This window comes from Podarcis gaigeae (genome assembly GCF_964106915.1).
Source record: "Podarcis gaigeae genome assembly, chromosome: 11".
Lineage (NCBI taxonomy): Eukaryota > Metazoa > Chordata > Lepidosauria > Squamata > Lacertidae > Podarcis > Podarcis gaigeae.
In genome coordinates this window covers 25685328-25757416 of record NC_139687.1, presented here as the reverse complement: position 1 = coordinate 25757416, position 72089 = coordinate 25685328, and the positions used below count along the sequence as shown (strand labels likewise).

Sequence of the window (72089 nt, the reverse complement as noted above, 5' to 3'; positions counted from 1 at the left end):
ACAGCAACATCCCCTTGTGGGAAGGAACGTCACAGGGGCAGAGGCAAAAGGGGGTGCGGCAATGAATACGAGCCCCAACATTTGAGCCGTAGGCTATGTTGCACCCCCACCAAAGTCAACTGTTTCTACATACACGTTATCGTTATCACCCATCCGGACAAGGAAGAAACATTATTACAGCCAGGCAAAAGCACTCAGAGTCTGTGGAGCAGGGCAGGTGAGCGGTGTGACAAGAGAAGAGTCCTGAGAGCTGGATAATGAGACTTGAGGGGAGGGCAGCAAGGCCATTTTTGCAGAAAAAGAGGTGCCTGAACTCACTCTGAATGCCTCACTTGTTCTCTTGCAATGGTGCCCACCTGAGAGGTGTCTGAACTGAGTTCCAGTGAGTTCTGGCTGCAAAACAGCCCTGCGTACGTCTATCTAAAAAAACCTTCCTTGCCTCCACCACAAGACCACTGTCCACAGTCTAAAATGGCCTAAATGCATCAGTGGTTGTTTTCACATACTGAGATACATGCACCAGCATTTGGTCTGGGTTGTCTGTCCTCGGACTGCCCTTTCTGTCCTCCCTTTTCCGCATGCTCTAATAAGTCAGGAAGTCTTCAATTAACCATAGTTTCCAATTGCATCTGCCCTGGGAAAGTATGGTTAGCAGGCTTGGATCAGCTGGGATCTTAAAGCACACCTTCATGTCTCAGTTTATTAAGTGCAAATAATCACCTGAACGCATGGCCAGAGAGTGCAGAGTGCATAACTGCAACGCAAGCCATTTATTTTAAAGAGAAGCTCCAGCTTGGGCTTCTAACTTGCAGAGATCACCACTCAGTTAAACTGGCTGAGACTCTGAAGGCGATAGCTTATCGCAGCAGCCAGCTGATTTTAATGCAGAGATATTTAGGGAAAGGCAGCTTTATGATGCGAAACTAGGACATATTAATCAGAATTGTTTCCGACACATTAAGACTAATTCCAATGCATCTTTTTATAAATATTTAACACAGGAGTAAATAAATATGCCACTCAGCGTGTGTGTGTGTGTGTGTGTGTTATAAATGAGATGACAAAGGAGGGAGATAGCTAGGTAGGCAGGACCTTATCTATATATGCTCCCCTCTCACTAGGCTGTAAAATATGAGCCTCGATTCATGGTACTGATGCTGCTTGATGAGGCATTTTAATGACTCTCTAATTCAAGCAGAACACAGATACACACAGACCTTCAAATATAGGTCACTCCGCTGCGCAGGCCTTTCCTCGCAGCCTGGCGTAATATGCTCAGAGATGCAGAATCTCCTCTTTGCGAGAGACGAGATGAGCAAAGTGCATTGGCAGCTGCTTCCGCACACGTCGTACCGAGAGGAGCGAGAGCTTCTATTTATTCCTATCGGGAATAAATAAAGAAGAAATCCCCTGTGGGTTGTGCCCATTGTTGCTTCGGAATTGGTGGCGTGCATAAAAGTAAGGCAGCACTCGATGATTATTTGGTTTTGTGAGAGCTGAGAAAAACATCGTTACGGTTTAACTAATTAAAATGTGGCAGGGGTTTTGGTTTTTGTGTTAGTTGGGCAGAGCCTGTTGAAACCTAGTTCCTTGGCTATGATTGGATGCCAAGCAGGACTAGTATTTCAATAAGCAATTGCTTCTCCCTCGAATTCAGTTGCTCAACCCCCCCCCCCCCCAATCCTGGAAATTGTAGTTTCACACTCTTCAACATTTTTTCGATGTAAAGAGGGATGTCCTACTTAACAACAACAACACCCGCCCATCTGACTGAGTTGCCCCTGCCACTCTGGGTGGCTTCCAACATATGAAAAAAACATAATAAAGCATTAAACATTTAAATAACTTCCCTATACAGGGCTGCCTGGCGATGTCTTCTGGAGGTTGTATAGTTACTTATCTCTTTGACTTGTGGGTGGGTGGGGGGGAATACATAACTGCATACCCTCCAACATTTCTCTGATGAAAATAGGGGTGTCCTAAGGAAAAGTGGGATATTCTGGGATCAAATCAGAAACCAGGATGGCTTCTATAAACCCGGGACTGTCCCTGGAAAACAGGGGCACAGACCCTCGAAGTGCCCCTCACAGAACTACAATTCCCAGCACCTTTAACAAACCTGGGTAGCCTCAGTAGCTGGCTGCAATGGATATGACGGCTGTGACCGTTCTTGGATTCTTGGACTGGGAGAGCTTGTCCACAATAGTTCAGGATTTGGCTACTTCAGGATTGGGCTGCTGCAGTGTTCTCTCTGTGGGACTTTGCCTGTGCTTGGCCCAGAAACTGCAGTTAGTGCAGAATGCTGTGACACAATTGCTGGCGGGAATGAGGCCGGGTCAGCATCTAACACCTTTGCTTAGAGACCTGCAAATAGAATCTTATCTGCTACTGGGTCAAGTTCAGGTTGTTACTCTTAGTATATAAAGCCCATAACATCTTGGGACTCATTTGCCCACTCCACTGCTTTGATCTGAGGAACTGCCACCGTTTTACAGGTCAGGTGCCACATAATATTTGCTGTGCAAAAGATAGAAATCTATCCTTTGGTGTGTCAGCGCCTGCACATGCCTTCACTATACTCTTTCTGGTGCCTGTTAAAAACATGTTTGTTTAGGCAAGCCTATGCAGACATTTTGAAACTTTAACCTGGTTTTGCCTCGTTGCTGATTTTTTTAAAAAAATGTTTTAAATACTGGTTTTAACTGTTTTCCACCGATACTTTTATCTCCCATTCTTTTGGCAACGCACTCTGTGGTTTTATTGCCATCAGGCAGTGTATCAATACTGCAAAATAAATAGATAAACGTTGCGTGGAGGGATGCATTTTATTCAGACCTAATTATTTGTGATAGCAGTGGTGCTAAAACTGGTGCACTCTTCTTGACAATTCACAGGAAGCTTTTGAGGTTTTTTTTGGGGGGGGGGCTGTTCAGTCGTTGCCTTTGTAACTCTTCTGCCTCCTTTACATGCAAAGAATTATGGGATAGCTTCCTAACAGCCTGGCTTGTTTTTATCAGCTGATCGTTTTGAAGTTCACTAGTGCGCAAGTTATACATGACGCACAGCAATCTGTTTTGAAACAACTTGTCCATCTGCTGCAAAAGTAGTCTCTGAAACAGCTCCTCAGTTTCCAAAGCTTCAGATTTGTAATGATTAAAGAATTTCCAGGAAGCTTTTTAAAAAATACGTCAAATGTTTATGCAATGTGTTAAAATGGTTATATCCTGGGATAGCTCAGTCAACAGAGCATAAATCTCTTGATCTCAGGGCCATGGGGTGCAGGGGGTTGGACTAAATGACCCTGGTGATTCCTTCCAGCTCTATAATTATATGATTCTACTGCCTATATAAGAGCACTGTAGTGCTTGTGCATATTATGGAAGCTTGCTGACTTGTTTTACACTGGCATGTACTGCTGCCTGCGTAAAAAGATAATGCAGCTTTAAGATCACTGGCTGCTTTAGGCAAACAAACCCTGTGACCTACTTCATCCTGCTATACAAACTATGAGAGCATGAAGGAAATTCTACTCTAGGGCTGCCCCCCTCTCAGTAAGCAAAACCATCTGCTGCATTCAGTGGAAGACATGACCGTAGTCATTCATTTTCTTTTCAAATGCGTCTCATAGACTGACACCGGAACCGGAAGAATAAAGACAATCAAATATAGGACATTATAGGAACTTAACCGTGCCAGGCAGAGTTAAAGCAGTTAAAATGACCTTAAAAGGTAAAGGTACCCCTGCCCGTACGGGCCAGTCTTGCCAGACTCTAGGGTCATCTCACTCTATAGGCCAGGAGCCAGCGCTGTCCGCAGACACTTCCGGGTCACGTGGCCAGCGTGACAAGCTGCATTTGGTGAGCCAGCGCAGCACACGGAACGCCGTTTACCTTCCCGCTGGTAAGCGGTCCCTATTTATCTACTTGCACCTGGAGGTGCTTTCGAACTGCTAGGTTGGCAGGCGCTGGGACCGAATAATGGGAGCGCACCCCGCCGCGGGGATTCGAACCGCCGACCATGCAATCGGCAAGTCCTAGGCACTGAGGTTTTACCCACAGCGCCACCCGCATCCCCTAAAATGATCTTACTCCCTACTTTTATTTTGAGATTTTGCCAATTACCGTTCTGCACAGAACAATTGCTCTTTGGAAAGCAATATTTGCAGTATGTATCCACTCAAGTTCCAAACTGAGGTCATGCAACCCAAAACAAGGGGGCTGAGAGGAACAAAGCCTCTTTAAGGTACAATGGGGTCTTTCAACAGAGAAATGCAATAGCGCATGTTCATGAACTGGAGAATAGATTTTGGATGTGGATGGAGGTTACAACAGAGGAGAAAACTAAATTAGAATCACTGGTTCTAGGTTGATTGCCCATAGGGAACTTAGATTGGCTCTGTAACCCTTTCACAAAGGCCATTATTTTAGTGTGGAAAAGTTGGAGGCACAAACTGATGAAGGAGGTACATCCCCTTTCTCCCATTAGAGATTATACCTTTCTGTAGCTAGATAAAACTATATCAGGGCTGGACTCCCTAGGTTTGTATAAGAATGGACTATCTAATGTAGCTCTTTGCAGAAGGTGTAATATGTGTTATGAAATTGTGGCTTTTTTTTACCAATATACTGATATGTCGTACTAAATTTCATTCAACACCAGTGGCCATGGTGTGACATAACAGTGAGAAGCATGGAAAACTTCATCCTTTCAGCTCACACATGCTTCTGTTTCCCCTATGAAAACAACAAGAAAGGTAAAAAAAGGTAAAGGTAAAGGACCCCTGAATGGTTAAGTCCACTCAAAGGTGACTATGGGGTTGCAGCGCTCATCTCGCTGCGAGGGAACCGGCGTTTGTACCCAGACAGCTTTCTGGGTCATGTGGCCAGCATGACTAAACTGCTTCTGGAGCAACAGAACACTGTGATGGAAACCAGAGTGCACGGAAACACTGTTTACCTTCCCGCCGCAGCGGTACCTATTTATCTACTTGCACTGGTATGCTTTTGAACTGCTAGGTTGGCAGGCGCTGAGCTGAGCAACGGGAGCTCACCCCATTGCGGGGATTCGAGTAGCCAATCTTCAGATCAGCAAGCCCAAGAGGCTCAGTGGTTTAGACCACAGCACCACCCGCATCAAAGCAAGAAAAAACAGTGTATAGTACCCCAAAAGTCCACCATTTTACTTGCTTGATTTTCCAGCTTCAGGGGGCTAAAATAGCTCTGTCTTTTTTGAATCAGAAATGAGTGCTAAACGTGCACTATATTCTATTCGTTCTGTGGACGCGGCTTTTATATCATGTCAGTGGCGTAGCGTGGGTTGTCAGCACCCGGGGCAAGGCAAGTAATTTGCACCCCCTAACCTGTGGATTTGTGCCCCCTAACCTGTGGATTTGCGCCCCCTAACCCTAACCCCCAGATGTTGTGCCCGGTGCGGTCGGACCCCCCTGCACCCCCCACGCTACACCACTGTATCATGTGGAAGCTCAAATGTAATGTCGAAATTAACAGAGAGGGAAACATTGCAGAAATGGAATAAATGACCATCTGAATGCAGGCCAAGTCAGACTATGTAGCTCAAGATTGTTTTCATGGGCTGGCAGCAGCAGCAGCAGCTGAGGACTTTCAGACCAGAGACCTCACCCCTGTCCTGCCCAGCCCTATGTTAAAGTACATTTTGCACGCAATGTTAGTGCTTCACCTCTGAGCTACATCTCTTCCTTACAACACAGGTTGATAGTCAACTAAGGAATAATAAAGGTAAAGGGACCCCTGACCATTAGGTCCAGTCGTGGCCGACTCTGGGGTTGCGGCACTCATCTCGCTTTACTGGCCGAGGGAGCCGGCATATAGCTTCTGGGTCATGTGGCCAGCATGACTAAGCCGCTTCTGGCAAACCAGAGTAGCGCACGGAAACGCCGTTTACCTTCCCGCCGGAGTGGTACCTATTTATCTACTTGTACTTTGATGTGCTTTCGAACTGCTAGGTTGGCAGGAGCAGGGACCGAACAACGGGAGCTCACCCCGTCACGGGGATTCGAACCACTGACTTTCTGATCGGCAAGTTCTAGGCTCTGTGGTTTAACCCACAGCACCCCCCGCACCCCCCAACTAAGGAATAGTTTCACTGAAATCAAAGAGCATGTCTGCTCGGAGTATGACTAATATTGGTTATCACCCATAGTATTAAGTTTCTGCCATTTTGGGGTTCATATTTCCTTACGCATTGCCTCTATAAGCACAAAAGCTTCCAAAATGAAAATTGTACCTAAGAAAAGCTAAATTATACATATGCAGCTTAAGAAAAGGTTATGATGTGACACGGCTAATACAGACACTATGCAATTTATGTCTGCTTGATTATACTTTGCAATCACATTTCAGTCCAAAGCACATTGAAATCAAGAGGTATCTTTCTGCTGACTTCTGCTGTTTCAGGTTGGAAGCATCACATGCCGAACAGGCAATCTGGAGACAATGTATGCTGAATTATCCTCACTTGATTCTCCTTCAGCTAACTCGGTTGGGTCGTGTTCCCAAAAAGTGGCTTGATATTTATGATGAGGAAGCAGAAAGTTAAGGTTTTACCTATTGGAATGGCCCAGGATCTCAGTAGCCGTCTATGTATACAGTACCCTTCCTCCAATGGTAAAAACGAAATAGTAACCTGTAGAATTTAATATGTTGACCACTTCTACACAGTCTACAAAGATCTCGTTTCTAAGCACATTATTAGATTCTCCATGATTGATGATACTACCACAGGCCAGGAGTTTAAACTCATAATCCTTTCCCAGTGTGAGACATCTCAAGACTAGTTTTCCGAAAATAAAACAAAATAAACCTCAGGCAGTTGCTAAAGGATAACTTCTTCTGACTAATTTCTGTTTATTATTCTAAGGTACCCTTCATGATAAAGTGGCAATTGCATGAGGAAGACCCATGCAATCATCCACATGCGTTGCGTTGTGAATTCACAATAGGTTCACAGCCTTCTGCCTATTATCCATGTATAGATGTTGATACCTTAGATGGAGTAACGTGAACCGAAGTCACGGTCAATCCTGCAGCATAGGAACACAGCTAACTAACAAAAATGTTAATCTTTCAAGGGAGTGTTTGAGAAACAAGAAAAGATTCTTCTATATTTAGATTTGGACACAGATTGGGGAAGGATGAAGCTTTCTTTGCTAGGCAGAATTTCAGCCATTAAAATGAATGTATTAACTAATATGTTGTTTTTATACCAATCAATCCCAATTGATTGTCTGGGAGCAGCATAGTTTTAATATTTTTGTATTTGTGTAGCATTTTGACTATTCTTGGACTAGGTTGGCCCTCCAGATGATGCTGAACCATCATACTTAGGGTTGATGGGCATTGTAGTCAAACATCTGGAGACTCAGTCCCTGATTTAGACATTCTTAGGCTGTGTAGACCCTGCTCCTTCACAGTACGTTCTTTTCCCCCAAGAATCCTGGAAACTGTAGTTTTTAAGGGTGCTGGGAATGATGCCCCTGTGAAGGATAAGCTAGAATTCCCAGGTGGTTTTTTTTAGGAGAAGCCATGTTCTCTTTTTCCAGGATGCATCCTCTTTTTCATGGGTAGAGTTGTCACAGCGGCCCATAGCTAAAAGTAAAGGTAAAGGTAAAGGGACCCCTGACCATTTGGTCCAGTCATGGCTGACTCTGGGGTTGCGGCACTCATCTTGCTTTATTGGCTGAGGGAGCCGGCGTACAGCTTCCAGGTCATGTGGCCAGCATGACTAAGCCGCTTCTGGCGAACCAGAGCAGCGCACGGAAACGCCGTTTACCTTCCTGCCGGAGTGGTACCTATTTATCTACTTGCACTTTGATGTGCTTTCAAACTGCTAGGTGGGCAGGAGCTGGGACAGAGCAACGGGAGCTCACCCTGTCACGGGGATTCGAACCGCTGACCTTCTGATCAGCAAGCCCTAGGCTCTGTGGTTTAACCCACACTGCCACCCGCGTCCCATATAGCTAAAAGTAGAAGTCGCCAAATGTATACCAGAGGGTGATCCACTCTCGCACATGCCTAATGCATGTGGGTGCACATTGCGTGGGTACACTAGATGCTAAACAGGTGCTTGGTATATATGTGTGAATGGAGGCTTGCTCTGCACAATTCTCCTTTCCAAAAAGTAGGAGGGGAGGGGGAAATTGGGTGAATCTGGCAAATGCATCTATGGGCCTTCTTATTCTGTACGGCAAATAATTATTTTGGGCATAGGTTATTGTCGTTCTTTTGGAACAAGTTTTATTATTTGCTGTAAAGGGAATTGGGGTTGCTTGTGCGTAAGTGGCCGCTGCTTTTGGCAACGTTCCCTGGCTAAACTTTTCCCTGGCTGAACAGCACTTTCTCCGTGGCTGTGTCAGTCACTGGCAGAATCCATCAGTGGTCGTTTCCTGAACTTCTTCCAACATAAAAGCTGTTTGACACCAAGTCTCCGCCTAGCCTCCCTGCGCGGAAGTTTTCTGCGCAGAGTGGGTGTGGTCAGCGGAGGTCCTGGGCTCTCCCCGCTGGTCTCTGTGGAAGAGTCTTGGAGCCATCTCTCCGACGTCCCTTCTGGTTCTCTTTTCTTCCTGGTGTCACGCTGATCTCCTTCCTCCGATGAAGTGTCCCTTCTGTCCCAGCTGGGCCCTTCTCCTCGTTAGGGAGCCTCACCTCCACTCTTGGCTCCGATGGCAGTTCCCTGACATTTGCCATATAGAATAAGATGCTGTAGCCTGTGAAAGAAACCATTTAAACCAAATAGCAACAGAGAGAAAGAGAGACATTACAGAGCTAGATCAATACTGCACATTATTTATGCTGCTTTCATACCTGACAGGGATATATGTAAGAATATCTGTGACCATGGTATCATATCAAGATTGGTTAAAGAAATCCTTTCATTTGGCTGTGCTCCCAACACTACTAGGTCTTATGACTGTGGTTTGGTGGATGCTGTCTGATACAGAGCCTTTGTTTTAGAGCAGGACCTCAAGGGAATGATATAATGCAACAAATAATCTGTGGATCTCAGAGCTTTCACAGCTAAGCACTTCCAGTGAGTCACTGCTGGCACGGCAAGCAAATGGTTGTGTAGGGAGGGGCATGATTTAATGGTGTGGATGACGGGGGAGATTTCTGTTCTGGAGAAGACATTCTCTCTCTCTCTCTCTGATGCCTTTGCCAGTGTCTTTTACAAGTGGCTGATTTCAGCAAATCTTTCATTCTGCAGTGCGTGGTTGGCCGTGATCTTGATGTGTTCATATTACGCAGCATTGACATGAGCCCAAGGTCACATCAAAGCAGAAGCACAGAGACAAACATTTAATCTGTCAGACATTATCTAAGCATGCTAGGGATTTGATGAGTTATGCTCTTGTAAGTAGCATAAACAGGTCCCTGTTATGTAGAGAATCTCTTCATCAAGTTATTGTACAGGAACTCATAATGGGGGGGGGGAAGAGACATGTTTTAAATGTGTAATATTTGTCAAAAAGACCTCAGGTCATTGCACACAGCCCAGCCCACTGTGTCCTTGATTTTGTCCGAGCCCCTGCAGTGGCAGCTGTGGCAGGGCGCACCAGAGCACACACGCCTTGAACTGGCAAGGAAGAAGATGAACAGGGAAATCTGGAGTTGAGTCGCACAGCTTGGAGGCAGGAGGATACAACACCCCAACACCATCTTCTCAGATGGCAACCTCTTTGGACCAGACGGTACACACCTATCAGCAGCACAGAACAAACTCTGGCTCTGGGATGTGGCAAGGGGCCTTAGGGGTTGGTTGCAGATGTGAGCAGTTTGGTGGTGTGGTGTCAAGAGTGTCGGCTCGGGTGGTGGGTAAGGCATTGGGTCTGGATCTTTAACATCTGGGTACCCGATTAAAAAGTAGAGACATCACCTTGCCAACAAAGGTCCGTATAGTTAAAGCTATAGTTTTCCCAGTAGTGATGTATGGAAGTGAGAGCTGGACCATAAAGAAGGCTGATCGCCGAAGAATTGATGCTTTTGAATTATGGTGCTGGAGGAGAACTTGAGGTGTCCCATGGACTGCAAGAAGATCAAACCTATCCATTCTTAAGGAAATCAGCCCTGAGTGCTCACACAAGAGCCAGTGTGGTGTAGTGGTTAAGAGCGGTAGTCTCGTAATCCTGGGTAACCGGGTTCGCGTCTCCGCTCCTCCACATGCAGCTGCTGGGTGACCTTGGGCCAGTCACACTTCTGTGAAGTCTCTCAGCCCCACTCACCTCACAGAGTGTTTGTTGTGGGGGAGGAAGGGAAAGGAGAATGTTAGCCGCTTTGAGACTCCTTAAAGGGAGTGAAAGGCGGGATATCAAATCCAAACTCTTCTTCTTCTTCTTCACTGGAAGGACAGATCCTGAAGCTGAGGCTCCAGTACTTTGGCCACCTCATGAGAAGAGAAGACTCCCTGGAAAAGACCCTGATGTTGGGAAAGATTGAGGGCACAAGGAGAAGGGGACGACAGAGGACGAGATGGTTGGATAGTGTTCTTGAAGCTACCAGCATGAGTTTGACCAAACTGTGGAAGGCAGTGAAAGACAGAAGTGCCTGGCGTGCTCTGTTCCATGGGGTCACGAAGAGTCGGACACGACTAAATGACTAAACAACAACAACAACAACAACACCCCATTAAAGGGGTCTGGAAAGGGACATTGTTGTCTGGGAGCCCACATGGACCACAGCACCCCTTGAAGAGGTGGCCCTAGAGGGAGTGTCACACTCAATGTGTGTCGGGGCGCAACCTCCTTAACAGGGTCAAACCATCTCATTATCAACCAGCAGGCAGGCTGGTTTATCTTGGATACATACCTGATGCCTTCTCCTAATCTGTTTTTTGTGTGTTATGAGTAAAGTTGTGACCTATTTCATCCCAATAATATTGTCCTTTGTCTTCTTTAATATGGTTGACCCCCGTCGCTGAGCAGCTTCCTCTTCACAATTGGACACACAATTAGAGTAGACCCACCTCTGGGTCCATCCAGTTGTCAAGATACTACACAGAAAGCCCATGGAAAGATGAAGGTGGTTGTTATGGTCCCAACAGCCCCTTTTACCACAGTGTTTTGTTGACTGTGTATCATGATCACTCTTCACAATGTTTTCCTTATGATTCCCTGCAGACAGACCTTTTACATCTCTTCTCTGTGTTGTTTTTTTTAATGACTTTTTGTTCTATTAATACCTAAATGAGTAAGAGCTTCCTGATGCCATCAAACTGCCTCTTTAATTTGGCAGGCAAAGGGATTAGAAATCTGGCAGGAAAAGAGCTGAAGCTGTACATCGTGCAGCAATAGGATAACCTACCAGTAGGTGCTGCAGTACTTAAGCAGCTTGTGGAAGCAGGCTGGGAGTCGGCAGCCCTGGAAGTTGTACTGAAAGCAGGATCAACTTTGTCCAATATTAGAAATTAAATTCTGACCAGACCCTACTGGATTCATGTATATTGGCCAATGCTGCAAATCGTGGGTCTCTTCACTGTGGGGTTGCCATATGTCCAGGCGAAAATCCCTTCGATGTCCAGGAAAATCCGTATGCATTTCGGAAGTCTAGATTTTGGTGAATGTGCTTTAAAATAGCTCAAAAACTTACTTTTGTTGAGATTTTGCAAAAGAAGCTCAACAACTTTGGACAAAACTAAAAACAGCTCAACAGGTTTGCCCCACCCCAAATGCTCAACAACTTTGCCAAAAATGCCTTTTGTGTCCAGATTTTCACTTTTTGAAATATGGCAACCCTTCTTCACTGTCCACCTCAGCTCTGTCTTCTTCCCTTCCTCTCCACACATCTCTGCTTGGTTTCTCCCTTCCTAACAAAGCTCTGCCCCCAAAGGACAACAGGCAAGTAAAGGAATGTAGCTTTAACCATTGTTCTTTCTATGCGAAGTAAAGATAACCACAATATTGAAATTAATTGCTTATTATGGTCACAGACCAAGAACTGCATTATAGCTGCATCTCCTTTCTCGTTCCCTCTTTGAAATGTTGCTTTAGACTGTGTGTTCTTTCACCAGGGACCAGTTTGGTTTTTAACAATTGCATCCATATTAGACCTGAAATTGTTTCTATATATGTTTCTGTTAAAAAAAATTTTGTTAGATCACTTTGGGATGTTTCAGGGGAAGTGGCTCTTAAGCAAAATAAACAAATAACATTTTGTACAGCATTTAGCACATTGTAAATGAGCAAAGAGATATAGTGGCTGCCTTGTGAAAAAAGGCTATCTTAGAATCACTGGACTCTGTTGCACAACTATTGTGACATAATTTCCATTATACTGTATTTTGGTGCTGAAAAAGAGTGAGGTCCATTGCCTTTCAAACTACTAGACCCATTCAGGGCCAATATTCTAATACTTAATAAAGCCGTTGCTACATTTAAAATGCTATAGTTACCATCTACTGTGTATTGAGAGAGAGAGAGAGAGAGAGCTAGCTTATGGGTGAGTTTAGGTGTAAAATTGAGTAAGAGATATTGGCAGGTTAATTATGCATTTAAGTACAACTGCATTGTACCTCATTCCTCTTTGAAATACTTTGAAATGTGAAGGTGAGCCAGAAGATAGCAATCTACAGCCTGATCTGCGATGTCATGACAGCAGCACAAATCAGCACATGTCTGCTTAGATACCACAAGAGCTCATCTGAATTCAGCTCCTGTCTGTTCATGGACCAAACAAATCCAGACAACGTCAGCATTCCAGAGTTTCCTTGTAGCCCTTCTAGTGAAAGAGAGCACTCTTTCCTCATTGGTGCACTATTGAAAAGATGTCAAGGGCAAACAGCTGTACACTGTGAATTGTTTAGCTATTGCTCCCGAGCCTTTGTTCTTTGACCCATAGCGCAATCAGGAGAAAGCAGCAAAAGGCTCGGGAGACAGCGTTTGCCCCCCCCCCCCCATCGCTCTCTTGAAATGTTTCTGAGCTGAGCCCATTTCTGGTCCGTTGCTTTTGCAAAAACATCAGGCTAGCATGGAATCAAATGAGGGGAAATTAACCTGTGCTGAAAATTTTCTGTTAGACGCAACCTTCAAATGCTGTTGGTAAATATTTGTATTTAGTGTGCATGCATACTCAATAACCAATACAGAGGCCTGGAAAAAGAAACCTGTCCCCTGCAAGAATGTTTCTGGGATGAGACGTCCAGAGAAAAGAATGCCTAAACTCAAAGACATGAAGAAGCAAAGTACCACTAGGCACAGGAAAAACCTGAAAAAAAGTACAGATTAAAGATAGAAAGGGCAGACCAATCATTCTAGAACAGGCACAGGCAAACTTGGCCCTCCAGATGTTTTGGGACTACAATTCCCATCATCCCTGACCACTTGTTTTGTTAGCTAGGGATCATGGGAGTTGTAGGCCAAAAACATCTGGAGGGCTGAGTTTGCCTATGCCTGTTCTAGAGACTGTATGCACATTGATTGTGTAATTCTGTTAGCTATGCTTGCCTTAGGGTTGAAGCTACTTGGAATTTTGACCCTGTAAGCTGCTGTGCCAAAGGAGCAGCTCAAAGGTTCCAGCACTGATGCGAGAAGACAACTTGTCTCTCTCCGTGGCATTGGAGCCTTACTCCATCCTTGATGCACAACTTTGCGGGTCATGGTTGTACAGAAGTGTCATAGCTTAGCGGTAGAGCAACTCTTTTTTTAAGACTGAGGCATTGTTTGTGGATGGTTTCCTAGACCGGATGGATGGCAGCTTGCCTACTCTTGATGGGGTTACACTACCTCTGAAGGAGCAGGTACATGGGGCTGCTCCTGAATCCTTTGCTGTCGCTTGAGGTTCAGGTGGCCTCGGTGGCACAGAAGGTCTTCCATCAGCTTCAGCTGGTGGCCCAGCTGCACCCTTATCTGGACAGGGATAGCCTAACCTCTGTTGTCTATGCACTGGTATCATCTAGGTTAGATTACCGCAATGCACTATATGTAGGACTGCCTCTGAAGACAGCATGGAAACTTTAGCTGGTGCAGAATTTGGCAGCCAGGTTGCTCACTGGGGCAAGATGGTTTGAGCATATTACACCAATCTGGCCCAACTGCACTGACTGCCATTTAGTTTCTGGGCCCTATTCAAAGTGTTGGTTTTGACCTATGGCTCAAGACTGCAATACCTTAAGGACCGCCTCTCTCCATATGAACCTACTTGGACCCTGAGATCATCATCTAAGGGCCTTCTTCATGTGCCTCCTCCATGTGAAGTCTGGAGGGTGGCAGCACAAGAATGGGCCTTTTCTGCAGTGGCTCCCTATTTGTAGAATACAGTCCCCAGGGAGGTTTGGCTGCCACCTTCATTATACACCTTTAGGTGCCTGACAAAAAATGTTCCTCTTCAACCAGGGCTTGGCCTGATTGACATCCAATGCCCTTTTAAATGTGTTGTGGGAGCAGGGGGTTATTGGTTTGTTGCTGTTATTATTTTCACTAAGTATTTAGTGCTTTTTATTTTGTAGTATTGTACTTTGGCCACCTCATGAGAAGAGAAGACTCCCTGGAAAAGACCCTGATGTTGGGAAAGATTGAGGGCACAAGGAGAAGGGGCCGACAGAGGACGAGATGGTTGGACAGTGTTCTCGAAGCTACCAGCATGAGTTTGACCAAACTACGGGAGGCAGTGGAAGACAGGAGTGCCTGGCGTGCTCTGGTCCATGGGGTCACGAAGAGTCGGACACGACTAAACGACTAAACAACAACAACAACAATATTGTAGTTTTATGTTGTGAATAGCCCTGAGATCTGCAGACAGAGGGCGGAATACAAATTTTAATAATAATAATAATTCTACATACAGAAGCTCCCAGGTTCCAGCTCTAGGTAGGGCTGAAGGAAACTCCTGTCTGATAGCTTGGAGAGAGCCATCAGTGGCCTGTGTAGAGCATGATGAGATTGAGGGGCCAATGGTTACTTAAGTCTTAGACTGCTTCCTCTGTTTCTAACTAAATCTGTACTCTTAAAGATGTATACAGGGTGCCAGGGGTAAGTGGATCAGCTGAGCCAAAAGTCCATGCCAATTGGCCACATTCATCTTAGCTCAGGCCAAAGAGCGGTGCACCTTTGCATCCATCTTGTTTAGGTTGTTCTGTGTTGTTTTCATCTGTACTGCCACAGTTGTGTTCAGTGCCTTTTGTGAATAGTCACACTTGGATCAAAGCCTAAGACAATAATTAATATACCATTAGAAACAATGAAAATCCCAGTTAGCAAGTCCATTTTTGAACGCAGCCAGAGTGTTTGCTACCTGAAGTTACTCAGAATAAATATTCTAGGCTTTGGTAACAATTAAGAATGACTTGTCTCCCATCCAGAGAAAATGACACATAATTCAAACATTTCTTCACATTTACCACTTGGAAAATGCATTTCACCTACAATATAAATAAACGCAAAGTTTAATCCCAGGAGCATTAAACAATGAAATCATATGTGTGTTGTTTGTGATCTCTGACCTGACATAACAGACCTTGGGACATGTTTCTGTCATATCTTAGTAGCAGATGACAAATGGTTCAGTTTAAATTATCTCCTCCTGCTGCAGCAAATTTACTGGCAACAGTGCAGAGCATTTCCTAACAAAGGAATGTTGACCTCCAAACTAGTGTCTCTCCTCTTTCACTTTTCTTTCTTTCCTTTTTTTTTTAAAAAAAGCTACAGTCAATCCCACGTAGAAGGTACGAGAAGGATATGATTTGCTTTGCATCTGGAATTATGAGTTGTGAAAAACTGGAAAGATGATCACATGCTATCTCACAACTAAGTAGGTAGATCTTAACTGGCTATATGGATGGGGCAGAAATTCAATTTCCTTTCCATTTTAATGGGAATTGACCTACTTCACACTTCTCTAGCCAAAAGGTGAGCTACAACACAATGATCCTTCAAATTCCACATTTCTCCAGATTTTGCAAAGCAAGTCTCCAATCACAGTGTTCAGAATGCATGTATTAGGGGGAAGCATGCATAAAAATGCATACGTTCATGAAAAACATGAATGCATTAAAGTATGGAAAATTGTAAAAACTGCATACAAAATTGTAAAATATGCATACAAAAATGCGCCTCTTAGGAGAAAGTTACACTAAAATGTTGGAGGATTTCCATGAGGATTTTTTAAAAATGCAGATTGCTGTGGAACTGATGGGGAAAATGAGAAATGGAAATGAACAGATTCATGCTTTCCTTATTGGCTATCATACATTTGCTTAGCATATTCTACTGTGGTTCAGTCAGTCACATAATGAATGGATTTGTGTGTTTGCACCCATTTACCATTCTTAACCCATACAGATTGTGTACACAAACGCTAGTGTCAATGTGGCATTAAGGATCCTCTATGTTTACTCAGACGTAATTCCCAGTGAGTTCAATGGAATGTCGGTTTAGTTAAATTACATACACACACACCCTTACTCTTAGGTAAGATTGTACAGGTTTGCCGCCTGACACCATTAAGAAATCTTCAAAATGCAGTGATCCCTCTGTCCTTAGTGGAATCATTTTTAAAGCATGAAAGCTGGAAGTTTTGAAATTTAATATGTTTTGGACAATGGCTGCTCAGTACTAATAAAATACGCCCCCTGCCCCCAAAAAGCTACAGTAAAATCAGCAAAGCAGTTTGCTGTAGGTTTGCTCAGCTGATGCAACAGAGTGAAACTTAATCAATTAGCAGGAAAAACTTACAGGAAGCAACCGCTAGCAAATAATGTCTGTGCCATCATTTAACAAGCTACACCTGACAGCACTGTAATCAGGGAAATATAACATTTAATTCCTGAAGTGTCCATGAATATTGTACAGTCTCTTTTATGCAATGCCCACAATTTAATATCACCATCCTTTGGTGTATATGAAATATAATTCCCCCCCACTCCCCTCTTTATAAAAACCTATAATCCCCCCTTCATTTAAAATTAGCACTCTATCTTGCTAGTGGGGCACGATGCCAGCACAGCAGATGGGCATATATATGGGTATGCCATTGAAGTCTGGTTACAAGGCAACTGGATTTTCATCTAAGAATCTGGCAATGCTGGTTGCTTAGGATTCAAGAGAAAGCTTAACTCGCCACTACTGTCCTTTGAAGATGTGCAAAATCAGTTGATGAAATAAAACTAGACATAATTTTTGGGAGGAGGGCACCAAAATGGCCACATTCTGGTAAATAAAACTTTTTGAAACACAGAGCGGAAGAAATAAACTTTGGTGTCCTTTAGCCAATTGATAGGCAGTCAGCCTCAAAACTCTGACATTTGTATGTTGTTCAGTAATGAACCTGTAGTCACGCAGGCCATTGTGAAACGACCTTCTGTGGTTTGCTTTCTGCAGAATGGAGATGCACATTTTCTCCTATATGGGGCAGGAAAGGGGCTTCACGATAAACCACAAGCATAAATTTCTGGTCTGGTTTGATAAACATTATGCCTTCAATCTTATTTACCATAGATTTCCAGGTCAGTCCTGCATGTGTCTACTTAAAAGTCACTTCTATAGATGTCAATGGGGCACATTTCCATGTGATTGTAGGACTGCAACCTTATAGCCTGGTTTCAATAAAGACAAACCATTGTATGATTACACCCATGATTAATAACACCATACATACATCATGATTCTTTCCAAAGGAATAAGTTTGATTTAAACAAACAAAATGGCTTTTTTTAAAAAACAACCCCGCCCCCCAAACCCATAAAAAAATAACATTGGTAATGCTTTTATGATTTTGGCAAGAACATAGAGGGACATCTGGGGAGAAAAATACCAATTCACTGCTGTGAAAAACATCATCAATGTGTTATAGTGAAAATAGATACCTATAATTAAGTCAACTGAAATGTCTGCACATCAAATTATATGCTGCTATTTATAACTGCAGTTGTCCATTAGTATTAGCTTGCAAATGTGCTTGAAACTCCAGAGGAAAATGGGAAAAATATTATTCAGGGATATTTGAGTTTAATGTGTGTAAAAGCACAGGATAACAACTCCCAAGAGCAAACATGCAACCCCCCCACAACCCTTAGAGAATGATGTTTTCCACACTGAATATAAGATCATAACAACACATTGCATGAGTCTAATTGTAGCTCCTCCTGCGTAGTAGGTACAGTAAAAAAAAAAAGACACAAAACAAATGGGGGAATATCCACACGAAGGGCTTTTTGTTTATTTACTAATTGCTTACAAAATTGGGCAGCTTGTAAGTTATGAGAGATGTGATGATCAAATGTTACTAAATTATCATTTGCTGGTAGCAGGTACACACTTGTTCTGAAGCCCAGCACAGAAGACTGTATTAGATTCCCCTTCACATCTTGGTTTCCTCCAATGGTCGGTTCATGAAGTCTTGAATGGCCTGGTTTAATGGCAACCACTTACTGACCGAGGCTTTCAGTGCCGTGATCCATCTGGAAGAAAGGAATAGGCAGAGCTGGTCACTAAAGGAATGGTGTTTGGATAACTGCAAGCTAAAGACTGCTTGAGCTTGCATCAATATGGCAGATGAACAATCATATCACAGCAAGTGCACTGCCAAAAGTAGCAGGGACTAAGAATTATTTAGGAGGAATGGACGGTAGCTCTAGTTTTCAACACAACAGGTTTTTTTTGGGGGGGGGGAACCTCCTACATTGCCTCCTACAAATCCTTATTCTTTGATCTAGTTTTAAGCCAGGCATGGAAAGCATTGTGGGATTCAGAATAAAATGGCTGAGATTGTGATTTGAATGTTTTGACATGTGATAGATAACTGGATTGTCTGAATTGTACCAAGACCTGGAAATTAATATACAAAATGTGGCTTAAGTCAAGACAGGATAAGTCCTGTTCTTTCTGTGATTAAGGATGTGGGAAATTCTGAGGAAAACACAATGACAATGCACTTTACGTAATTAACTGTGTAAATTATGTAAGTTGCATAATTTTGCCATATAAATTATATTCTCATTACATTATTCCCCTCTTTATTTCATCGAAAATGTTTCTGGTGGAAGACAAACTCTAGTCACTGGCAGAGGAAGAGGAGTGTGAGGGGAGTGCACCGCCCCTGGCAGCGCGATCCTGGTAGGGTGCCATCGTGGCTGCCCCCCACCCACGCTGGGCGCCATGCCCCTGTGGGTGGTGCGCCAGCCCTCCCCCACCTGCTCTCTACCCCACCCCCCCATGCCGAAGCATGAAGCTCTGCCACTGACTCTAGTAGAATAGAAACCATGCTGTATGTGATGAATACAGGAGGGAATGGAAAATGATACATTCTTACTTCCCTATATGTGATGCATCGAAAGTTTGAAGGACCATTCCCCTTAGCATAGATCACTTCCACAGTGACGCTGTTTCCTCAGTTACTGTGATGAAATTGTCATGTATGGATATCTTTGACTATCTATGGATGTCTCATTAGGATTTTAAGATTTTAAGAAGGAATAACTCATTTTCTTCTACTCTCTTATGTGGCCTTAAAGTCACCATTCTCCAACACACACACACAGCTTTAAAGGAAGACTCTCTTGTGAAATGGTGGAATTAGAATTTATCAGCAGATTTGACTGTATTGGTTTAGGACTCAAGTTTCTCTTCTACTAGAGGTGATAAATTAACATAGCAAAGGTAGAAACATGCCATTAAATTCCGTTACTGTTGTTCTGTTTATATCTTGTATATATTTGAGCTTTGTACAGAGATAACACAATAACAAGATAACAAATGTGCCCCCTCTGTGTGCACATTTTATAAATGCCACAATAAATATGTCCTTAATGTGTCAGTTGTACTTGTTTTCATTTTTTCTTATTCCAGAGGTGTTTGAGTTTCCTTCCCACCAAGCTTTCCCATTGAACCTCTACTTCAATGCATCTTTAAAAGAAACACAGTAATAATGTCCCTATTTGAACCATAATTGTTCATAGAAAACTTCAGTTCTACTTAAAGGTAGTCAACCACCCAGACAATTACTCAGAAGCCTCAAAACTCTCTACTTCACTCATTGTCTACAACTACGGAAAGGAGGTGAAAAGGCAGGTAGAAATGGGCTAGAGAAACAATTTCAGAGGAAAGAGAAGCACATCATCTACCGTTTGTTTTCGGTCACGCTTTCTGCACATAAGTAGAAAGTTTTAAACTCCTCTGAAGGTGGCTTCACTTCAATCACGGACCTCCTGGAACCAAGGGCCTGTTCACTCACAGTGTATCCCTGCAGGTAAATCCCACCTAGAAAAAGAAAGAGGGACAATAGGCAAAAGGTAGAGGACACACTATACACACAGATGGCCCCAGAGTCTCCAGCAAAAAGAAGAAGAAACCAAGGAATCAGGGCTGGGAAAGTCGTCTCTTTTGAGACCCAAAGGAAATCACTGCCAGTATGAGGCCAAATGGTTCATAGGTTCCTGCGACCTAACAGATCAGGTGCTTTTCCTGAGCAAGGCTCTCCAGATAACATCAGGTGTACTACACCTCCTTGACCGACTCCCAAGAACACTAGCTCTGCTCGTCAGCTGTTTATTGACATTTTATCAAATATTTCTGTGTTGCAGAGCATGCACAGTGTCACAACGAAATAAAGTGGCTGTATCTTGAAAAGTCACTGTAAGAATCAGAACCCCTGGAATGGCAGGCCAAAGCTCCAACAATGTAATGAAGGAATACTGAAAGTAGACCTAGAAAAGCATAGGTCACCCCATCGACTTCATGGCTGAGTGGAGATTTGAACCCTGGTCTCCCAGGTCATAGTCCAACCCACTAACGGTTACACCACACTAAAGCTTCCTGTTTTGCATTATTGGCATTTTTGTATTATGTATAGGAGGAAAACCTACTTGGTTTCAAAAAAGGAGGAGGAAAGGTGACCACCTACCAAGGGCATGTGTAGAGCGTATGCTGGCATAAAAATACAAGCAGCCATCTTTCAGAATGCAGTAGTGTTGAACCCACATGTCCTTGTTCTTGTCCAATTGGTGAAGAAGTCCCAGGCACTCCGGGTTTTTGATGGCAAGTGGTGGAAGGCTTGTGTTGTGCATGGTGACATCTACCCAGACGTGGTTCTGCACATTGGAGTTAGTAAAGAGACCACTTTTACTGTTGTTGAATGAGCTCAATGCACACAAACATGTCCAAGCATATTTAAAGCCGCAAGAATTTAGAAAGTTAAGATGTCATCTTATAATTTGTCCAGTCTGTACAGTGGTACCTCAGGTTACAGACGCTTCAGGTTACAGACTCCACTAACCCAGAAATAGTACCTCGGGTTAAGAACTTTGCTTCAGGATGAGAACAGAAATCGTGCGGCAGCAGCGGGAGGCCCGATTAGCTAAAGTGGTACATCAGTTTAAGAACAGTTTCAGGTTAAGAACGGTCCTCCAGAACGAATTAAGTTCTTAACTTGAGGTACCACTATATTGTGAAATGGGCAGATCTGTCAACAATCCATAAGGCACATACTCTGGCCTGTTAAATTCTGATTTCCTGCTGTCAGCATTCTATAAATCCATACTGTGCCCATTTTAATGCTCATTTCTCATTTTGGTTATTAGCTTCACGGTGATTTTGGATCTCATATTAATCAGCCCATTTCTCAAGTCTCATGCCTTCAAATGTAGCATGTGATATGTCAAATGACGATTTGCTAAGCAACGTATCTGGCCAAATACATCTGGTGGGGATGAGAATAAAGAATGCATGCTTGAAGCAGTGAAATGAACCCATTCTTTAATTACACTGACATTCATCTTAATATATGGGCCTGAAAGGCATGCAGTTGGAATCTAACATTAGAAGCCATTTTCAGATGTTAGCATTTGCAAAGCTTGAAGCTTGCTTTGAAGTTAGCTTCTAGATGGAATGGTCATGTTAGTCGGCTGTAGCAAAATATATTAAGTATCTTGTGACACAAACAAATACATGATGACATATTGCATATGCTGCATCTGATGGAACAGACTCCAATTCAGAGATGGGGAGCCTGCAAGCAGTCCAGATACTGTGGGACTCCAGTTCCCATGAGCCGCAGCCAACATGTCTAATGGTCAGGAAAGATGGCAGCTGTAGCCCTGCCACAACTGGAAGGCCACATAGGCCCCACCCCTGCCCTAGTCTGTGGAAGCTTAGCCTTTAATGAGTTTTTTTAGTCTTGAGGTTGCCACAAAACTCTTGAGCTGTCCCTAATGAAGTCTTATCAGAATGCCTTGCCATGACACAACTCAGCATATAACTGCAAACATCTCTAGTTAGGGTTGAGCAGCATTACATTAAGTTGTGGTTCTTGTCTGCGATGGTATTACTCAGACAACGGCTTTGCTAGAGGTACTTGTTCCCGAGGCTAATAAAAACTACTCAGTCCAGATAATAAATCAAATAGCTCACTAGTTGCTTAAACATTGTCTGAAGCAGAGTGTGCAAACAAACAATTCTAAAGATTCTTAGAAAAACAGAGGACAATCCAACTGGTGCCCATCAACCAGCAGAATGACCTTGCATGAGTGGAAGTCTGCTCACACAGCAGAGGATACTGAACAACGGCTCCTACTGACATTTATATGAAATTGGAAGTTTGTACAACTTAGAGAACAGCTTGAATGAAGGCCATTGCTTGATCTATTGTGATTTTTTATCTCCTGACATCTTTCAAAATTCCCCTGCTGCTACCTAGAGTAGAAGGTGTGCATATATCCATGCCTAGTTATGCAGAACAAGCCTGAAAACGATAACAAAACTCTTGAGAATTAAATCAGGTTGCCACGGTCTCATGTACAAACAAACGCGTGGCTATGTGAAAAGGATCAAGCTGCAAACCAGGTCATTTCTCCTCATTTTCACATCAGATGGAAGCTCAAGAGTTGAGCCTCGGTGGTCTAAAGCAAATGTGCTTGTTTATCAGCAAAATTGGTAAGCAGCCTATGTCTTTGCTCATTTGAAGACCTTGGAGAGAAGCCATACAATGTTGATGATCTATTTCCCTTTAAATTGCATTATTTCCTCTGGAGCCTTGATGAGCCTGCAGAGGAGATGAGCTAACTTCAGGAAATACTGTTAAGTGCATGCCCTGCCATCCCTTGCCAGTGAACCTTCTGGGATGTACAGTGGCAAAGTGCAAAGAGAGGACTGAAAGGATGCTCAGCACATATGCGGAATAGATGCTTTACTCTCAGTCTCATTAGGATGACATAGCACCAATGCTTCAGTGTGTGTGGCACCATTGAGTTTGCAATAAAGAGAACCACTGTCCATTGCAAAAGGGAGTTCTTGTTATTTTGCCTAAAAAACAACAACAACCCTCTGGGTAGCTTGTCAGGCTAAAGATTGTAATTTAGCATTCGCTTATTCCGTTACATTTTTTTTAAAGGGAGAAACCATAAACTGTAAGCAAAAATTACTAATGAGATCTGTTATGTGATTGTATTTGCATCTGTTCATGTGAAAGGAAATGAAAAAGAAAACAAAATGATGTCTTAACCAGAGCGTAGCAGTGAAGTAGTAATCTATAAAAATAATGGGTTTCCCGAGCAGTAGAAAATTGCTAAAAGACTGAAATGGTCTAAAACCACATTATCTGAAGAAACCTTTCACCCCTGGTCTTAGCAATGTTTGACTTATTTTTACATCCTGCATAGTTCGGACTGCTTTAATATTCTTGTATATATAGTATTTTTGGCAGCATTTAGACCAGGGTAGCCCTTCAGATGATGTTGAACCATCATGGTTAGGGGTGATGAGGATTGCATCTGGAGGGCTGGAGGTTCCTTGTCCCTGATTTAGACCTTCTTAAGCATATTCTTTCTATTGAGGAATTCTGGGCCTTTGTTAAGGGTTGCTTGGAGTTGCAAATCTGGATACCCCACCTGAGTTAATGTTTCTGTTTTCAAGAATGGCTTAGCAAAGCTGTTGCTATGGCTAACAAAGAACAAATACAGAGAGATCCCAGAGCGCAGGGCAGCTTCACACAGCAGCTCACCTGTTGGTTTGCAAATAGCATGCAGAACACTTGAAGTTGGTTCTGCCTGCCCCATGAATGACTGCCAAGAGCTGAGGGCCATGAAGATAAAGTACTCACTCAGCATGTGCCCTAGGATCGGCATATGTGAGAGACCAGAAGGGGGACTTAATCCCTTTTCAAGTACTCTCTCGTAGACTTTGGTGAGCCTATACACAAATTAAGATCACCCTCAGCATGTAAAGTCTGTAAATTAGAAATGGAGTTGCACAAACAGAAACAAAGGCTCTGGCAAGGATTACCTGATGAACGGGATGCACAGCTTTCTCCATGGCCTCCAGCCACCTATGGAGGGGGGAAAAAACCATAGATGAGAATAGGTTTGCTTGACAGGAATAGTGCAACATCCTGCACGGGGGCCTTGTGGCCCTTTAGGGAAAATGGTAGATAGCTACTCACTTACACAGGCCTGTATGATGAAATAATTGGCAGGGCCAATTTCAAACACAGGCAGGAGTCTATACCTCACAAAAACAGGTGCTAACATCCTCACAGCATTTCTCATACTGGTATGAAGAAACATTTTGCAAATGTTCTTCGTCTCCACCATTGCCATACTTCTTTTCTTCTGCTATCAGAGGACAAATATGCACATAGCCACCTATATGCAAAACAGTATTGGTGTCTCCTAGTAGGAGAAGGAATTGTGTATGTATAGAATATGCAGAGAATGCGCAAATGGAAATCTTGAAAGCAGGTTGAATACAGTTGCTGGAGAAATCACAGTGAGTGAAGGCTGTTGACCTCATACCCTGCTTGCGGATTTCCCCCAGGAAGCTGTTTGGAAACAAGCAGGGATCCAGTGTGGCGAAGTGGTTAGAGTGTTGGACTAGGACCTGGGAGACCAGGGTTCTAATCTTCACTTGGCCATGAAGGCCGCTGGGTGACCTTGGGCCAGTCACTCACTCGCAGTCTAACCTCTATCTCAGAGAATTGTTGTGAGGATGAAATGTACATCAGCTCAAGCCCCATGGAGGAAAGGCTGGATATAAATGCAATAAATAAATGGAAAATGCTGTATCAGAGAGGCCTTTGGTTTAGTCCATCCAGGACTGCTTTTCTAAAATGATTATGCTAAAGAACAACAAAAAACCAGAGGAATGCAAAATAAAATAACATATTATGCAAGTTACTAACAGAATGCTGATGGGGGAGGGGAGAATTGTATATGTGGTAACCCTAATTAAATCTCAGTGCAAATGTTTTCTCTCCTGCAGTAAGAGACTGCCTGCTGCTTATGCAATTGACCTTAATAAGCAAATCCATTTTGCAGAACTAGGAAGAAAGAAAACATAGAAAGGAATGTAGTGAGTGGATTGTGTACCTCTTCATCTCTTGGTTTGATGTGGCACAGAAGTAAAAAATCCTGTTTCCAGTCTGAGGAATGCACTTAAATACAAAGGGTTTGCCCAGGGTACTGTCCACACCAATTTCAGCACCTTCTAACTTTGTGACTTCTAGTGGTCTGCACTTTCCTTCATCCTGAAATGAAGACAAGAAGAAAGAAAAAGATTTTGAGAAAAGCCGCGGGGGGCTTAAGAGACATGGTGGTGGTGTTTTTGCTAAACATCCCCTTTAATTCCCCAAATTGCTTCTCATCTAAAAAGCAAAGATTGCATAGTAAAGCTAGGTACTATGGGATTTCCCCCAAAGAAGCTGATTCCATAGAATCATAGAATTGTAGAGTTGGGAGGGACCCTGAGGATAATCAAGCCTTCTCTTTAAAGTCAAGGGGATTCACTGCAGCTGTCCCAATCCCTTTTGCTCTACTTAGAAGGAAACATATGCATTAACCTCCCCCAAATGTGAGAAAAAGAAGAGAAAATACTTGCATGCTTTGGATATGTTTTACAAGAGGATCACATTCTAGTCCTGTTCTTTTCCTATGATGCTAGACTTAGTTTTTTGGTTTTTTTTAGGGGAATCATTTTGGGCTTTCACAGAGATGGCCCTATCATTAGGCACAGTGCGGTAGTTGCCTCAGGTAGCAGATAGTAGGGGAAGAGGGGCAGTGGCAACAAAGTGTTGGAGGACAGGGCTTCTCCCAAGCTAGCTTACTGCCCTCAAGTGTGGCGAAGGACACTGTCCTGTCGATGTACGATTCACCCTCCAGTCCAGTTGGCTTCTGTACATGGACTGCACCATCTGGTCCTTTGCCTCAGGCAGCAAAATGTCTTAGGCCAGCTCTTTGCTTGCAGTGAACTGACCCTCCAACACTTCCTATTGTACACTTCCTACTTTAATTTCCAGCGGCTGTGGTTTTCATTTTGACCAACTTCAATATTTCAGAAAAAGTAAAACCCTGCAGCAAAAGGAAAGACTACCTTTGTGCTCTTCTGCTTTTAACTCTGAGAGGACTCTTCTCAGAGCATGTGATCACTACATGCCTAATATACTTACATAGCAATTGCTGTGAAAATTAGGTCATACTTTCCTTTGCAAGTGTGATCTATTAAGCTCCTCCCTTGATGAACTAAGCATTTTGTTTCCTGATGCAACCTCACTCCCAGAATTTCCCAATGGGAATGCTGTGTACCCTAACCTTTGTGCTGACTGCCAACACCAGTTTAAATCACTCCCTAAAGAAACTGTGGATCAGTTCAGATGTAATGCAAAATGGAACGCATGGTTTGCGCTAAGCATACTAAAGAACCTACTCCATGGTTTTAGCTTCCATGTCCACAGTAGGCAAACAGCAATCTTAAGCTACCGTACTTGTCAGCTTTTGTTTCTCATTTGCTCAAGGCTCAGCTTCATAAGTTCATTTCCATCTCCCCGGCACAGCAACCTCATGTGGCGCAGTAATGACTTTAACTGTGGTTGGTCAATGGTGCTTGAATTCAGGCACAACAGCAAAGAGTGGTGTGCAGATCAGCTTGTAAAATGGTGGTTTTTCAAACCAGGTTCCAATTGCAATTCTAAATCAATATTTGTCAACCACAGTTTGTGGGCAGTCTTGGGTTCAAACAAACCATGGCTTTGTGCTATACCTGAACTAAGCCAGTGGAACAGGCTGATGAAAGGAAATACTGTAGCTCGCCAAACCTACGCAATGAGTCTGTCCAACTTATACCCCAGACCTCTTAGACTCAGTTTCAACCATGTAATTACTGGACTATATTTTTACTACACTCATTTTTTTCTTACTACAGTTGGGAAGCATCACTGACAATCTTACCATCTGAAACAGGAACAGTCTCGGCGCAATCTACTTTACACACCAGATTGTTGATCGTACGAGCAAACAAATTTTGTCAAAGCAGGCCCTCCCTAAATTTCAGCGAAGGTCTTGTATTGCAAAAAATAAGGAAATGCATCACAAATACACAATAAAAGATGGTACCGATCTGCAAAAAAGAAGCATATGCTAATTTATGTCTATAGATATAAATGTAGAAATAATAACTGTAATTAAATCTATATAGCAGCATGACAACAAAGACTATGACCAGGTGCTATGCAGTCACAGACTCTATTAGTCTGCTGTACAAGCTCCCCTTTGATGATTCCTAATATTGGACAGGACAGCCCACCAAATAGAGGACTGTGCTCTCTCTCTCTCAAAAAAAGCACAAGGTCTACTTTACTTGAGACATGATGATTTCTCATATCTGAGTCATTACAACATTATATTGTCTGCTCTCATCCACCATCTGTTGTAAACTCTGCATATATTATGGTGGTGGTGATGGCAGAGGTGGAGGAATCAGGCCAGAGAAAAAGCAGAAATGCAGATCGATTCCAGGCCTCCCCCAGTCCAGCTGTGCAACACAAGAGTTGCAAAATATTCAAAAATGCAAATGAGCCATTAGAGAGAAGCATAAGCATTTTGTTGCTTGTCTAAGACTACATAAACAAGGTCAGATCCTTTTAGTGTGGCATAATTAATCTCAAATAAGACCCACTGCCCCATTTTGTATGCAGAATCACTAACACTGTTTGGACCATAGATGGGGACTCTAGCTCCCATCAGCCCCAGACAGCATGGTCAGGAATGATAGGAGTTGTAGGGTGCCACGTTACAATAGTCCAATCCCAAGGTTACCAATGAATGATTCCCTGAAGCTATAATGGCATAGCAGCCAGTGCTATGGGACTCTTAGCCACTGAGGTCACCACGGACAAAGATGGATCAAGGAGCTGCCCTAGACTGTGCATCTATTCCTTCAGAGAGATTGCAACCCAGTCCAGAAGAGGCGCGTACAGCCAGGAATAACTTGCCCACAGAGCTTCCATCTAAGGATTGGGCTTATTGGCCGTCATCTAGCCCTCCATCATGTTTAGGCACCAGCTTAGGTGCCACCATACCCAATTCAGCTGTAACAGAGAACCAGAGCTAGGTGAATCTCCTAATGACCACTCCAAACAGCTTCCTATAGATCAGGTGTGCCAACTCTAGGGGCGGAGGTGTTGCCAGTCCCCTTCAATATTCCTTAGCCAAGCGGAGCATGGCAAAGCATCAAAGGCAGGCTCCTCCTGAGCATGAGAGCAAAGCCTCCTACCAATGATGCACCTCCTTTCACCACCACATGCACACTGGGCCACTGAGCCCCCCACATTCTTCGGCCCAAGGCGGTGCCTCTGTTATAGATGAGGGGTGGGGGAACTTTTTTCAGCCTAAGAGTCACATTCCCTTTTGGGTAGCATTCCCGGGGGCTAAATGTCAATGGTGGGCATGTCCAGAGACAACATTCACCACACTTCCCCTTCTATCCTCCATCCAGAGCCATTATTAGAGTTCAGGGCAAAGAAACTCAAGCAGGGTGCAAGGCAGGGTTGGTGAGGGGTGTGTCTCGGGAGGGTGTGAGTCACATTGCTTCTACACTCCCCACACGGGACGTAGGTGATGCACTGAGCCTCTTGGGCTTGCTGATCAGAAGGTCAGTGGTTTGAATCCCTGCGACGGGGTGAGTTCCTGTTGCTTTGTCCCAGCTGCTGTCCCAGCAGTTTGAAAGCACACTAGTGCAAGTAGATAAATAGGTACCATTGTGGCAGAAAGGTAAATGGCGTTTCCGTGCGCTCTGGCTTCCGTGTTCCGTTGCGCCAGAAGCGGTTTGGTCATGCTGGCCACATGACCTGGAAAGCTGTCTGTGGACAAACGCCGGCTGCCTCAGCCTGAAAGTGAGTTGAGCGCCACACCCCATAGTCGCCTTTGACTGGACTTAACCATCCAGGGGTCCTTTACCTTTACCATTACACTCCCCACTCCTTTGTGGTACCCAAACCATTTCCTCAGTACAGTGGCTCACAACATAGTGAGCTTCCAACCCACAGGGGCCTAGCCTGGGTAGTCCACTTTGTGCTGGAAACAGGAGTGGAACTCCAATCTAGGGTCATGCAACTCCCTAGCATGCAACCTGTAGATTGCTCTTTCTATCTGCAAAGAAAATTAATCAGTGACTAATAAGAGGACACACAAAGCACGCCTAAGGGAGTGTCACAGCACCTTAAAAGACCAACAGATTTATTGTGACATAAGCTTTTGTGGAATTAGAGCCTAGATAGAACCATAGTGTTTAATTAGCAAACCAATCCACTCACAATGGGCCTCACAGAGGCTCTGCAAATGGAATCAGATTGCAGGCTGGTTATAAAGAATGGGACGACTTTCTGCCTGTGGAGGATAAAGCTCTCTGTTAGAATGGAGAGCAAATGCACATTGTATTTCTAGGAGGAATAGCTCAGACCTAAATCTATTTATAGTTAAGCCTTTTATATAAACCACTTAGACTTAGCAGTGAATACGTGGGCTTGAAAGAAGACGGGCTTGGATGTTCCATCAGGGAGTGAGACAATGTGAAAGGCCCAGACCCAGGGAGCTGAAAACGTACTTTATATAAACTGGGCTCTTGATGCAATGTTGGAAATTAAGATAATTTTAAAGATTTTTTTTTCTCCCTCTCTTTTCACCTTGCAACTGTTATTTGGTTCAATCATAGGGGGGTGGAGGCAACAACAGGTGAAATGTGTATGGGAAAATTAATACCCTAAATTATTTTTTATAGTCCAACTTTAGCTCAGTTGGTAGAGCAGGAGGCCAATTTCAGGGTCATGGGTTCGAGTCTCACACAGGGCAAATGATATCTGCATTGCAGGGGGTTGGACTAGATGAGACTTCATGATCCCTTCCAACTGTACAGATCTTTGATTCAATTATTCTGTAAGGACATTAGTCACAATGGCTATTTATTACCTTCAGTATCAGTATTTGTCTGAATACCAATGGATGGAGATCACAGGAGGGTGAGCATTGTGCTGCTCCTGCCCTTCTTCTAAGCATGTGAAGGACCGAAGAAGGGGAGGAAGAAGGCAATAATATAAGGAAAGGCTCACGGTTGTATTTTCTCACGACTATGGTTTAGCATTATGTCTGAAATGGGCTGGTGGGTTCCAGGCAAGAGAGATTGCTAAGAGTACAAGTTGTGCTGGATGCTTTCTGAAGCTGGTCAATTGTGACACAGTGTTATAGAAGGACTATGGCTAATGCTATGACAATTATCACAGTGAATATATTGTATCTCTCAGCTGCCATTACTTGCAAAGCTGTTCCAGAAAGTGAATCTGTGCTGGCTCCATGCAGAGATAGAGTGATGTTATGATGAGTTTGGCATCTATGTTGCAAAAGCAAAATTGTTCATATTCAATCTGACTTACAGGGTGTCAGTTTAGATGATGTACTGATGCTTATCTATCTGAATTGTCTTCAACCCTATATTGTCCCCCTTGGCCAAAACAGACCATGCGATAATGCTTAAAGTAGAGAGATGTGGAACCTTTGGCCCACCATATGTTGTTGATCTCCAACTCCCATCATCCCTTGCAATTGAAGGGTCTCGAGGCTGGAGTCCAATGATATTTGGAAGGCCACAGGTTCCCCATCACTGGCTTAAAAAGCCCATGGACGGCTTACTTGCCCAACTCCTGGCCAACTCCTTTACAACTGCTACTTAGGAAGCTCTCAGTTGTGTGGCGAGTTCCCGCCTCCCCCCAGTGGAAATAAAGACACATGACACAGATATTTAGGGTTAATGGGCTAAATATGGCCACAACTTTATTGGTTACAGGTGATGAGCAGTTAGGCTCAGGCATTGGTCCTAACTGACTATCTGGCTTCAGCCTGTTCGCTTGAAGTCCGGGAAGGGTTAACCACCAGGAGGGGGAGTCCTGATGATGCACATCAACTAAGAACTCCCCTGGGGTCACCGCTCGGGGGCATGCCTTAGGCCCTCACCTCCATAGGCTTCGGACAGGGCCACGGCCCCCGGAATCCTTTATCGGACTACCCTTCAATATGCGGGGGAGGTGATGGCGCTTCCCCCCCTTCCATCTACATAACAATACCAATACCAATGCCTAACCGCCAATACCAAGGAAGTTGTGACAATTTGCTACGAGGTAGGCGAAAAACCAAGTGGCTGGTGCCAATTTGCCAAGTGGAAAAATTCCTACCAGGCTCCTTAATGGCAACCAACCGAGGTCCATAGCAAGGTCAAAGATGAAAAAACCTTAAAGGGCGGGAGGGTGGGAAACTGGAGCAGCTGGAAGCAGCAAAGAGGGAGATTCCAGGCCACCCCTGTGTTAAATGGCTGGCTGATTGGCTGGCCAGGGGATGATGCGATCATTCGGGATTCCCTCAATCGCACGGAGGCTGAGAGCCAGCCCCCATGCACATGGTGGGAGGGTGAAGCCCGCAACCCCACCTCCTTCTACGTTGGAAGTGGCTTTCTTACACAAACCAATTATTAATTTAGGGGATGGGTCCAATTCCTCTCCAAGCCTTAATTCCTTTTCTTCTCCCAAGGCTGGCAACATCTGCTTGGTGTGGAATGCAAGATCCCCAAAATAAAATAATTCCCCTGGGATCTGGCCAGGGGAGCCATGTATGTAATAGCCAGTTGGATATGTAGAAGTCAACCTGGCAAGTGGCGTACGTGTATGTACAGATGGGAAGCTTGCTTGTGAACGCACAACCCACACTTGCGGGATTAGGTTTACCTGGCTTAAAGAAGAATAGACTGAGATAATAAGATAGCCCAGGTAATACACATCTTCAGATAACCAACGCCCTCTGGTGATAATCAGGCTAAAACATCTATTAATAGTTTATAAGACTAGGTTCTGTTGACCTAGATTGTCTGAGTGACCCGCTGCTGTGGTGAGGAAGTACACGGTTTTTCCCTGTCTTTCTTGCTGTCCTTTGCTACGCAGTTGCACAAGCTCTTTGCCTTGGGGCTTCCTGAAGGCACTAAGCTTGTGCACCTACTGAGATGCAGAGTGTGGTTCTTAAATGGAGTTTTATGTATCTACCTTTGGGAGGAAATGTCTGCCGGTAAGCCAGCGAGAAATCTTATACAGTTTTGAGCAACGAGACTATTTGCTGCTGCTCCTTCCCCACCCTCTCTCTCTTAAATATATCTTTATTGTTTTTAAAATAGATACAATTATCCCTGGAAAGCAAACCAACCAACCAACATACAATCAAATAAACAAACTATAAATTGACAAACAGACAATAGCAATATATGAAACTATACAATTCTTATAACTAACATCATTTGTGCTCCCAATGATGTGAACGATTGCAAGACTTATAAAACACGAAATTAAAAATGACTTCCATCTGCTGCTCCATTCTCATACTGTGTGATATCGGAATCAGAATAGCACAGAGAGGTGATGAGTTTTGTTTTTGTTTTTTTAAAAAGCTGTTAGTAATGAAGTTGATGCAGATGTTCCAACTTCCTTGCACACCAACCTTAACCAACAAAAAAGAGCCTCGGAGTCATAGCATCCCTGGTTGGAAATGAAGCTACTGGAATGGCCTTCTCCCCAGCAGAAATAGATGCTGATAGCATCATTTTCCCCACAGAGGATGTTGGGACCAGTGGCGTAGCGTGGGGGCTGCAGGGGGGCCGGCTGCACTGGGCGCAACATCTGGGGGGGGGGCACGCTCGCACTCGCAGCTCTCTGCCCCTACTAAAATCCACGGGTTAGGGGGCGCAAATTACTTGCCTTGCTGACAACCCACGCTATGCCACTGGTTGGGACTTGTCCCAATCCACTCTGGGCGGCGTCCAACATACATAAAATAATAATAAAACATCAAATGTTAATAGTAACAATCTGATCCAATATAAAAAGTCACAATAACTTTAAAATAAACAACTTATATAAAATAAATAAATATTCAATAACCCATTTGAACCCAGCAGTAAACAGTAAAATTAAATATTGGGGAAGGGGGACTTAAGACGGTAGAGTCCCTAAATTGCCCAATGAGGACTATTGATGATGACTCATAAAGTGCTGAATGACCAATGGGGATATAAAAAAGCATGTTAGGAGTTGGAATGGAATGGAGTATTTTAGTGGAGTAAGGTTTTATTCCAAATCTTAGTTTGTTTGGAAGCCATTCCTCACAGTTCCTCATTTGTACATATCTATGATTAACTGCCAAGTTTCCTTAAGCACTACCACATATATAAAGTAGTTGTTGTGTAGGTGATGGATCATATCTCACACCCTTTGGAGGCATTGACTTCAACCTTGTCAAACTCAGGACCTGTGTGTTGTGTTGGCATCCGTCTGTCTCAGGAGACATTAGAAGCATGTACCTTGGGGGGTGAAGTCAAACCATTGGAGAGTTACAGCACCTGTTGTGGCTGTAGAGAGTGATATGGGAGAGACATTGCAGGTGGGGCAGATGAAGGTGTCTGGATGCACCATGGCATTTCTTCTCTCTGCAAGCCTCCCAGCAGCCATCCCTCCTCTGGCCACTGCTGTGGATAAACAACCTGACTGCCTGTCTCCAGGCACTGCAATCCTCTGCAGAAGTTTCCCATATGATGGGTTCTCAAACTTTTTATTAACTTTTTGCCATATATTTGCCTGGTGGTACTGCTGTTATCACAGCTGCCAACTCCCTGGGGCCCTGAGCACCCACAAAATTCCCCATGAAGGGGGTGGGCACCCACAAATTTTGGTGCTAGGGCCATGCAGGCTGCATGGCACCCATGGCCCTGGGTGCCCACAGACGTGGGGCCAAGCTGACACTCCTGGCTGTTATTGTGACCCACCTTAGGTCAGGTAGTAATCCAGAAGTGGGTCGTGACCCACCTGTTGAAGACCACTTTTCTAGACTAAGTGAAGAAGTTAGCTCCTAACATTTAACTTACTATTTAGATGAAGTGACACACAATCGCCCTGTTAACAACTTAGCGTTGTATGCAAAAAGGGGGTGGGGGTGGGATCATGTTGTCAACATATATGCACACCCATTCACACACAGAAGAGGTAATATTTTGGGTCTATCTTAAGAATCCAGATTCAATTTGGAACATAGGAAGCTGCCATATACTGAGCAGAAGTACTGGTCCATCTGCAAATGGCTGTCCAAGGTTTCAGACAATAATCTTTTCCAGCTCAACCTGAAGATGCTGGACCATTGACAAAGCAGATGTTCTACCACTGCACTTCAGCTCTTTCCAATTACACAGACCCTTTATTTCATGATAGTAGATGGTTTAGGGAGCTAAAATGCACTCAGGTCTGTTAAAATCTCATTTGAGGACCCACACATTGACTTTCCCCAGTACTTTCAAAAAGATCTCTGATCAAAGTTCTCCACCTGCTGGATATGGTTTGAAATTAACACTGGCTCTTCGAGGGACTCAGTACAAGATGGGTTCTCAGCACGAAATGTGATCTAATTTCTAACATTGTTGAGTTTATTATTTATATGAATAAAGAAAATAAACAGAAAACAACTGAATGTAAATGTCTATGCTACATTACCTGTACAGTTACTGCTTAATTTAGTGGGGAAGTTATGTAATAAGATGTGTCTCCTAGCGACAGTCTTCAAAACGTAACTTGCTTTAAGCCAAGATTAATTAAATCCAGTTTGGAAAGCAATCAATAATTATACAATCACCCAGTAGATTAAAAATAAAATAAGGGTGTACTCTAAATTTATTCCCCAGATTGCCAAGAGGGAAGAGGAACAGGCCTCAGACTTGGATGATTCCCTTCCATTTTCATCGGATGTCTATTTGAAGATAGGATTCATTTTGACCCTCTGAGATTAGAGCCTTTTAATCAGGGGTAGGGGACCTGCTATCCTCAAGCTTTCTTCAAATGATCCTTGGCCTATTTCATGTGTGGGGTGGGAGCTCAGAGGGAGAGAAGGCAGGGAGGAGAGGAGAAAGGGGGTGGGCAGGGACAAGACAGAGGGATGGATGCAAGGAGGGGAAAGCCCTTTGTAACTGATCTGTTCCAACCTCTGACAAGAGCAATTTGTTCCAGATGTACTTTTTGCACAAAGGATGGTGACCAAGACACACATTAGGTATGACAAAATATGCCCAACCTCCTCAGCAGCTAGTCTCTAGAGGTTTGTGTATGGCCTGGACTAGATTGCTCCAGAGTCTGGTGAATTGGAACAAACCAAAAATGTAGACTAACATTACAATCTCCCGGAAGTCCAATGCAAGTTGTGTGTGTGTGTGTGTGTGTGTGTGTGTGTGTAACAGAGAGAGAGAGAGTGCTCTCAAAAACAGAGTAGGGTATGGCCATAGCTGTCAACTTTCAGATTTGAAAACAAGGGATCAGCAGCCTCACCTGTCCCAGGGACAGTTTAAGGGATATCTAAAAATCCAGGATAGCAGGGGGAAGCAGCAGGAAACGACGCTGAAATAAGGGAATTTCCCACAAAAAAAGTGGAAGGTTGACAGCTATGGGTAGGGCCTGCTCACTACAGTCGTACCTCAGCTCCAGAACGCCTTGGGAGTCAAATGTTCCGGCTCCTGAACAATTGAAAACCAGAAGTGAGTGTTCTGGTTTTTGAATGCTTTTTTGGAAGCCGAACATCTGACGCGACTTCCGCTATTGTTTCCGGCATGCCTGCACAATTGGAAACCAATAGGAAGCTGTGCCTTGGTTTCCGAACTTTTTGGAAGTCGAATGGACTTCCCGAATAGATTCCGTTTGATTTTCAAGGTACAACTGTACTTAATTTGGACAGACCCACTACCAGCGTGCCTTCTCAATGGACAAATGAAATAATTATACACATGCCTTACCTTTTTGTGTTTGTAATAGTAGAGGCAGCCATCGTGCTTTAGCACAAACCATCTCTTCCTCCAGCCCTTCAGGATTCCTGACTGGGTTCGTTTGTGCAGATATCCTCGACATGTCGGGCGAGGGGTGTTGGGACAACGACTGATATCAGAGCCAACCAACAATGTCAAGATATCTGGACCTGAAATATTTGATTATATTGTGGTCTATTACAAGGTAAATTAAAACCAAGTCTACGAAGCAGGGAGGTGGGAAAAACTCTTCTATATTATTATTACTTACTAAATTTGTATACAGCCTTTCATCCAATACAAAATACAAAATGAGAACACAAAATACATAATAAAATGAAAACTAACCAATAACCCCTTGTTTTCACAAGGGTGTTTGGATGTTAATCAGCCTAAGGCCTGGTTGTTGCGAGGGGGCATCCTGACTGATAATATTTTTTTTAAAAAACACTTCTTAGTAAATAGAGATAGATGTGGTAAATGACTGCCATTCTCTTCAACGCAAGTGTGTGAATTGCACTCCTGTAATTAAAGAATTTGGTATGTGTGTCAAGGTAAATTTGTCAGTCACTTGTGAAATCATTTTTCATTATTAAACCTTTATTGATCTCTGTCAAATTCATAGCATGGTGGAATTCAGTATATGGTGGAAGTAACTGACATGCACTAAAGGGTACGGTTTGATTTTAATATATCCCAGGGAAATAATTCAAAATTAATTTAAATGGCATTTTGTTTCCCCTGTATAAGACACTCTCCTCATCAAGTAACGTATTAGTTGCACCTGGATGTTGGTTATCTTATACACAGACAGGTCTAACGTGTTCATTGAGCCAGCTATGAATTTTCCTCCTGAAGAAACACCAGACATAAATAGTAGATTGATGCTTGAAGGCCACTGTCAGGACCCATCTGTCTTTGAGGCATGGGACCCAAAAGCAATATTGCTAAATGTGCTCTTTCCACCTGACATTTTGGCCTAGACTTAAGTGATACTATGAGCAGATAACAATATTAGTAGCTGGCACAAAGAGAAAATGAGGGTCTTTTATCCAACCAAGGCTTTCCTCTCAGATCACTGTCACCTTATTGCTCCATCAGTCTCTGCATGTCCAAAGTAACTTGCCCTTACTGTCAAAGTCAGCTTTTCCAATGCAGCTGAGTGATAAAATTCATAGGTAGGCTCTCTCTTGAAAGATTTTTTTTCTTTTTTAAAATTGAATCTGTGGCACTTTCAAGCACACTTACATCAGAAATGTCAATCTGTTTTCTCTGGCCTCTCTTTAATTTGCTCCTGCTTTTCCCCTTGCAATTATTGCAATAGCTCATGAAGGAAAATAATCCCTAGGCCAGAGTTTATTTTGCACCTGCAGTTAGGAGAACAGCCTGACCAAAGCTCCTTCACGTGTGTTTCTTTCAGAGCAGTTATTTTCTCAACAGAAACATTTTCATTTTGGATAACACAATAGTCCTTTTCGGGCCTTCTGAACTTGTGTAAAGCCTACTACATGTGAGTAGGAATAAAAATGTCAAGCTCTGCCTTCATCACCAACCCTGTCACTCTCCAGCTCATGGAGATAAAAGTCTGATTGTAGCTCCTGAAGAGTGCTGGCTCTTTGGTAGTGAGTTTGGCAAACAGAAGGGTGTTAGGCTCCTAGAAAGTGGGTTTTTTAAAAATCTATATAGTCAAATGTGACTAGATAAAATTGGGCAAGGCAAGGACTGAATAGTTTCAGAACCAAGGAATTGATTAATAGTTGCACAAAATGCTCCCATACACCTTCAGTTAGTGACAGGGAGACCTGTCAATTTTGTGCTTCTCATTTTTCCAGTCTTCAGTTTTCTCCCCATTTCCACATCAGTTTTTGACATTTTTTTAGGCCTCGTGAAAATTTATCAGCATTTTAGTGCAAATTTCTCCCAATATGCACATGTTTGTATGCGATTTTGCCTAATATATGCATTTCTGCAAAACAATTTTCCCTACTCTAATGCATAAGTTATTTTCACTTTTTTCACGAACCCCGTGCCTTAGTAATATATGCCTGTTTGAACACATTCCTTGGCTGGAAAACTGTGTTGCAAAATTTCGAGGAGTGTGGATTTCAAGAGATGGCTATGTTTTGGCTATGTGATTTTGAAAGTTTTTCTTTTAAATGAGAACTGAATTTAATTTCTCCCCTGTCCATACTTGCAACAGACTTTTGAGCAGGAGCAAGTGTGTGAGTAAAAATCCTTGGACATTCTTGGAGGACACAAAAATTCTTTGAAATTCAAGTGTTGGGGGTGGGATTGCTAGGTTATGTACAATCTATTTAAAAAATGTTGCCCAAGGGCTGGTATCTATTTTATTTCCTGTTTAACTTTTGAAATGAAGCTATAGTTGAGCGACAGAATGCCCAATAATGTTGCTGCCACAACATTTTTTCTCCCCTGGAAATGTTGACACATTATGATATTGTGTCATTAACAGGGCACTGTAGCAAAAAAAAAGGGTGGCTGCCTCCTATTTATTTTCACTATCTAAGTTTATGGTTTTTGCTTTGTAAAAACTGACAAATCTTGGTTCAAAAAACCTGACCAAAAAAACCTCAGCAAGACCACTCCTCCTACCCGAGGGGAGGGTGAGCAGGAGCTGGTTCCTGCATCAGCAGGGGGGGTGTTTCGGCCCCCTGAATCCACTTCCCAGCTGCCGTGCCGTGCCCCTTGCAGCCAGCCAATCGGCCTGGGGCGGGGTTAAGTGCCACACTCAAGTGGCTGCGGCAGTGCTGCGACCTCACTTTGCTTCCGAAATTCAATGGATCACCCGCCCACGCTCCCTTTAGGTCATATCTACGCTTTGACATTGCTATGGACCTTGGTTGGTTGCCTTCGTTGCCCAAAGAGCCTGGTAGGAATTTTTATCCGTTTTGCTAATTGGCTCCAGCCTCTTGGTTTTTCACCTACCTCGTAGCAAATCATCACAACTTTTCAGGTATTGGCAGTTAGGCATTGGAATATGTGTGGTGTTTTGGAGGGCAGGTTGTGGCCATCACCTACCCCTCACCTTTTGGGTATTCTGTTAAAGGGACCCAGCGGTCATGGATCCTGTCCGATGCCCTGCTTGTGGCTATGATGATGCCATCGCACAACCCCTCGTGAAGTCAGGGGAAGCTTCCAGTTGTATTTGACTCAACAAGCTCCTCCCACTGGTTGTTAACTCTCAAAATGACTTCCCACTGAGTGGGGTGGAGTCTAGTATAGATCTATTGATCCAATGCCTAAGCCAATACAATTCACATGCTGCAACCAATAAAGTTGTGGCCTTATTTAGTCCATTAACCTAAAACCTTGTGTTTTATTTATCCCTAAGTGGGTGGCGGGTCCTCGACTCACAAAGTAGTTAACTGCATTGGTATCATTACCTTTCCTTGCCAAATTTGCAGCCTCTGAGTGTGGCATGCTGCTAACGTCCGTTCCATTGACAGCCATCACAATATCTCCAATCTGGAGGCCTGCTTCTTCTGCTGAGCTGTCTGCAACAGAAGGGGAAAGGGGCCCTTATTCAGGACATTTTTATAATATGCCAAGAGGAGTTCACCTTTCACGCATAAATAAACACAACACAAAGGGGTCAGGGGGATCAGTTTTCCTTCCAGCCATTTTTTGGGTGGGGAGCAACTTGACAAACATAGAAAAGTTTAGCTTTCACATGTTGGCTGGGGCCGATAGAAGTCGTAGTCCAAAACATCAGGAAGGCACAATGTTGAGGAGATCTGGAATATGCTCAAGTTATTCTTGGTTATCGTAGGCACGGTTATTGAGGCACAGGGCACGGAGGGAGCCTGTGGTGGCTCCCCTCACAAAGAGTACCCAGGATGCACCTGGGGGCGTAACTGCGGCCAGGGATGAGGAAGCTGTAGCTTTCTCATGCTCCGTCGCCTCCCTCCGCAGTTGCCACAGCCAGGCACAAGCCAGGCTCTGATGGCAGAGCCTGTTGTAGGGGTGCCTGGTCATGCCTCCTCAAAAACACATGCGCGGGGCCACAGCCTCCCCCAACATGGGGGGAGAGTGTTGTTCCACCTGACAAACTGAAAATATTGGACTGATTGCCATAGCGCTATGTTGAATTCCTCCCTTAAAAGTGAAAACAAAGAGATCATACTATGTCACAAACTGAAATAGATCCAATGTTGGTATAGAGACCAGAAGTACAGGCAAGAATTCCCACCCACCCACTGTTCCATTCAAAGGAAAGGCATTTTAAGATCAAAACACAGCAGAGCAGAATCTGCGTCAAAGGCCTGAATTTTTCTTGCTCTTGAGCTGTGCCTTCCTCATTATTGCAAAGAAGGACGGAAGCCATAAATTCACTTAGAAGGAAAAACAATTGCTGGTAGGCTAGAAAAGCACGCCTGATTCAAAAGTGCTAAGGTATCCTCCTTTGGGTTATTGTTTGGCAGCTGAAAACTGCATGGACTACTTTTATAGGAAGACTTATATAAAGTCAGGCTAGGAATAGACAAGAACTTACATAAGCAGAAAATATGTTCAACGTAGGTGCATTTGAATCCTACGAGGATGTGTAGCAGAACCATCATTTTACCTTCCGTTTTCAGTATATAATTAAACTGTCATAATGTACCAGGTAAGCATGTTTCCCACCCCCCAGAAAGAAAAAACATAAATGTCCTCTTTGATTAACTTAAGTAAATTTTTAACATAACTAGTACCTTGTGATTTAATAAGTGTGTCTTACAACATAAACCCCAGAGTCCTGTCTTAGAGCAATGGGGAAGGAAATCAGAAGGATAACAGGGAATGAGAGATACAAGACCACTGTGAATTTCTGCTCTTTCCATAAAAAAGCAAAATGATAAATTATACATTATGACCATTCTGCTATTCAGCAGACTGATAACTCTAGAGAGGTGATATGAGATTTCTGAAGCAATTCCAGTATGCTCAACAATTTAAGGACTTCAGATGCAATTTTTTGTGATCTCGATTTGCTTCATTTTGGACAGAAGAAGCCATTTTGTAAGAATTTGTTCCAGAATTATTGGCTCTTGCCATTTGTAAATGAAAGCAAATGGCCAAAACAGTTTTCATGGTAACTACTTTAGGCTTCTCTGTGTTCTACTCTTGAATCGTGTATGGCTTCTGAAAATCCACCTCAGTCACTGAAATTCCCAAGACCCAAACATACCGTAATGTTTCAGAAAGCATTTGGCTTAAGGAAGGAATGGAAGTCTGGTCCAAGTATAGCAGGAAAATTATGATAAATGTCATAATCAGGCAGGGGTGCCAAGTTGACGCAGTACATGCACACCATTTGAATGTCAATGCCCATCAACTCAGAGAGAGGTGGGCTCCTCAAATATTTTACTGGGGGAGCTGAAGATTGGAGTTGGCTACTATGTAATTAGGAGTTGGCCCTAACACAGCAACTTCTCCATCCTGGCTGCACGGTCCCTCAAAATTATAATAGCATTCAGATGTACTGCTAAAGCATGCTCTTCAAATGCTAGCTTCTTCTCTCAAGTGGGGGTGGCAACTGAAAACTTCCATTCCTGATCTAGTAGCAAACCAACTTGCCACTTCATCTGAATCTGTTAAGTGATGGTTTCTTCAAACCATAGTTTCTCTGTATGCTAGGATTGCAAACAGCTGCTTGCAGATTTCACCGATGAGCAAAACTATGGTACAGACAAGCCATAGTACACTAGGCTTGCATGAAATGGCAAAGTCAGTCACATGAGGCGAAGGAGAGGAACATATCTGTGAAGTAGCAGGCTCATGCTTATAATCATAAATAATTCCTATAGGCTGTGCTTTTTTTCCTAAAAAAAATGTTTAGGGGTTCTCTCATTTTCCTACTCATATTGAAATACTGTCCCTTAATGAGGCCAAACTTAGATTCACAAAATGTTTAGGGGTATGCATACCACTGCGTCCTCCCAGAAAAAAAGCACTGCCTATATAGGAATCCTATTTAGCTATTACAGGAGCAAGTCAGATGCAGGGAGCTGATCTTGTTAAAAATTCAGAAAGAGAAGAAAAAGCCTGTATGATTTTTTAACCGCCAAATAGTTTCTTGCTTTATATGGATCACTGACCTTTTTTGTCATGATCATCACCTCTCCTTAGCAGAGATATATGGTTGGGAGGGGAAATTGCCCCAGGCTATGCCTGACCCTTTTAGTTTCATTAAATGAAAAGTCAGTCAGGGAAGATCATTTATCAATAAGTAAATGGCACATAAATGGGCATCTGTTCCTCCTCTTATCATTTTCAGTATAACAGCCAACGTCATTCGCAAAAGCAACCCCTAATCCATCTGCAGGAGGACTATAAAATTAAGTACGGGTATAATGCAGAATGATACTTTTATGTCGCTATCTATATTGCAGAGAAAATCAACTTCAGAGCAACAATAATAAAAAGAACACAGGAGACTTGTTGAGCTGCCAGCTAGCGGTTTGCCCTGAGGCTCTTTGTCATCATAAATTCAGTGGTGCTCTGAGCTTCTTTTTAAGCACTCTGCCATGCAAGTCACTTAGGATCTGCTCATAAGGAAAATGAGCTTTGTGGGTATCACTTACTGGTGTCCACTTCAGTTACAAGGATGGGCTTCGAGAATTGGATTCGGAATCCCCAGGGGTAATCGCCTGTTCCTTTAGCAATTCTTACAGTTCGTTCACGAACTAAAACAAGACAAAAAAGAGAGAGAAATAAAACACCTGACGTCGTGTATTTCTAATATAGCTGGAAAACGCCCCTCCCTCCCTCAGAGGCAGGTGCTTTTTTGTTATCTTGAATTGCAAAGAGCACTGGCTACAGGTGAGACTCTCTGTTTAAACTGGTAATTTGTAAAAAAAAGAAAATAAAAGGTATACACAATGTACATTTGTAGATCTGAAGAATGGAACCAGGCACATACAAATAAAGCCATAGGTGTTACCTGCTACGGGTCTGGGCCTTTTGCTAAGACACCTGGGGCTGTTATCCGGACTGGCGTCATCCCCTCTGAACACCCAAGACATTGAGTGGAAGATCTCAGTGTAGAAACCTCTCTCTTCACTTTCACCACGCAGACCTAGATCCACTGAACGGCCATCCTCCGAGTTTACTGGAAAGTGACAATAAGAGAATAAATTTGTTTCCCTATCCCAGAATCTTTCTTATTATTATTCTTTTACAGCAAAGATTTAGGGAGGAATTCAGTGTAGTGCTATGGCAATTGTTCCATCAGTGGAAGTGTTTCAGCTTGCCAGAGGGAATGAGGCACATTTCAAAGGACCCACATGTAAATGGTCTGTAGAGGACCATGAAACTCACTGGGTGATCCTAAACACTATTTGCTGAAACTGCCTTATAAAATAGGAGGGGAGAGGAGAGAACAGTCTTGGAGCTCCCTGGAAGAAGGGCACAATATAAATGGAGTAAAAGTGGTGAACGTAATTGTTACATTTTTAAAGGTTTGATCCAAGGAGGCTGTTAACTGTTTCAAGCTTTCTAGATTTGGTTTCCAAATATATAAAGTTAGAAAAGGTCAGGCTTTGCGGTCATTGTAATGAATTACACTTATGGACGGTAAAATAATCTGATTTTCAACACACACACACACACACACACAAACACAAATGTTTTGGAGGTAGTGCATATTCACAAGTCCAGAGGGTGTAAAGTGCATGCATGAGTCACATTCCCACCATGTACAAATGATGCAAGATAAACTACTTGCCGAATGCCATTCAGTTACTCAGTCAATGGTTGAGCAAAGATTTGGACCAAAGTTTCCTGAACTCAAGTCCAACGTTGGTGGCATTTATGCTCATGACACTAAAAACACTTCTTTTCTGTGTGTACATGTATGGAGATGTAGTGGCTGTTCCAGGGTTGAGGGCAGTCCTTGGGCAAGATGGCTTCTTCACCCCCTTTTCCCATGAGTGTCTACTCCTTGGCTACTGTCCTCAATGCTCCCATTTGTTTGCCCTGCCTCTCTCTGGGCCCAAGCCTACACGACTGCCCAGAATGGGAGTGCAAGGCAATGGGAAGCTGCTGCATCATATCCATGGTGCTTTCATGGCTCAGAGAGGAAAGATGAACAGGCAGCAATAGCAACAAAGAGCCTGCAGGATCCAGGCCTTGGTAGTGGGCTCCACAGGGTTGTGTGGGTGCCTGATGCACCATTTAATACTACTAACCAGGAACAGAAAGCAGGAGACAGACACTTTCATTCTGATGCAAGCCTATGCAACTTGGGACCACCACCCCCTAATTCCAGACACACATTGCCCCAAAACTCTACTGCTCCTGTTTTTACAGCTAAACAAGGAGGACCATCAAACCTTGGTGGGCTGCCATGCACAGCTGTTATGATGCCTTCAGCTTGCGAGGTCACAAGTTGCACATCTAGCCAATTTAGTTTTTACATTCATGCTAGAAAATGTGGGGAGGGGAGAAGTATTTGGTGTCACACAATCTATTTTCCCTTTTTGTTACCATAGGAATCTAGGACACACTAATTTCTATGTCTGCATAAAATCAGAAAAGTGGCTCAAAGACAGACTTTCCCCCATCCCACTGAAGCTCCATTGATTTAATGCCCCGCTCCCCAGTTCAAGTTGTCTGACCTCCTCAAACAAGCACTCTGATGCATTCTTCTTGCTTAGGAAAACAGACGAGGCTTCTGGAGATTCAGTATTATGAGCCAGTATTCAGAGATGCTCGTTAATGTCAAGAATAGAAACTGGCAAGCAGCGGGTGTGTGTGGGAAGGAAAAAGTGAATCTATAATAAGTAATATCACTCAAGCAACGCTGGAGAGGTTTGAGCATTCGTGTTAATTTTGACTCTTCAGTTCAGGTAAAAATCAATCTATCAGAATCTCAAACTTTATTCCTTTCACATCTAGCCACCTTCCATTTTAGCCTGCTAAGTTTAGAACCAAAAGTGCCTCTTTTTGTGTGTGTGTCACAAAAGCATCTTAAAAATATTCTCTTCTTCCACTTCTGAACACAGGACTATCTTTATCATTGACCAACACATTTCGACAAGGTCTGAGGACCTCCCTTATTCAGCTCAGTATTACAGAGGCAGAGTTACAGAAAGCAAACATTTCTCTGTGGCTCAGTTTTTACATGCCAGGTTTTTCTTCCCATTAGCTCCCTCCTGACAGGTAACATAACCTTAGCGTACTTTGATCATGGAACAGAAAATCACAAATATAGACTTCCACACAAAAGCCCACATGAACTTACCTTTGTGTTCTTGTTTTGACCACTGAAGGTCCATGTGCCACAAATCTACTATCTTTGTCAAAATCCACAGGCTTTAAAGCTTAGTGATTATTGTTTAGGGTTGCACTGTGTAAAGACGGAGAGGGAGTTTCCCAGGAGCAGATTTGATCATATGGATGAGTGATTCACAGTTAATTCAGTCACTCAGACAGCGCTCATCAACATGGTGTTACATAAGGCATCACAACATTCATGATGTAGCACTTCCAAGTAGCAAGTCATTAGGCATGTCACATTTGTAGGTACAGGGCAGTGTTTGATTTTCTAAATATATGATTCAAAGAATCATGCAGTGTGACAAGTCCAGTGCTTGTTCGTGGCATCTGCTACCGAGTGCTTTTCAATCCACACTGTACAGTAACCTTAGAATTTAAAGTCACTCCATTATACATGATACCAACTAAACCTATCTTACAAAATGATAAAACATGGACATGATTTAGACTCAGATGGCTCTGTTTGGAGCATAATGCGGCTTATGACCTACAGTACGAAGTACTGAGTCATCACGCAGATTAAAGTTGTGCCAAACCTCATTCTGTCTGTATTTATGGACCCAACATCATTTCACTGAATGAAATCCAACTACCTCAAACTCAGAGTATATTGATTGATTTCAGTGGGTCTACTCTAAATACATCCTGATGGGGTCACGAAGAGTCGGACACGACTAAACAACAACATTATTTATACCCCACCCATCTGGGAGGCTTCCAACAAAATATTAAAATACAGTAATGCATCAAACATCAAAAGATTCCCTAAACAGGGCTGCCTTCAGATGTCTTCTAAAAGTCTGGTAGTTGTTGTTCTCTTTGACATCTGGTGGGAGGGCGTTCCACAGGGCGGGCGCCACTACCAAGAAGGCCCTCTGCCTGGTTCCCTGTAACTTGGCTTCTCGCAGTGAGGAAACCGCCAGAAGCCCTTCGGCGCTGGACCTCAGTAGCTTGTTCAGTTGGAGAGATTCAGTTCAATTCAATAGATAGGACGCTATTCTCAGAGTCTCATGGGAAAACATTATCCTTTATAACAAAATGCAGCAGAAAGTGTCTGTGTTTGTACGCAGCCACAAGGCCAACCCATCAAACTCTTTCCTCCTTCTTAAACAGGCTACCTTGTTTAGACCTTGATGTATCCCAAGAAGGGTACTGGCGCAACTCTATGAAGAGCCTATAGAGCGATAGACTCCAGATGAGTTCAAGTGAGTCAACCATGTGGAAAGTAGTTAGCCAGCCTTGGCACATGGGATGCAAGTGGGCCCACAGGACTGCCTTTGGCAGACAGTAAAAGTGGCACTCCTGCCTAACTCAGTTGCGGTACTGCTGCCTGGTCCTTAGTTCAGTCAAGTAGAAGGAAAGCCCAGCAAAGAACTAGAGCAGCTTCCCTCAGTCTGGAAACCTCCAGATGTTTTGGACTACAACTCCCATCAGCCCCAGCCAGTATGGCCAGTAGTCAGGTTGATGGAAGTTGTAGTCCAAAACATCCAGAGATGGTCCAGAGCCTGGTCCAGAGTCTTGTATAGATACACTCCATTGAACCAATTGATAGGACTTGTATTACAAAAAGGATAGGCACTGCTGCTATGAGGAAAGGCAATTGCTATGCTCTTGCACAGCTCCTGGCCATTTTTTTAGTGGGGATGGCCAGGGGATACGTTCCAATAGATTGTGCATCATGTGCACCAAAGATGTGGATTTCAGCTGTGCTCCAGAACGGCTTTGGGAGATATATGAAGGCTTTTGCAAACCTGACACGGATTAACACTTTAAACCACACACACACAAACTCTTACCACAATTTCTTGAGCTGTGTCAACAGGAGTGTTCACACATTGCATTCAGCAAGTGTGCAATCTGTCTACACAAGTCCGAGCTGTACCCTTGTACAGTTATTCACATGTAGTGTTCAATTAATGCATGGTCTGTTTGCGTAAAAACTGAGCTATCAAATGTATACTCTTTCACACAAATACCTATAGATGTGTAGAGATAGATTGTACATGTGTGCAGCGTAACATGTGAACAAGCCACTTCTGCCAAAATTCCCCAGAATGTCAGGAGTAATTGGTTGTTGGGTGGCTATGAGGAATGCTCAATGAACAGCCATTTGACAGAAACAACTTGATCTGGTTCCTTACTATATTCCACACAGCCTCCCCGTCCCACTTCTTCTGGGTTCAACTTCTATTTGGCTGGAGGATTGCTGACTATCTGCTTCCAGAGGAGTGTTTAAAGAAAGTGGTTGGGGTGAAACCAATATTAAGTCAAATAACTGCCAGATAAATGTGATTTTTGGCAGGATGAAGCAATTGCTTTTTCCTTGTTTCTTGGCTGACAGTTAATTACATTCTGTACTTGTGATGTACTCGTTAGAGGAATCTTCTGCAAAGGCATAGATAGAGTGAATTAATTTTTTATTTCTAAATATTGGGATAGGTTGAATATGAGCATTGCATGGTCGGCGGTTCGAATCCCTGCGGCGGGGTGAGCTCCCGTCATTCGGTCCCAGCTCCTGCCCACCTAGCAGTTCGAAAGCACTCTTAAGTGCAAATAGATAAATAGGTACCGCTCTGGCGGGAAGGTAAACGGCATTTCTGTGTGCTGTGCTGGTGCCGGCTTGCCAGAGCAGTTTCGTCACGCTGGCCACGTGACCCGGAAGTGTCTCCGGACAGCGCTGGCCCCCGGCCTCTTAAGTGAGATGGGCGCACAACCCTAGAGTCGGACACGACTGGCCCGTATGGGCAGGGGTACCTTTACCTTTACTTACAGTTGATGAATTTGGCTATTTTTGTTTTTATTTAACCTTCTCTCCCCCCCCCTTCTTCTTTGGCAAATTCTGAAAATAACTGGAAAACCTCACCAATTTGTGGGGGGAGGGAGGATTCCAAATGCACAAAAACATCCCATTTTAAGTGAAAAGGATACAAATAAATAACCTATATGCAACTCCTTTAGTGGTAGATGTAACAGCAATAATTAATTATGTATTTCAGGCATATAGTTTCCCTAGTTTATTTTGATATGTACGTTCATCTAGTTTTACTGACCAATCAGAAGAAGACATCTGCATGTGTGTATCGAAGCGTTTGCTGTTCCCTAGACATTATGATTCCCACTTGGGGAGCCCATCAGCCTGCACTACAAATTCATTAGGCTTGAACGCTATCCTCTTGAGACTCCAGACTAGTATATTTGGCATACTTTTAAACAAGTGAAAGGAAAGCAGAAATAATAATGAACTAGAGGAATAACTTTTAGCCAAGAGATTATGAAGGTTAATCCAATCAGTGGAGGTCATGGAGAAAACCCCTTGAGAATTGTATCTATCTGAATAGAGGGGAGATTTTATTTCTGCATCTGTGACACGATTCTGGAGGGTTTTTTTCCCCCACACTCTTACACTGAATATTGTCTAGCTTTATGGAAAGCCAGTAGCTGCTAGGGATCAGCATGTATAACAGCTAGTTAAACTGTTGTATGAGGGCCTGGGAGGCCTGGGTTCAAATCTCCAATCAGCCATGAAGCTCACTGAATGACCTTGGGACAGTCGCTGTCTCTCGGTGTAATGTATCCTCTTGGAGGATAAAATATGGGGAAATGACGGGGATCTAGGTAAGTCATTTTGAGCTCTTTGGAGTAAAGGTAAACGCAGATAAATAGATAAATAAAATGCAGATAAATAAACACAGATAAATAGATAAACCTAACTACACACACACAAACCCAGACTCGGACCCCCATAGGTAAAGGTAAAGGGGCCCCTGACCATTAGGTCCAGTTGTGGCCGACTCTGGGGTTGCGGCGCTCATCTCACTTTATTGGCTGAGGGAGCTGGCATACAGCTTCCGGGTCATGTGCCCAGCATGACTAAGCTGCTTCTGGTGAACCAGAGCAGCACACAGAAATGCCGTTTACCTTCCCGCCGGAGCGGTACCTATTTATCTACTTGCACTGTGTGCTTTCGAACTGCTAGGTTGGCAGGACTGACCCCCATATCTATATATAAATAGGTGGAGAGGCATGCTAAAAGAGAACAGGGCCCAGATTTAACCATGGTTTATAAAGCTTAGAACACATGTCATGCCCATTTGTTCCTTTCATCTCTTCTGCACATGTGGCTATGGTTCCCCTACCGTTTTTTGTTCAAACCATGGTTTCCCATCCCATCTAAGCTGTTTAGAACAAGAAAATGCCATGCCATGCAACGAGCGCCCCTCCCTTCAAACTGGAAGAATTTATTCATAGCTCTCTGTATAAATGTCTTTTCCTGACCAATGCAATAAATGTGGAACACTCACTTGATCCTTCTGTGATACTGCTGATTATGGAACTCCCACCAGCCGAACCACATCTCTTGCTGTTTTGGAATTGTTTCCTTCGTCTGGCCCAACGATCTACTGCTTCTTCATGGGAACTGCTGGCGTCATTTGATGCTTGCTCATCAGACAGTATTTTGCCCGTGTCTTCCAACACAGCAGCTACATAATTGCACAATTTTCAGGAGGGGAAAAAAAGCAAAGTGTATTTACTGTTAAATACATGTTACAAGCCATGCTCCCTTTTCTACGTCAGGATAAAACTGCAAGCCTACTTTTATTTATTTGCAAGTAAATTATGTTGAAATGAGAGATTTACTTCTGTATACTTTCACAGAAGGGATGTGGGTGACGCTGTGGGTTAAACCACACAGTCTAGGACTTGCCGATCAGAAGGTCGGCAGTTCGAATCCCCGTGACGGGGTGAGCTCCCGTTGCTTAGTCCCTACTCCTGCCAACCTAGCAGTTCGAAAACACGTCAAAGTGCAAGTAGATAAATAGGTACCGCTCCAGCGGGAAGGTAAACGGCGTTTCCGTGCGCTGTTCTGGTTCGCCAGAAGCGGCTAGTCATGCTGGCCACATGACCCAGAAGCTGTACGTCAGCTCCCTCGGCCAGTAAAGTGAGATGAGCGCCGCAACCCCAGAGTTGTTCGCGACAGGGCCTAACGGTCAGGGGTCTCTTTACCCTTTACCTTTTACCTCTGTCATTGCAACCCACCCCCGCAACAAAAAAAGAGATACCGAGCATCATTTCAAAGGAGGAAGCTAGAGGCGGTATTAGCAGATCCTTTTTTTTTTTTTTTTAAATGGGAATCACTCAATGAAACCAAAGAGGAGAAAAACCTGTCTTGAACATTTGGGGTAAAGCTTTGTTTACAGAAGCGCCCATTGTTTCTTGAGAAGGAAGAAGCAATGGCTACTTTACATGGGTTTTGCAAACATAAAGTCTTCCCACTTTCTTCAAAGAGATCAGGATCTCCATTTGCACTCTGGATTCCAACCATAGCTGTCAACTTTTCCCTTTTTTAAAAAGGGAAATTCCCTTATTCCGAATAGGATTCCTCACAAGAAAAGGGAAAAGTTGACAGCTATGAGCCCAACATAAAACTCTGTTGCAAAGCCATTTGCTTTTATAACTTTGGATTTTAGTCCAAAGCACGGATGCCTGCAAAAACACTTGTTTACTGGAGTGAGGCTCCCACCAGGACAGGCATGAACAATATTAAATCAATGTACAGTTTCAGTACTCTAAGCCAGGCTTCCTCAGCCTCGCCCCTCCAGATGTTTTTGGCCTACAACTCCCATGATCCCTAGCTAGCAGGACCAGTGGTCAGGAATGGTGGGAATTTTAGTCTCAAAACATCTGGAGGTTGAGGAAGCCTGCTCTAAGCAAATCAAAATAAAGGGTTGCATCCACTGCTAGTCCTATTCAGAATACACCCATTAAAAATAATGGACACCACTAACTTATGTGTATTAATTTTAATGGTTCTACCCTGTGTAAAACTTAGTTGAATGCAAAATTTTACAATTATATTTGAATATAGACTGGGCAATATGTATTCAGGTGGCTCTATCTGTGTTATACACTTGCCCGCTTACATGCTTATCAGAAGAAATCCCCACTGAGTTCAGTTCTGCTTACTCCCAGATAAGTTATTTGTGTATATAGGATTGCAGCCTAAATAATCAAAGGCTAGTAACTATTTCTAAGGCTATCACCCAATGAAAGAAATCTTAGTTGATAAATATATGTGTTTTAGTTGTGATTAATTGGTTAAATATAGTGTTAAATTTGCACATTAGAGAAAATAACTTTTTAAAAATAAATTAAAAAACTATCCAGTAGCACCTTAGAGACCAGCTAAGTTTGTTCTGGGTATAACCTTCCATGTGCATGCACACTTCTTCAGATACACTGAAACAGAAGCCACCAGACCTTTATATATAGTGGGAGGGTGGGGTGGGGTTTTTCTCAGAAGGGTAGTAGGAGATGGGTGATTGACTCAATGGGTATGGTAAACCTGTTGATGACTGTTAACGACTGCAATTATTCCTACATGAAAAAGCAAGGGATAGTATGCAGATGACCAAAAATAGCTTTAGCAATAATCAGACAAGAATCCAATACAGTGGTACCTCTGCTTATGAGCATCTCTGGTTACAAATCCTTTGGGTTATACACGCAGCAAACCTGGAAGTATTTTTCTGGGTTTTGCCACACGCACATGCACAGAAGCGCTCTACTGCATCACACGCATGCACAGAATAGGCACCTCCAGTTGCGAAAACCTCGGGATCCGGCCAGAGCTCTGGAATGGATCCCGTCCACAACCAGAGGTACCACTGTATCTCTATTCAGACCTGGTCTCTCCATAGTTTTCAGTTTAGTAATAAGTTGCAACTCAGCAACTTCTCTTTCAAGTCTATTTCTGACATTCTTTTGTAATAAGACAGCTGCTTTGAGATCCTGTATTTTTTAAAATACACTTCATTAGGATTGAATGCATGTGTCACAGTAGGCATGGGGATTTTTATCTTCTGATCTTTTACAAGTATTTGTATTTTGAATATTCAGTTTTTAAAATAATCTTCCCTGAAATCAATTGGAATCTCTTGAAGGTTTTGAACTGAGAAATTTTACCAATTAATCTACTCAACACTGTGGATGCCACACTCTTCCAATTGTTTCACCTGCGAACGCATTCCACCTTGTCTGACCAAACTATTTTCCCTCCCCTCCTCCCATGTACTGCGCTGGAGGTTCTTCTGAATCATGGGTAGGCAAATTAAGGCCAGGAGGGCCGAATGCAGCCCAATCGCCTTCTCAGTCTGACCCGTGGACAGTCCGGGAATCAGCATGTTTTTACATGAGTAGAATGTGTCTTTTTATTTAAAATCCATCTCTGGGTTTTTGTGGGGTCTGCCTGATGTTTTTACATGAGTAGAATGTGTGTTTTTATTTAAAGTGCATCTCTGGGTTATTTGTGGGGCATAGGAATTCGTTCATTATTTTTTTCAAAATATAGTCCAGCCCACCACATGGTCTGAGGGACGGTGGACTGGACCACAGCTGAAAACAGTTGCTGACCCCTGTTCTGAATACTTCTGGATACTGTGAAAGTAAAGGTAAAGGGACCCCTGACCATTAGGTCCAGTTGTGGCCAACCCTGGTGTTGCGGTGCTCATCTCGCTTTACTGGCCGAGGGAGCCGGCGTACATCTCACTTTATTGGCTGAGGGAGCTGGCGTACAGCTTCCGGGTCATGTGGCCAGCATGACTAAGCCGCTTCTGGTGAACCAGAGCAGTACACGGAAACACCGTTTACCTTCCCGCCAGAGCGGTTCCTATTTAGACCACAGTGCTGCAGTGTCCACCGGGAGGTGTAATCATATTGCAGGGAACTTGTTTTCATAACATTGGTTTAAACCCAGCCTTTCCCAGCCTGGTGGGATGTTTGTGTTACAACGTCCATCTGTTCCAGACAGCACACTGGTGGGAGTACTAGTTCAAAACACATAGAATCATAGAATTGTCTTGGAAGGAACCCTTAGGATCATCCAGTCCAACCCCCTGCAATGCAGGAATATGGAGATCGAACCTGCAACCTTGGCATTATCAGCACCATTCTCTAACCAATTGAACTAGTAATACACAGAAAATAAACTATGCAGGTTTTAAAGCACAAGAAAAAGAAATATTAAAGTGACAACAGTTTGCGGCGAGGAGAGGAAAACCAAGCTGCCCTTTGATAATTTAGAAATTATTCACTTTGCTGCTTCTTTAACAGGGATGGGAGTGGAGCTTTGAGATACAGTGTTCTTCCCAGTATACACTTTCCAGAAACTAAAATATTCCTCCTCACAGGGAATATTTGGTTGCCTCTTTGTTTATATCCATCTCTATTAAGCTGCCGTTGCAGTATCCTGTCCAGGAACAGGGTTTATAAAGCTAGTCTTGTGCCCTTTAGATTATTGCTTCTTCTTATTTATTTATGCCTTAAAATGTTCTTATAAATTAAGGCAGCAATGATATATGCATCAGGAATCACAGCACGATAAGGGGAACAACCAAGTATAAAGAATGATGAAATATCTAAAATTTGACATAGGTTATGAAACTATTCTTTCCCTCCCTTTTTTTACCTTGCCATCTTTCAAGTTTCAAAATAAGCTTGACACACATCTGGAGGATAGTAAGCTGGCTTGGACCGCATATAAATAACTATTTGGCCTGCTATGACACATGGATTTAAGGCCATCTGAAGAAAGCGCTACTTGTTTGTCTGAACTGGCCTTGAAGAAATTGCAGTGTTTGGAATAAGTGCCAGGGGCCTTCCAGACTGTTGCTATTTTTGCAGTTAGGATTCAATGGCACACTGGCCAATACACAATCCCATTTAAAAACAAACCCATTTAAAAACAAAAACCTAACTTTTCATGGTCAATGATGGGGGAATGCAGTGGAAAGTGTTGGATAACAATTGCTTGGTGTAACATCAAATGGTTTCAGCTGTATGTTGCAGTGAATTCTGGGAAGACTTTCAGGTGCACCCTCATTTTCTACAGATGCTGTCTAGGCCTAGACTCAGCCAGTGACCCCATGCAGTTCCATGTTTTAAGGAAATATAGGCAACTCTATTTTAAGTAAGTTGCCTGACATTATTGGCTTGCTAACTTAGGAACACCATTGGACACAATTTGAAAATAACTGGATTAGAGAAAGAAATACCTTACTGAAGGATCATGTTAGCATTTTACCAACCTTATCAGCATTCCCAAGTCCAGCTCTACTTTGCTAATATGTGACATTTTGAGTTTAAAGCATACTAGTATTAATTCTACTTAGAACAACTGAGGACTACTTTCAGAAGGCACTGGGTCAAGGAAGGTATCTGCACAAACAGTAAGATGAGGCAGCAAAAATATGTGTCCTTCAAGCAGGAGTAAAACTTTCAAGTTGTGTCTAGACTGCTCCTCCATTGGAGTTAAGAAGGGGGTCCCTTTATGATTAACAAAGCTGACTAGTTCTCAGAAGGACATTTCATTGCAATCCTTTGCCTTGATGCATAAAGTAAGAACAAAGTATTGTTTCCAAGGAATCTGGAAGTACTTACCTGTCTGGTTGTTTGGGGGCAATGTGTCTGGGCTCTGGCCCAAATCTGTCTTTATTTCACTTTGTACCTCTGGTTTTTCACAACTAGGTTTGAGTAACTCCTGCACTTGATCTGTTGCTAAATGTTTCCCAGAAAGATCAGACGAACATATATCTTGTTTGCTGGAAAGCATCTCGGGTGCTTCAGTATCAGCCAAAACCTGCTCATCTTCTAAAGAGCAAGATTCAGCATCAGCCTGGGCAGAAGCATCTTGGCAATCTTCATGCATGTCTTCAGGCATCTCCTCAACTTCTGCAAAGCTCTGGGATTCATTATCAAAATCTGGTTCCTCAGCATCCAACAGAGGTGACATAAATGCTTCTCTTATGCTGCAAGGCAATAAGGGCTCCTTTTTTATTGCCAAGTCAAAAGATTCTGCCACAGACTTTCTGTCACCTTGAATGATAAGTCTTCGTTCTAATTCTCCAGTTATTACAGTCATCACTGATCTTCTCCGTTTCTTCGTTATATCAGACTCTGCAATACTCAGCTGATGATTTCCATTGGGCTGTTCTGCAGAGAATTGGCCTTGGATGCTTTCTTTAGCAGCAATGTTATTGTCATCTTTATCGTCACTAGACTGGTTTCCAGAATGCAAGGAAACTTGATTTAATAATTCTTCATTCTGTAATTCTATGTATGCCTCGACTTTGTAGTGATCACTGCTTAGAACCTCAAATTCATTTCCACCATTTGTGAGTTCTGTGTATTCCTCAGATACATCTAGTGTTCTCAGAAGCTCAGTGGGTCCACATTCTTCCTTATGTTCTTCATTGGAATTGGGAATGGAATGAAAATCCTCTCCAGCCACCCAACCCATTTCTCTACAGTCCTCTATGTATTCTAAAGAGTGATCCATGAAAAAAGCATTGCCTAGGTTTTCTTCCAGCTCAGCATGGTACACAGTCATTTCATGGTCATACGAGGTGAAGGAATAGCAGCATTTAAGATCTCTGAAATTACCAAACAATGATGCAAAACTTGAGGAAAGTTCTGTACAGCTGGTAGGCGTATGGGCATTCTTGCTGTAAGGGTTCAATGCTTTGCTTGGCTTGGGTAGCACTTTTAAGGATAAAGATGGCATTGAATAGAAACCAGAGTCTCTTCTAGGGTGAAATGATGACAATATATCAACAGGGGTGGCTGGGAAAGAATTGCTTCTTGTGTTTTTGGATTCCATGTGTGAAACACGCATAATATTCCTTGTGTCTATTAGACTGCTGTTCCTTACTTGGTGAGCATCACCCATCTCATCATTAGGTTTCTTTCCAGGATATATTTCTCTGGAACTGCAGTCTTCTAGAGGAGATTCTCCAGTATAGCTAAATTCTGTAAAAACAATTTCTTTATAGAAATCTTTTCCATTGGCACACTCCTTCCTTCTGTCACCTTTCTTTTGACAGAGATCACTTCCTTCTCCACAATTTAAGGCAGCTGAGAAAGTATCTGACATATTCATGTCACCTGCTGGACTTAAGGATACAACTTCAGTGGCACTATCTAAGCAGATTTCCTCAGAGTCAGCAAACTCAGCTGGTGGAGGTATCGGGGCATACCACTCTGGACCCATGTAACTTGTGAATGATTCCTCCTTCTCCTGAAAGCTAAAATCTGACTCAAAATCTGAATAAGATTCCTCAGTGGTAGAATAATCTGTATCACTGGACATGTTTCCATATTTTGAGCTCCTAGCCGGACCACATTTCCTTGCTTCAACACCAGGCTCGATACTAACCCTTAGTTTCTGCTTCCTATTGATATATTGCACCTTGATTTCCTTCCCTACAATGCTAATTGACATGGATGGATTTGGGTTACTGGCCATTTGGATCTTGCATTTAGATGGTGTCTCATATTTTCCAGAAAGATTGCTGGATGGTCTTCGCTCCTTGTGCTGCTTACAACAGTGGCCTTTATGATAACACCTATTCTTAGGACATTTCCATTTTCCAGATACAGAGTCTGCTCCAGGAAGTGAATCTTTCTTCACTTCCACTTTCATATTAAAGGAACTACATTTCACTTCTGCAATAAATACATTCTCCGACTGAGGAGAATGCACACTGTCGGAGTTGCATTCCAGTGTGATGTTTCCTGTTGAGGTTTCTGATTCATCAACACTTATCACTGCTAAGACTTCATCTTGCTGAGTAGAAAAAGCCAGCAAAGGACAATCTTTTTCTTGTTTTCCTTCTTTTGCACTGTCAGATATGTTTTCTTCTTCTCTGTTTTCAAGAGCACCCTCATTGTTCTTTCTTCCATTCTCTAGTGTGCAAGAATGATTGCTTCTATTTTTGTCTGACTGTCCTATGTCCTCAGCTCCATGATTATTAGCTTCTACTGGGTGCTTATTTCCTCTGCCTTCAGCACCTTCAGTGTTTTGCTGGCATCTGCAGATGACTGGCATATGTTCGTCTGAAGAGTGGAAAGTAAAGGAAGAAGAACATTACTATTTTTAAAGAACACCTCGAAATCTAGGCTGGGTTTGTTGGTTGTTGTTTTTTGGAGATTCAGAATCATCTGCACTATACATTTAAACCAGTATCATATCACTTTAAACAGCCCCCCAAAGAATCCTGGGAGCTGTAGTTTGTTATGGTTTCTGAGAGTTTTTAGGAGATCCCTATTCCTCTCACACAGCTACAGTTCCAAGACTGGTGTAACAGTCAATCCTCTTCCCAGTAGCTCTGGGAGGAGACTAGGGTTCTCTTAACAACTCTCAGCAGCCTTAGCCAACAGCAGTTCTCAGGATTATTTGGGGAAAGACATGGTGGTTTAAAGTGGTATGGTAGTGGTTTAAATGTATAGTGCAGATGGAGCCACAGTTGGAATGAGGATACATTGCTCATAGTCACCTGATTTGTACAATGTGGAAAGCCAAACTTTGGTTTACCAGGACCACACAAATGTGCTGGCTCTTGGAAAGGAGTTTATACCTGCTTTGCTCTTCCTCAGCCCTTGCGGAGGAGAGTGCTTTAACCACAAGCCAAAATTCAGACGGCACACGAAACCAAACCTTGCCTTATTTGCCATGCTGAGCTAAAAGGTTCAGGTTTGGAGCAAATCAGCTGTAATCTGCCTCTTGGGAGCTTGTTACACGTGAGCGTGACCACTGTATATGCAGATTACATTTACAGTAAAGCTGGTTTGTAGGTTTTTGTGTTGTTTCAAACAGTCCGGAAGCTCTGATTCGACCTGAGATGCTAGGCAGCCTTTCTCAACCTGTGGCTCCCCAGATGTTGTTGAACTACAACTCCCATCACCCCTAGCTAGCAAGGCTCAGGGATGATAGGAGTTGTAGTCCAACAACATCTGGGGACCCACAGGTTGAGAACCACTATTCTAGAGGGTCCATCATCATCAATGTGTTGGGCACACCTTGGGAAATAACAACTCTCTCAAACCACTTTTGATTGTCTCGAAAACATTGCCTGTCTCCATTGTTATTGCGAGCTTCCACAAACTCTACTAATCTTACGAAAGGTTATTTTTGGAAGCGGTGCATGCATTCATAATTGCTGACTTGCAATATGCCAAACAGTTGATTTCTGCGCGTCTCCCCCCCCCCCCGCCACCGCCGCTCAACAGTACACCCCACTTATATGGTACATACTTATTATGCTCAGCTGCTCCCACAGTTCACAAGAAGCCATCATTTGTCATACTTGGCAGCAGCTGCGTTTCCCTTGGCCCCTACACCCTGCCTGTATGAATTCATCAATAGCAACTAAGTTGTCATTACTACGCTCAGTCATAATATTCCATATCCAGAATAAATGAATTGTTATAGATCTACCAATACAAGTCAGCTGGAAAGCCTGATGACTTCTCTCTCGGGTCCCTTCAATGGGTGGTCGCCTTTCCTTTTGGCAGGAAGCCGAACAATCAGTGTAATTGACCTAGCTCCACTGCAAAGGGCATGAAAAACTCTCTTTTGGTGTCCTAGTTGCGTGAGAGCCTGGTTTGCATAGAGGAAAGTTTCCATGGTCTCCTATTATTGACTGGCATCTTGCCCTCCATTTAGGCCATGTGGTTCATCACAAGGGGTGATAAATATCATCATCATCAACAACAACATCATCAGCCCACCTATCTGCTTGGGTTGTCCCAGCCACTCTGGGTGGCTTTCAATATAATATAAAAACATAACTAAACATCAAGCATTAAAAACTTGTGTGTGCTTACATAAATCCTATAAGCTCTCCATGTAAACAATCAAGAGCAAGCATATAGCATAGAAACTGCACAGTGGTGTATCTGAGGACACGAAATATTCAGTGGTGACTGAACTCACTGAGAATTTGGACACTGAACTGAGCAGAGTCTGCATTTCACCTATTAAGCATAAAGTGAAAGAGTTAAAAACAGCCTTTTGAAAAGTGCATATCCTGAAACAAACTGTAATCCCACAGGGCTGAAACCTCATCTCATAAAGCTACTGCTCCCATTTATATATTTTTTTTCAGAGGAGGAGGAGTTTGGATTTGATATCCCGCTTTAACACTACCCTAAGGGGTCTCAAAGCGGCTAACATTCTCCTTTCCCTTCCTCCCCCACAACAAACACTCTGTGAGGTGAGTGGGGCTGAGGGACTTCAAAGAAGTGTGACTGGCCCAAGGTCACCCAGCAGCTGCATGTGGAGGAGCGGGGAAGCGAACCCGGTTCACCAGATTATGAGACTACTGCTCTTATTAGCATATGGAATACATCAGTAATTCCAGCAGAAAATAGCTTTATGATGCTGCACCATATTGATTCCCATTATTTATCTTTGGGATGCACCCCATCCCATTCAGCACAGGCCACATTTTTGGCAACTGGAGCTTGCAAGGGAAGGAGTTTTCAAGGATCACCACCCTAGTCCCTATTATCAAGTAAACCATTGTTACAAACTTACTTTCCCTGGTATCTGAGCTTTTCCTGCTCTTGTAGCTTCTCCTCCTTTTCCTGCTCATGTTGGAGGCCTGAATGTTCTCAGTGCTCTTCTGCTCTGCAATGGGATAGGGAGATAATCATTAGAAAGTATTCATTTTCAGGTTTGCTCTCCTCTTTGTCTCCTTTTCCAGGTCAATATCCACAGATAAGTTCAGAACTAGACAAGAAGCCCAAGCTGACAGTATGTTGAATGGCTTCACCTACCATCTGATACAGCACCAATGCCCTTGCAATGTTGGCAAAATGCAGTACAGTGGTACCTTGGGTTACAAACTTAATCCTTTCCGGAGGTCCGTTCTTAAACCAAAGCGTTCTTAAACCGGGGTGCACACTTTCCCTAAGGAGGCCTCCCACCGCTGGTGTTCAGTTTCTGTTTGTCTTCTGGGGCAAAGTTCGCTAACTGGAACACCTACTTCTGGTTTTGCGGAGTTCATTGTCCGAAGCATTCGTTAGCAGGGCTGTTTGTAGACCGAGGTACCACTGTAATTGGTTGGTTCTCATTGGAACTGGTAGATTGGATAGAAGGGAGACCAACAGCAGGTTGAGCCAGAACCAATGATAGGCAGAGCTACTTAGAAACATAGAATTGTAGAGTTGGAAGAGACCACAAGAGTCATCTAGTCCAACCCCCTGCAATGCAGGGATCTTTTGGCCAAGGTGGGGCATGAACCCACAACCCTGAGATTAAGAGTATTACACTCTACCGACTGAGCTATCCAGCTGCGCTTAATTCTAGTTTTGTCCCCATCCTTGTCTCCACTGAGTTGTACACAGACATCTAAGTCAAGGACCTACCAGCCAATGCTACCCCCTGGTTGTAGGCAACAAGGCAGGCAGGTGGGGCTTGCTGAGGCCAGATTGAGGGGCAATGCTCTAGTCACTGGCAAAATTTCGTATTTTTGAATGTTATGGTTGTTCTGATTCAGTTTTTCTGAAACACTTATTTGAAGGCTCAGGAAGTATTAGGAATGGCCAGTGAGTCATTCACATCCCCCTGATCAGATAGATACTGTATATCTTGACAAACCAGGTTGAATCCAAACTAAGTCATACTTGGTTCCACCTGAAACCAATGGGACCAGTTAGCCATGAATTCTGCTCAACTAATTTAGTCTGGCTCCAGATTGAACCAGTGGGTTGAAATAGTAGATTTGTTCCATTATTCCACATTCCAGAAGTTCAACACTGCTTTGCTAGATAGACCAATAGTCTGGCCCTCTATAAGGTAGCTTCCGATGTTCCTGAATCCCCTCTCAGCCATGAAGCACACTGGGTGTCCTTGGACCAGTCACAGCCTAACCTACCTCAAAGGTTGTCATAAATCATGGAATTATAGAGTTGGAAGGGACCCTGAGGATCATCTTCTCCAACCTCCTGCAATGCAGGGATATACAGCAGTCCCATACGAGTATTGAATTTGCAACCTTGACATTATCAGCACCACGCTCTAACCATTGTCATGAGGATAAAATTGGGGGGTGAGAACATATGTTGCCTTGAGCTTGTTAGGAGGAAAAGTGGGATAGAATAAATGAATTAAATAACACGACTTCACTGGGTTTTCCCACAATGGGGTGCTTGGTTGAGCTGGAGCACCCAACACTTGACCACGGCCTTGTTAATCACTTTAGGTGGGGGAGAAACTGTAGTCCCTGAATATTATGTTTGACACTTTTTATTTTAAAAAAAGACAGTAGCAATCATGAACAGGCATCCACTGGCTAATTTAAGAAGTGTTATTCTCTACAAACAAAAAACATCCCTTCTAATCCCACGGGTAATTCTAGCAGGGCTCTCCCTGTTTAACCTCTCTGTTTGGCAAAGTGCTGAATATAGTGCTTTAATTACTGATTAAAATCATACAGAGCTTAGGAGCTTGCCAGGTGCCACTGTGGGCACTGCATGAAATGATGATGAGTTTCATTCAGTGGCAGTGCAATTTTAAAGTCCAAGGCATTAATTGACAGTACTGCAAGAGTAAAATATTTTATAATGTCAGATTATAAATATAAAAAGCTGCTACAGAACTCAAGATATCCGTTTTTTGAAGGGTGTTGATAGGAAGTTTTTAGCTCTGTCACTTGTGTTGACATGGTACTTAGAAAAATTTCTATTTTTTAAAAACGGAACACCTTAACTGTCAGATGATGAAAAGATAGACTGCGTGAGTTTCCCCTCCACCCTTAACTCTTAATAGTAGAATATAGCAATATATACCTTTTTGAAAGTACAGCCATCTTAAAAGGATCAACTTAAAATGGGCGCTTTCAAAGCTCTGTACAAGTAACAGTGTGATTCATCATTCTTATGGATCGAAGAGTCACACTAATACTTTAAGCAATTTCCCCCTTAAAGAATGTCTCTAACATCTCCACTTAGGGAATAACTTTTTTATGGGCTGCACAATATCCCCCGAAAAGGTTGGCTAAACAAATCTGATAGAGGCAGAAATGGACTTAATCAAAGCCAGGTGGATGATATTTATCTATGAATTTTTCTAGGTCCGAACGATCTTGGTTTGAATGTCTGGATGCTACCCAAAAGGTTAAGCATACCCAGAACAAAGTGAATTTTGCGACATCTCCTTGGCACTTTCAGTTCACATTAAAGGGAATGTTCATGTACGTAGGGAAACATCTTTCTCATAAGACTAGAATGCAGGGTCATACAATGAAGCCAAATGATAAGAAAACATATGAGGTGCATGAACATATTTCTATTTATTTGTTTCATGGGTTTCTTCTGCTTCCCTCTTCTGCAGCAAGGAGACGATCAGTACACTAAATATATAGCAGGAGGAAGAAGAAATCATTCCAGAAAGCTTATTACATCTTACAGATGTGTTGGCTGTAATCGTGATAGATTCTGTTGGAATTTATTAATGCTCCTTTATCACACTCCGCAAGGCCATGTGAAGATCAATGTCCATAGACCATCTGCATCCAGCTCTCCTAAAAAATAATTTAGCCTGGCTTCTTACAGACCTCACAGAGAAGCCCAAACTTCAGACGCCCTTCTTGCCCCTGCATAAAACAGATGATCCTTTAAGAAGCAGATACAGGTAGGTAGCCGTGTTGGTCTGCCGTAGTCAAAACAAAATAAAAAAAATCCTTCCAGTAGCACCTTAGAGACCAACTAAGTTAGTTATTGGTATGAGCTTTCGTGTGCATGCACACTTCTTCAGATACACTGAAACAGAAGTCACCAGACCCTTATATATAGTGAGAAGGTGGGGAGGGATATTACTCAGAAGGGTGGTGGGAATGGGTGATTGGCTGATAGGTGTGGTAAACCTGTTGACGACTGTTAATGACTGCAATTGGTCTTACAGGAAAAAGCAAGGGGTGAGATGGCTCAAAATAGCTTTATCATGTATAATGAGATAAGAATCCAATGTCTCTATTCAGACCAGGTCTCTCCATGGTTTTAAGTTTGGTGATAAGTTGTAATTCAGCAACTTCTCTTTCCAGTCTATTTCTGAAATTCTTTTGTAATATGACAACTACCTTGAGATCTTGTATAGAATGTCCTGGAACACTATATTGAAGTGTTCTCCTACTGATTTCTCTGTCTTGTGATTCCTGATGTCAGATTTATGTCCATTTATCCTTTGGCGTAGGGTTTGGCCTGTTTGTCCAATATAGAGAGCTGAAGGGCACTGTTGGCATTTGATAGCATACACAATGATAGTATACACAATTAAATATTCCTGAGATGGTATGTGTGATGTTGTTGGGGCCAGTAATGGTGTTGTCTGGGTGTATGTGGCAGCAAAGTTGGCATCTGGGTTTACTGCTTTAAGAAGCAGTTTGTGCTCTTCCAATCTGCCATTAATTTAGTGAAATCAGGTGGAATGCCTTGAGTTTTTAAAATCAAGATTTCTTGAGTTGAAAGAGTGCTAACCTTAAAAGCCTGGCAATTGGCTGCGTGAGCTCGCAAAAAGCTGCATGCAATGGTATGAAGTAAAGGTAAAGGAACCACTGACCATTAGGTCCAGTCGTGACCAACTCTGGGGTTGCGGCTCTCATCTCGCTTTATTGGCCGAGGGAGCCGGCGTACAGCTTCCGGGTCATGTGGCCAGCATGACTAAGCCGCTTCTGGCGAACCAGAGCAGCGCACAGAAATGCCGTTTACCTTCCCGCCAGAGCGGTACCTATTTATCTACTTGCACTTTGGTGTGCTTTCGAACTGCTAGGTTGGCAGGAGCAGGGACCGAGCAACGGGAGCTCACCCCATTGCGGGGATTCGAACCGCCGAACTTCTGATCAGCAAGTCCTAGGCTCTGTGGTTTAACCCACAGCGCTACCCGCGTCCCTAATGGTCTGATAGGAACATTCTTATTTCTGGCGAAGAGTCTCACAGTGGCATTGTTCCCAGCGGACAACGCACCCAATCCCGACACACGTGTGTGCAGTCATCTTACGTAGCCTTCTAAAGAACTGCACCGGATGTCTTCAGTTGTTTTCCTTCCCCGCCACCTGCCACACTGCAGGTTTCTCTTCAAGGTACGTTGAGTCTAATGGGAATGACACTGATACAACAATCCTCAGACATATGAATGGCCCCATTGACTTCCATAAGGATTACATGAATGAATGAGGATTGCAAGATCAAGTCCTTATCCAGCTCCTAAACTTAGAAAGTACCTAACACCCTACTTTCCTCGTCTCAAAGATGGCAGTGCTGCTCAGCCATTTACAAGATTAGATTCATGCCATATGGAAATAGTGTTCATGTCACAAGGTTATTCCCAAACAAGTAGCAGCATTCTGGCTGGATCCAGAATAAACAGTTAAGTAACAAAGAAGTTACTAATATTTGCCCACCAAATCATTAACGTTTTTTCTTACGGCACCTGTCATTAGGTGCAATACCTGCCCTAGCATGAAACCTTATTTATAAGCTGCTAGCTTCTAAACTGCTTATTTCTGAAAAACAAGGAGAAAAATGACTTTATAATGAGGAGCATCGGCTGGAAAGAGAAGACAAACAAAATCAAGAAGAGGGCCAAAATGACAAAAAAGGGAAAAAAATGGAGTGGAATTTTATAAAATTATTTATAAAATAATGTGATTACTTTTCTCCTGTGATGAAAAGTTTGGTTAAAATAGCACATTTCCAAAATATGACTTTTATAGTCATAAAACATTCATAGTATTTCAGCCATAGTATGAAAATCTGCAGTTTGTTAGACAGCTCAGTTGGTACGAGACTTTTAATCTTAGGGTCGTAGGCTTGAGCCCCACCTTACACAAAAAATTCCTGCATTGCAGGGGGTTGGACTAGATTGTACTTGTGGTCCCTTCTAACTCGGACTCTGTGCAATAAAGCATTTTTCTTTCACTAAAAAAACCCAAGTGTGGCCATAGCATCATAGAATGCACAACGCATATATCGCTTCAAAATGATCTAGTTTTACCACTCTGGTCTTTTACACCTTCCACTTTTTAACAGCTCTTCCTTTCCACTGGTTTATTCATCTCTTTCAGACTTTGCATTTTGCGGTTTCCTCCACAATACAATATACTAGGCAACAGACCAAAGCTTGTACCACAGGCAGAGAACTTCCTTCTCATTTGCTTGTATTGCTTCTAGAAAATCTCTGTTATTATTCATGCGCCTCTGGAGGCATGAATAATAACAAAGTGTTGTGAATGTCTCAAAATTTCATTCATCTAGCTTTACAATTCTCCAGTGATAGATAATTATTTTTATCAGCAAAATGAAAATCTGGATCAGAGAAAAATTATTTGAATTTGGTTCTGTGTACTCTTCTCCCAACAAGGGCAAACAACGACATTGGTGGAATATGATTTTCCATGGAGAAATGGCAGCGTGGGGAAGGGATAACCTCGCATCACTTTCCAAGTTTCCAATCTAGATTTTTTAATTTTAATTTTAAATAAAATGCAGCCATGGAAGAACCCAGACCCCAGAAGTTCCAATCAAGAAACTTCTATTTCATGTCTCAATTGACTCCGAACTCATCATTGAGATTAGATTTTAACACAGATTCAAACCACTGATCCATTCCTCCGATTGATTCCTATGAGAATCCCTAATTATATTAGCCAGAACTTTCTTACCAGCTTTGCATTGACCATCAATCCAGCCCATGTGTGTTGGTTGATTGAAAAACATACCAAATAGAGCCTGAGAAGACATCAAAACTAGTACTCTAATTAACTGGAGGTGAAAATAATTATCAGTATTGATATTCTCTTCAGTTTTGATTTATTCCCTGAAAACAGCATGAAGACTCTTTAATTTTAGACAAAATCATAATTTTGCTCTCTAGGTTCCTGGCATCTGTCTGTCTCAGGAGACAATGGAACAGTGCGTCTTCAGGGATAAATCAAAACTGTTGTAGAATAACAGCGCTGTGGCTGTACAGACCAATGTAGGAGATACGTACCATGATTTATTGCTTTTTCATTCATATTAGAGGTGCAGAGCCATGTGATGTGTCTGTTTACTGGAGAATTTTGAACTGCAAAATTTTCCAGTGCAGTTTAATTTGTATCCAAGCTTTTTCTGATGTGCTAAAGAGTGCTCCAATTTAGCATTTTTATTTTACCTGTATTTAGTATAGAAAGCCAGAAACTTTTAAACTGCTAAGAGTGACTAATATTGGACTTGCAATTGATACCTATAGATTCATTAATAAACTTATGAAATGGAAATTTTTATGTGGAAAAATAAAGCACTGGAAAATTTCCCACTTCACACTGTGGTATAAAATGTGTGTGTGTGTGTGTGTGTGTGTGTGTGTGTGTGTAAATCTTAGAATTATGAGTTGCCCTCAAAGGCAGCAGAAAACAATTGAAAGCAAATATACAGATAACTATTTTTTTCAGAGGTGGAGTTGCATATTCCTAAATTCCTAGATATCACCCAAAGCAAAATTTGAAGTGAATTTCGGATCCCACTACAGCAAATCATCTTAAAAAGTGTGGTGTACCTTTTGATAATACTAACAAGATGTTCAGAGGATTTACTTAAAAGTATATTCTGATATAGTCAAATTACACACTTGATGAACTAAGCAACGATCCCAAGTACACTTATTCACAGAAGTAAACAGCATTGCATTTAATAAGATTTGCTACAATGAAACTGGGTTAGGCTTGAACTTGCTGAGCAATTTTAAAAAAACCACACACTTAAAAACCTAGAACTAATTATACTCTGAAGTTGATTAACGGTAATAATAATAATAGTAATAATATTTTTTTTTATTTATACCCTGTACAATATTCCAGTACAATGCTATGCAGTTCTACCCAGAAATAAATTGGACTGAATTCAATTGGACTGACTTCTATGTAAATGTGCCACTTTAGAATTGCAAGTTATTTGTTCAAAAGCAATTTTCTTCATGGCTAAGAGGAGTTGATTTTCTCATCGTGGAAAATTAGACAATGTTTGCATTTCATAGGAGCAAACATGGTGAATTAACAGAATTATATTGTCGCATCAGACCTGGCTGACATTTGGCTAGTGATATACAAAGAGAAATACTTACTAGGAGCTAAATATTTTCCTTAGATATGATTCCCATTTGCTAAAGCAGGCAGCAGATGCAAAGCAAATACTCTACCACCAAGTTATGATTCAGTTGTTGCATTAAGGTCACTATGTGGATCTACTAGGAAACTTATTGTGGTTTATTATTCAACCCCCTTTCCCCCACTGTCTCTTCTCTTCTCCTTTTACTTATCCCCCCTTTTTTACCGTAAAACTTGGGTGAGTAATAACAGCACAAGTGAATTCCTCTAGCCACCTGACTGGTGAGGGAGAAAAAGCATATAGTTTATTGTCAGTGGTGTAGCAAGAACAAGAAAAGCAACTTACCTGAGCAAATTCTATATAAAGTCTTCCTAGTTTTTCAAGGAGGTTAAAACAAAAATTGGCATCCAAACAAAGCGAAAAGATGAGACAGTCTTGTTAAGTGTCATTGGCCTGGTCTACTTCTTTCCATTGCTATTTTTGTCCCATAAGCTCAGAATCTGATTAGTATATTTAATTCCATGGAGCTTCAAGAATGGCCTACCTTTAATCAGCCTATTGGCACCCACCTTTTTTCCTTCATGTGTTTTAGCAGACTGAGGGGGGAGAGAAAGATAAGGCCAGGGTTGTTTTTTCTTGCATTAATTCTTATTTTTAAAAACAAAGTTTGGGCAAACTTAAGCAACATCTTAGGCAAAAGATATTTAATAAGACTGTATCACAATAAAACACCAACAGCAAATACTTTTGTGGCAAACTACAAATAACGAAATTGAGTGCAGCAAAAGCTTTCAGCAGAGTATTCAAGGGGTGATGAAGTGCAATGTATAGCCTCACTTACTCAAATGTCAACCTTACTTACTGTCCATATTGGATTTGGTGTACCATTTGTGCAAATGAGGCTCTGGCAACTGAAGTACAGCAGGATAACTGTTTCATTGGGGTCTATCATAGGAATGAAGAGATTTATATTTATGTGGAAAAATCATAAGGCACTGTCCTCCAATTATTTAAAAGTGGCTTTTGCAGCAGCCTATGGCTGAGGGATACAGAGGCCTTAGAATACCTGCTTCTAGTAGATATCCCTCCCAGTCTTCCTCTATCCTAATGGCTCGTCTGTGAAGCAAAAAAGTCCCTGAAATACAGGTATCCACGTGTTAGGCTCACAAAAGCATTAGCTCTCTGCAATCCGTTTTTTCAGCCCAGAGAAAGCTTATTTTCTTCTGCTCTGGTTCTGAGAAATGGCTTAATGCCTTTAGGTAGAATGATTTAGGCTGTAAGTGTATCATAGCCTGAAGCAACAGCCCGGGAAAGCTAAAATCAGAGAGGTGTAAGTAAACTCTGTAAAATCAAGAGTAACCAGTTGGAAGCGAATGCAACTTTCAGGTGGGAAGTTACATTTGAAAAGGTCCTCTCTCATCCCCGACTTTAGGCAATGTTAGACCTTGAGCGATTTGAGAAATGAACCGTATGCACAAATATGTTCTAGAGATTAAAAGACTGAGGTTGCAATCCTAACACGTTTTACCAGGGAGCAATGACCTCTGTACTCAAAGAAAGTACACATGCACAACTGTACTGCAAAATCCCTAAAATGGTCACATGTGATGCTGAATGATTAATTACATCTAGTTTTAATTCCAATACAGCAGCAGCTACAGCAGTGATACAAGACAGATAAATCAGCTCGCTGGATTTAAAGATTAGCGTTCATTCCAATCCAGTGCTTTATCAACTGGTGTGCAATGGCTTGATGTGGTGGCACAAAGAACGCACTCTGGTTCCTTTTGTTCAGAATTCCCAAAACCTGAAATATACAAAATATCATATTTCAGCAAGTTAAATCCAGCAAAGAAATTTGCGTAGTTCATCAGGTTAGACATTAATGATTCCACTATATGAAGGATTTTATGGCTAGCAGCCAATTGCTTTAGAGAAGAGATATGCAACTGGGCTAGCCCCAATTTGTTTCATAAAGTATTTGAGCGCACTCCTCCTTGTGCATTTAATCGTTTTACTATTTCCCTCTGCTAAATGTATGACTAAACCTGTGGGAGAAAAACCACACACATGCTCCATGACCTTTTCTAGAAAATATCAGAGACACTAATATATCCTAGGCCTCGGTGTATGTATGTAATCTGACACGTTTGCCGATTACACTTTGTTTTTCAGTGAGTATAAGCAAAGGGCAGCTGGGTGGTCTCTGAATTGCATTTATCTGATCTGCCCCTTAAATTATGATTGTTGGAAATGAATACAGCCAAATGTTAAAAAGCAATGACAGGGAGGAAATAGGAACCATGTCACTCTATGATTCAACTTTTTAGTGGTATATTATCCTGAAAGTTGAGAGTCTGAATACTTTTATACAAATGGAAGCTATTATTATAAAAAGAGGATCACCTCTTCTATTTTCATCTCTATTAGTAGCAGGATGGCACAAAAGGTAAAGCCAAATCCGGATGATTGCTATGTCTACAGGACTTTTAGAGCTTTTTTATGAAATTTGTCTATGCAACTTACTGGAAAGATCTATGGGCTCAATACAAGAACAACTGTCTATACCTATTCTTTTAGCAACACATAATTTTCAATTTCAACGTAATCACTGTACAATAAGGAGTACGAGGACTCTTTTGTCTGCCTGGGGGAAAAAAGCATATCCATACTGCATGCTCTAACCAATACAGTCAGAGGGCAATCAATAAGAAAGGAAATTAAATTGAACTTTACCTCTTCTCTACTGAACCAGCGGGCATCTTCTATTTCAATGTTGTCAACTTTAATTTCTGTAGACACTGCCGCCGCTATGCAGCCAATCATTAGGGACGAAGGCATTGGCCATGGTTGACAAGAGACATACTGAACATGGCCCACTTTAACTCCACTTTCCTCCTCTACTTCTCTTCGAACAGCATTTTCAATTGTCTCACCTAATCAAAGAAGGGAAAGAACAGTTAACTGACAAAGCTCCAAGCTAGAATCACATCCTGTGCTTTATAGCATCTCAAAAGATCTGAAACTTTCTGCACGGATCAGAAGTATCACAAATAAAAGGCAGGCAATATTTCCAACAAAAATGCATCCATAACAGCTACCCTGACATATGCCTTTAGGGGTGACGTGGGTGGCGCTGTGGTTTAAACCACTGAGCCTCTTGGGCTTGCTGATCAGAAGGTTGGTGGTCCAAATCCCCGCTACAGGGTGAGCTCCCGTTGCTCTGTCCCAGCTCCTGCCAACCTAGCAGTTCAAAAGCATGCCAGTGCAAGTAGATAAATAAGTACTGCTGCGGCAGGAAGGTAAACAGTGTTTCCGTGCGCTCTAGTTTCTGTCATCGTGTTCTGCTGCGCCAGAAGCAGTTTAGTCATGCTGGCCACATGACCCGGAAAGCTGTCTGTGGACAAACGCTGGCTCCCTCGGCCTGAAGCAAGATGAGCACCACACCCCAGTCGCCTTTGACTGGACTTAACTGTCCAGGGGTCCTTTACCTTTTTACCATGCCTTTAGAGTCATGTGCAGTTATACCCTTAGACCTATTTCGCTGCCATCCTGGAGCACATCTTGGATGTCACGTGGCCTTCACTTTTCAAGGTATGTAAGACATATATAGGCATAAAAAGACTTAATGACCACAATGTATGTTACAAGAAAGCGGAATTGACATCCCAAAAAACTGACAATGGATTATTAGTTCCATGGCAACCCCTCTGCGGAAGGAGTCTTTCACAGAAGGGGTACCAAAGTCCTGGGGAAATTGGTTATTTTTTTCTTTTTGGGGATGCCAGAAGCTACAGGAGAAAGGGACAAAAATCACCCCAGTCTGCTTACACAACTTCAGAACCAGCCCAGAGTATACAAATTAGTGAATTATTAAAATAAACCCAACATATTTCCAGGTATGTCTATACAAAGTAATATGGTTTGCTGCAGGCCAAAGTTCAAAATCAGAAATCAAAGGGCAAAGGAGTAGTTTTATATTTAACATCTGGGATGGAAATAAAGGAAAGAAACAACATATACAAAGAGAACTCACCAGGCTCTATAAATCCAGCAAGGCAACTAAACATGCCTGAAGGAAATCTTTTTTTTCTTCCCAAAAGGCAGTGGTTACCATCTGGATGAATAACTTGCATTATCACTACGGGATCTAGAATTCAAGTGAGAGAAATGTATTCAAATTTAAACTGTTTCAAAAGACAGCAAGAAAGAACATAAGTGTGCTCATTCTCACTCAGCATTATCATCTCCTTTAAAAGCCTGAAATCCAATTCTCTCCAAGCCCCCCAGACGGTAATCTTAATGCAGGTTCCTTAAAAATACTTATCCACCTGTTTTTTGTAACACAAATGTCTTGCGGGAATATACCTGCCTAGACCAAAAGTGAACTTGGGAGATAAATTACCCTGAGCTGCAGTATGCGTTTGGCATAAATACGGGAGTAAATGACCTAGTTGCACACTCGACAGAAAGCAGTGACCTAATCAGCAACAATTCTTGCCTTCAGCTTCAGTCACAGATTAATGGTCCAGTGGAATACATTTTCAAGTGCAGTGCACAATTCAAAGTACAGTCAGCTTCGGCTTCCTGCAGAGCAGTGTCATGACAGCAAGTTTTCCAGGTCCTGTTGGATACAGTATTCTCTCTTATGCTTCAGGATTCTCTTCTGTCTTCTCTCAATTATCTATTCCAGAGTCCCTTTCTGGAATAGAATAATCTTCTCCAGTGTGCGTTTTCACTCGGTGACCTTAGGTCACTCACTCACTCTCAATCTAACCTACATCACAGGGTTGTTGTGAGGATGACGTCG

At 42.7% G+C, this 72089-nt stretch overlaps 2 protein-coding genes across 3 annotated transcripts in view; both read right to left on the bottom strand.

The window, feature by feature from the left end:
* Positions 1-18155: 18155 nt before the first annotated feature.
* On the bottom strand, positions 18156-59820 carry LOC310826889 (uncharacterized protein). The gene is made up of 12 exons (XM_083702189.1): positions 59733-59820; positions 54797-57250; positions 49663-49842; positions 43026-43193; positions 42667-42768; positions 39487-39597; positions 36074-36252; positions 25318-25475; positions 24236-24278; positions 20862-21048; positions 20083-20218; positions 18156-18420 (listed from the first exon to the last, which is right to left on the bottom strand). The coding sequence occupies exons 1-12, from the start codon at positions 59788-59790 to the stop codon at positions 18321-18323; spliced, it is 3876 nt and encodes a 1291-aa protein (XP_083558315.1). The 5' UTR covers positions 59791-59820; the 3' UTR covers positions 18156-18320.
* Positions 59821-67968: 8148 nt separating this feature from the next.
* The window catches only part of NUDT12 (nudix hydrolase 12), a 9758-nt gene continuing 5637 nt past the window's right edge, over positions 67969-72089 (bottom strand). For both annotated transcript variants that reach the window (XM_083703036.1, XM_083703037.1), the window contains exons 5-7: positions 71316-71429; positions 70016-70215; positions 67969-69086 (exon numbers count right to left, since the gene is read on the bottom strand). In XM_083703036.1, coding sequence (XP_083559162.1) covers positions 68976-69086; positions 70016-70215; positions 71316-71429 — 425 coding nt within the window. In that variant the 3' untranslated portion in view covers positions 67969-68975. The remainder of the gene's footprint in view (positions 69087-70015; positions 70216-71315; positions 71430-72089) is intronic.

Coding starts and splice junctions, on each gene's coding strand:
- LOC310826889 (XM_083702189.1), bottom strand. CDS start 59,790: ATGAGCAGGAAAAGGAGGAGAAGCTACAAGAGCAGGAAAAGCTCAGAT. Junction 39,598..42,666: donor TGTAACTGAAGTGGACACCA/GTAAGTGATACC, acceptor CTTCTGTTGCAG/ACAGCTCAGCAGAAGAAGCA. Junction 18,421..20,082: donor AGCGTGACCGAAAACAAACG/GTAGATGATGTG, acceptor CCTTTCTTCCAG/ATGGATCACGGCACTGAAAG.